Source organism: Ursus arctos, unplaced genomic scaffold, assembly GCF_023065955.2.
Source record: "Ursus arctos isolate Adak ecotype North America unplaced genomic scaffold, UrsArc2.0 scaffold_4, whole genome shotgun sequence".
NCBI classification, from domain to species: Eukaryota; Metazoa; Chordata; class Mammalia; order Carnivora; family Ursidae; genus Ursus; species Ursus arctos.
The window spans coordinates 1349758-1421846 of NW_026623056.1; the positions used below are offsets into that span (position 1 = coordinate 1349758).

General features: G+C 39.8%; 5 protein-coding genes across 5 annotated transcripts in view; 1 reads left to right on the forward strand and 4 right to left on the reverse strand.

The window, feature by feature from the left end:
* Nucleotides 1-14873: 14873 nt before the first annotated feature.
* LOC113249459 (olfactory receptor 4Q3-like) lies at nt 14874-29785 on the reverse strand. The gene is made up of 2 exons (XM_026490972.2): nt 29634-29785; nt 14874-15843 (listed from the first exon to the last, which is right to left on the reverse strand). Exons 1-2 carry the CDS (start codon nt 29783-29785, stop codon nt 14874-14876), a joined length of 1122 nt encoding a protein of 373 aa, XP_026346757.2.
* A 122-nt stretch (nt 29786-29907) lies between these two features.
* LOC113249460 (vasopressin V1b receptor-like) lies at nt 29908-31176 on the reverse strand. Its single transcript, XM_044380950.2, is given in 3 exon segments — nt 29908-30933; nt 30935-31137; nt 31140-31176. Coding segments are annotated over 3 exon segments (1266 nt in total).
* Nucleotides 31177-42694: 11518 nt separating this feature from the next.
* LOC113249959 (olfactory receptor 11H12-like) lies at nt 42695-43622 on the forward strand (the record flags this gene model as incomplete). The annotated part of the gene is given in 2 exon segments (XM_026491391.4): nt 42695-43375; nt 43377-43622. Coding segments are annotated over 2 exon segments (927 nt in total), but the record flags the coding sequence as incomplete, so codon positions are not given.
* A 9529-nt stretch (nt 43623-53151) lies between these two features.
* LOC125281857 (olfactory receptor 4S2-like) lies at nt 53152-54087 on the reverse strand. The gene has a single exon (XM_048215786.1). The coding sequence runs from the start codon at nt 54028-54030 to the stop codon at nt 53152-53154; it is 879 nt and encodes a 292-aa protein (XP_048071743.1). The 5' UTR covers nt 54031-54087.
* A 16641-nt stretch (nt 54088-70728) lies between these two features.
* The window catches only part of LOC113249086 (olfactory receptor 4Q3-like), a 3596-nt gene continuing 2235 nt past the window's right edge, over nt 70729-72089 (reverse strand). The window contains exon 2 of the mRNA XM_026490639.3: nt 70729-71484. Within this exon, the coding sequence (XP_026346424.3) occupies nt 70729-71484 (756 nt within the window). The remainder of the gene's footprint in view (nt 71485-72089) is intronic.

Here is a 72089-nt window from a genome sequence, read left to right on the forward strand (position 1 = left end):
AAATTCTATTTGCCTGCCAGTAAGGAATACCTGAGGAGTGGTCAAGCTATACAGAGAAATAATTTTCCCTTGTTGCTCTAAAAAGTTTAAAACTTTAAAACTTGTTGAGACTCCTATCATCCTCAGTCCTCTTGCCTTGAAAAAGCCCTCTCCCTGTAACCATAGGTAAGCATCAGGAATAAGGTTTCCCATACAGATAGCGCTATAAATGGTAGTTAAAGATAAGTGTCTGACACCATTTTACAAACTATATACAGGGATCCTCAAGGCACACAGATGAAACTATTGGGTAAAAGTTATCAGAGAAGAATTCTTAAAAGAGGTAAATCGTGAGACAAGATCTAAAGAAGTTCCTCAGAATAAAATTAGCTTTTTTAAAGAATTGCAAATTACTAGCTATCTTCCATCTTTGCTAGGAACACCTCTTTTCTGCCTGGATAGTGGAAGCGGATAATTTAAGTTTGAGCACCCCTACCAATGGGATTACTTTAAGTAAATCTATTTATTCTTTCTGAATCTCAGTTTTCTTATTTGTAAAAGATGGGTGATATAGTTATTTTACTTCATAAAGCTGTTACAGAAATAAAATGAGATCATTTGTGTACATTTTTTTTGCATTTATGAAGTGGCTTACTTTGTAATTTGAATCTGTAAAGTAGGATCTCTCTAGTAAGTAGAAGTTTTAATTTGATCTGTTCATCTATCATATAAAAATTATATAGACAAAATAGAAAATATTAAAACATCCATAATTTGATTCCTGAGATAATAAACTATAGTATCTGTCCATTTCCATTGGAGACATATTATTAATAGTAGTGATACTGGTAGTAAACATTTACTAAGCACTTTACTATGTGCAGGATTGTATGCTAAACTATTAGGATATGTCCCCTCATTCTATACTCACAGCAACATTGTAATTTCTATCTCTATTTTAAAGAGCACCAAATTTTTAAGAGGTTAGGTAAATCATCCAATATAACACAATCAGTGAAGAGGCTGGTATTTGAATTGAGCCATCCTAAGTCCAAAACCCACACAATATGTATCCCCTTAAATAAATGAAAAAGGGTAGAATGACAAGTAAACAGATGATAATGATAGATGATAAATAGATGATGGATAGATGATTGATAGATAGATGATAGAAAAGTTAATGGATAAACTTCTCATGAAAAAAGAATTGCATTAAAAAAATCAAATGCTGTCTTATGGTGCAAAGTTCTTTGAATACAGAATATGCTTCATTAAAATCTTTGAACATTCTGACACTCTACCAGCAAAGCTAAATTGTGGTCAGTGATAACCAATTGACAAAATCATAAGGGTTGAAAAAAACATTTAGGTAATCATAGAAAACACATATAGTGTACTTACTGTGTGCTAGGTAATGTTCTAAGTGGTAGTAATTCATTTAATTCTCATAACATTCATACAGAGTAAGCTATCATCATCATCCCTACAAACATTCCTTCAGAAATGTGAAAACTGAAGCGCAGAGAAGGTGTGTAACCTGTCCAAGTTCACAGAGTGAAGCGATCGGCAGAGCTGGTATCTGAACCTAGGCCAGGGAATTTCAAAGTTCATTTTCGTAATGAATTTGCATACTGCTGGGGCTGTGGGCATCAAAGTGAGCATATCTTCTTTCTCATTCGAAAGTCTTAAACTTTCTGTAATAGTCAAAACCCTCCTTTTCTACTAATAATGATTTTTTTTTTAAAAGCTATATCCAGTTTTTACTGGCAGAGACTACAGCTGCAACTGGCAAAATCATCACAACATTCAGAGTTTGTGCCCAACTTGGCTTAAACTTAACATGAGAATGCAATGAATGATGTGATACTGATCATTAATCTGACATTATTTCACTGACTGTGGTGACTACCAAATAGGTGAGGCCCACATATAAACCAGCAATCACAGTTCCAGAGGAGAGTCAGGCACACCCCTCCAGAGAGGGTCTTCACTGAGTAGAATTTTGAAAGGTGAGTTAGAGTTAACCTGATGATGGAGAGGACTGCAGGGTGAGGACACAGAGGAGAAGACAGGTCAGGAAGGATGTTCTAGGCCTATGGATTAGGATATATGAAGAGAAAGGGTATAAATCATCATAGAATTCCCTCTGGGGAATGCCAACAGGTTTGATGCAGTTCGTCACAGAATCCATGAAGGGAAGTGTCAGGATGTGAGCCTAAAAAGGAAGAGGAGATCAGGTCATAGTCTCACGAGTGAAGTTTGAGGAGTTGGAATTTTTCATGAATGATTTGGGGGATCATAAAAATGATCACTGCTGCAGCAGGAGGGCAGTGGGAATGGGGAAGGTGGTGGAGAGTAGCTGTTACAAAGACGCTTGAAACCCCGCTTTCCTAGATTCAAATTCAAGTCCCCCTATTAGCTCACAGTATGACTTCAGGGAAGTTACTTAACTTCCCTTTGCCTCTGTTTTCTCAAGGGTTCAAAGTAAGAATAGTACTGCTGTACAGGTTAGATATGTATCACTTATGAAGCACTCACGTACATGGCACACTGTAAGTGAATATTTAATTATCATCATCCATCTCAGTGACTGGAGATCATGCTGAATGCAAGGAGGGAAAAAAGCATGGGTAAGAGTCATCTTAGGATGCTACACTCCTTACGACGTTCATCTTCTAATTCCCATTTATATGTATTTCCATGTTTAGAAAATGTATCTACTGCTGACACCCACTTTCTCAAATATGTTCTTTGACTAGAGTAGTACCAGAATGGAGTCCATATTCTTTTCTTTAATCAACTAATTAGCATATAGTGTATTATTAGTTTCAGAGGTAGAGTTTAGTAACTCACCATTTGCATATAAAACCCAGTGCTCGTTATATCAAGTGCCCTCCTTAATGTCCATGACGCAGTTACCCCATTCCCCTACCCACCTCCCCTCCAGCAACTCTCAGTTTTTTCCTATAGTTGAGACACCTATGATTTGTCTCTCTCTCTGCTCTCATCTTATTTCTCCTTCCCTTCCCCTATGTTCATCTGTTTCGTTTCTTAAACTCCACATATGAGTGAAATCATAGATTTGTCTTTTTCTTTCTCTGTCCATATTCTTGAATGACTTCGCTTCAGGGTTCAAGCAAGGATACCCAAAGATGTTTGCACAGCTGCTATATTCTTCCTGGATAGTGGCTATCTCAACTTGATCTGGGGTCCTCTTGGGGCTGATAATATTAATCCAAGTCTAAGACCCAAGATCTTTCTACTATCTTCACTGGGAGAAAGAGCATAGGATTTTAAGATAGACCAATAGGGCCTGACTTAGCAGTGCTGCCTCTTACAGGCTGTGTGATCTTAACACAATTTTCCTCACTTCTATTACCTTCAAAGTCCTCCCCTGGGAAAGAACAATGCCACCCATGTAAGGATCAGATTAATTAATGGATATAAAAGCAACAAGTTAACAGTAAATCTAAGTCATAACCATTTCAGTGAAAGAATTTCAGAAGCATCAGTATCAAAAGTCTGAACACTGTGGACGAGGGCCTATATGGGATGGATCATTTCCAGTGGTCTGTCCAGGTTCTTAGGTCAGAGTTAGTCTCTCAGATAATGCCAAAGAATATATACTACTTATAATGGTGTTAAAGAAATAAGGTTGCTCCCTTATTTCAGTTCATAAGTCCACCTAAATTATTTAAAATAAAACAAATAGCAAGACTGCAACTCCCTAAAGTCCTCTGGGAAAGAGATTTAGTCTTTAATTTCTTCTGTGAGTGATTTGCAAGGAAAAGAGATCAAATACTCGGGATCTCTTTCCTAACAGTAAGTTCCATCCCACAGTAAGCTCTGTGCAGTAGTGTCTTTGACGTCAATATCCCTCATAGAGACATCATGTCACATGTACATGCTTTCATGTCTCTGGTCACTTGATATCATTTTATTACTTGTCGGTCCTTTGAACTTTTACCTATAGAAACATATAAAGTCCCAATTTTTCCTGTTTCTCTAATTGTCTACAACTGAGGCAGTAACTCACTAAGTATTTGTGGAACTAAGAGATAAGGAAGCTGAATAATTAAGTCTTGAAAAAAATCCGCCCATGTGTAAATACAACACAATGTAGACTATTCAAGTTACCATCTATATCATCTTCTACATTTCACACAGCACCAACATTTATTTATCTTTTCAACTGATAAATGTTTATGGAACACGTTCTCTGTGTCTTGTATTGTGCTGTGAACATAAAAGGATAAATAAAACCAAATACCTGACATAAAGCCTTTCATTTTAGAGTAATACCTTTAAAAGACCTTCTCAAATCCTCTTAGACTGGACCATACTTATGTAAAATCCTATACTTGTATAGATGAAAAAAACCTTAGTGATCACTTGATTTTATTCTATTCATCTAACCATTGGTGAAAGCAGTGAAGTGCAGGGAGGAAACAATTATCTAGGCTGCACTGTTAGTATAAAGCTAGAACTAAATTCCAATTGAAATAATATTGATACACTTTAAATTACAGTAAACTATTTCCTAAATTACTTAACAGAATTATTAGAACAGGTGTTACAAGTGAATGAAGAATTCATTCATTTTTATCCTGAAATATGATTTTGAATCAATGAGAACTGCCCTCTCTTCTCTCCCTGCTTTTTAAGTTGTCATTACAGATGGGAAACTTACTCTGGCCATCTTCTTGAGTCTGGTCCCACGACATGGATTTGGACAAACTGAGATCTTCTTGGATCAATAAAACTTTCTGAGATGGAAAAGGGATCTATACCTAGATTCACCCTAAAAGACTGAAATCTGTATACTGATGCTTCTCTTATGTGTGTGTCGCATTTCACAAAAGGATTACACCTACAGCCTGAGAAGGGGTCCTACGTTATTTATTTTCTCTCCCTCACTCTCTCTCTCTCTCTCTCTCTCAATCTCTCTACTCTCAGAAGATTTTATGAGCTTATAGCCATGCCATGGCTTCTGATCTTGGTCTGTAAGACTTTATTTCTATATTACTGGATGCCAAGAGAGAGATTCTGCCAGCAATCTTTATGCATCATCACAGCCCTGAGGGAATGGCTAGCCAGGTGATTAAGGTAGCATCTGGAGAGTATTGTTAGGCAGAGAAAATGCCTGTATAATCCCCACTAAGGAACCTCTTGTAAAACTATATTGAAGGCTAATTGGTAAATTACTAGTTAAAAATATGCAGGCCATTTTTACAGTTTTGCACAATCTATTCAAAGTTGGTGGGTGATGCTGAGTATCACAGTATTGCACCACTAGCCCAAGTATATTAGTTTCTAATACTATTGAACTGTTTTCATTTAAAATTTAATTTTAAAATTTGCTAAAGCTCAGATGGGAGGGGAGGCAAGGTGGTGAAGGGTAGGGGACCTTGTTTCATCTGGTCCCTTGAATTTAGCTAGATAATTATCAAGTCAGTCTGAACACCCATGAATTCAAACTGAGATGTAAGAAAAGAATATCTGGAACTCTACGAGTTGAAAAGAGACCACTTTTTGCAGGTAGGAGGTACAGAGAAGTGAATCTGAGAGAATATATCAGATCAATGGTGGGGGAGAGGGTGGTGAGGGGGACCCTCAGTAAGCCGGCTACCAGAAAGTGATAGAGCACCAGAGGGCAAAATCAAAACCCTTAGAAATGTGCTCTAGTAAGAGACATCCCTGCCTGAAAGGTGCTCAGGTGGTGAAACAGGGCAGATTTCTAGGTGGGACAGTGTGGCCTCAGGATCCCTGGGGTCACAGAAAGAATGGGGGTGCCTGAACTGGTAGAGTTCCCAGCATTGGAACAGGGAAACTGGTTATGGTCAGCGAGACAGGGACAGGACTCTCAGTGTGATTCACCATAAACTTCGAGCCGTGGTTGGGTCAGTTGACTGCTCTCCGCATGGGGACCCTGCAAAGGACAGAAACACAGGGACCCTCCACCTTCCCCGGGGGGGGGGGCAGTGGAGCAGATGCACACATGACCAGGAAACAGCTCTCAGTGCGGAGACCCTGTAAAGTACAGTAACCGGGCGACCCTCGGCCTTCCCTCCAGGAGGATCGGTGTGGGCGCACACTGGAGGAGGAGTCTGCAGAGTCTGGCACACGCAAAGTGAAGACCGCTTAGCCCTGACGGTTTACTGAAAATGGGACAATGACCCATTGTCTCTGAGGCTGGAGATACAGTTGTGGCCATTTTTATTTTGATTCTTTAAAGGGGCACTTAAAGCCTTCAGGAAACAAAAGCCACACAGAGCAACTAAACACAGCATACACTGAACCCAGCCCCCTGGCAAGGGGTGGTGCGTCTCTGCCAAGGCAAAAATGCCCAAGAATCAGCACAGCAGGCCCCTCCCCCCGAAGACCAACTGGAAGAACAGATGAATATCACGTTTACCAACAACACAAGATTGTAAAACTCCAGCACTAGAAGAAAACAATATATAGAATTCAAGGTTTTCTTTCATTACCGATTTATCTTTCAGTTTAAAACTTTCCATTTCTTTTTTTTTTCTTTTTGCCCTTTTCAACTAGTTTCTTATTTTAACAACTTTTTGTTTTTAAGTCTTTTTTAACTTTCAACTTTTACATTTTATAGATATATTCTTCATTTTTGGCTCCTTTCACTCTATGCAATTTTATTTTTGTATGTATTATGTTTTGCTTTCTTTACAATTTTGGGATTTAGTGTCTTCTAATAGAGAGACCAAAGTACACTTGGGACCAAGTGGATCACCCTGATTTGTCCACACTGTGAGATTATTCTCTCTTGCACCCCCTCCTTTTTTTTTTTTTTTTTTTTTTGCTTTTGTTGATTGGTTGGTTTGTTCTTTTTCTTTTTCTTTTCCTGTTCTTTTCTGGTTTCTGACCTCTTCGGATTTGTCAGTGTGTACTTCGCTTGGGTCGTGGTTGATATTTTTGATAGTGCTCATTCATTCATCCCTTCTTCTCTGCCCAAAATCACTAGAGGGAGGAATTCACAACAAAAGAAAGAACCAGAGGTAATGCTCTCTGCCACAGATCTAATCTATATGGATATAAGTAAGATGTCAGGGATGGAATTCTGGAAAACAATTATAAAGTTACAAGCTGGGATTGGAAAAAACATAAAAAACAATAGAGAATCTCTTAGTGCAGACATTAGATCTAATCAGGCCGATATGAAAAATTGCTCTGAGATGCAGCCTAATTGGATTCTCTAACAACTAGGGTAAATTAGGCAGAAGACAGAATAAATGACATAGAAGACAAGTTGATGGAAAGGAAGGAAGCTGAGGAAAAGAGAAAAACACAACTAATGGGCCATCAGGGGAGGCTTCAAGAAATCAGCAATACCATAAAATTAAATGATATCAGAATTATTGCAGTGCCCAAGGAGGAAGAAAGAGAGAGAGGACCAGCAAATCATAGCTCAGAACTTCCCTAATCTGGGGAAGGAAACAGGCATTCATGTCCAAGAGGTAGAGAGGACCCCTTCCCAAAATCAATAAAAATAGATCAACACCCTGACATATAATAGCGAAACTTGCAAATTTCAGAGATAAAGAGAAAATCCTGAAAGCTGCTCGAGACAAGAGGTTCCTAACCTACAGGTGTAGGAATGTTAGAATGGCATCAAATCTATCCACAGAGAATTGGCAGACCAGAAAACGGTGGCATGATAATATTCAGAGTACCAAATGAGAAAAAAATGCAGGCAAGAATGCTTTATCCAGCAAGGCTGTCATTCAGAATGGAAGGAGAGATAAAGAGCTTCCAGGACAGACAGAAACTGAAAGAATAGGTGACCACCAAGTCAGCCCGGCAAGAAATATTAAGGGGGATCCTGTAAACAAAGAGAGAGACCAAGAGTAACAAAGAGAAGAAGGAAACAGAGACAATCTACAGAAACAGGGACTTTATAGGTAATACAATGGCACTAAATTCATATCTTTCAATAGTTACTCTGAATGTAAATGGGCTAAATGCTCCAATCAAAAGATACAGAATATCAGATTGGATAAAAAAGCAAGATCCATGTAGACAAGAGACTCATTTTGCACCTAAAGACACCTTTAGACTGAAAGTGAAGGGGTGGAGAAGCATTTATCATGCTAATGGACCTCAAAAGAAATCTGGGGTTGCAATCCTTATATCAGAAAAATTAGATTTTAAACCAAAGACTGTAGCAAGAGATGAAGGGGGACACTATTTCACACTGAAAGGGTCTACCCAACAAGAAAATCTAACAATTATGAATATTTATGCTCCTAATTTGGGAGCAGCTAATTAAATCAACCAACTAATAACCAAATTAAAGAAACACATTGATAATAAAACCATAATAGTAGGGAACATCAACACCCTACTCACAGCAATGGACAGATCATCAAACCAGATCAACAAGGAAACAACAGCTTTAAATGACACACTGGATCAGATGGACTTCACAGATATATTCAGAATATTCCATCCTAAAGCAACAGAATACACATTCTTCTCGAGTGCACATGGAACTTTTTCCAAAATAGATCACATACTGGTCTCAACTGATACCAAGAGGTTGGGATTATTCCCTCCATATTTTCAAACCACAATGCTTTGATACTGAACTCAAACACAAGAGGAAATTTGGAAGGAACTCAAACACTTGGGGGTTAAAGAGCATCCTACTAAAGAATGAAAGGGTCAACCAGGAAATTAAGGAAGCATTAAAAAAAATTCATGGAAACAAACGAAAATGAAAACACAACTGTTCAAAAACTTGGGGTACAACAAAGTGGTCCTAAGAGGAAAGTAATACCAATACAAGACTTTCTCAAAAATTAGAAAAATCTCAAATACACAAGCTAACCTTACACCTAAAGGAGCTGAAGAAATAACAGCAAATAGAACCTAAACCAAGCAGGAGATGAAAAATAATAAAGATTAGAGCAGAAAACAATGAACTAGAAATCAGAACAGTAGAACAGGTCAACAAAACAAGAAGCTGGCTCTTTGAAAGAATTAACAAGATCAATAAATCCCTAGCTAGACTTATCATAGAGAAAAGAGAAAGGATCCAGATTAACAAAATCATGAATGAAAGAGGACAGATCAAGATCAACACCACGGAAATACAAACAACTTTAAGAACATATTATGAGCAACTATATGCCAACAAATTAGGCATCTGGAAGAAATGCATGCATTCCTGGAAACATAAACTACCAAAACTGTGGCTCAGTCAGTTACGTGACTGCTTTGACTCAGGTCATGATCCCAGGATCCTGGGATTGAGCCCCACATCAGTCTCCCTGCTCAGCAGGGGAGTCTGCTTCTGCCCCTTTCCCTGATCATGCTCTCTCTCTCTCTCTCTCTCTCACTCACTCTCTCACTTTCAAATAAATAAATAAAATCTTAAAAAAAAAAAAACCTACCAAAACTGAAAGAGGAAGAAAAAGAAAATCTGAGCAGACCAGTAACCAGCAAGAAAATTGAAGCAGTAATCAAAAACCTCCCAAAAAAACAAGAGTCCAGGGCCAGATGGCTTCTCAGGGGAATTCCAGCAAACATTTGAAGAAGACTAATACCTATTCTACTGAAGCTATTCCAAAAATAGAAATGGAAGGAACGCTTCCAAACCTGTTCTGTCAAGCCAGCATTACCATGATCTCCAAAGCAGACAAAAACCCCATCAAAAAGGAGAATTTGAGACCAATATTCTTGATGAATATGGATGAAAAATTCTCACCAAGATACTAGCGAATAGAATCTAATGGTACATTAAAAGGATTATGCACGAAGACCAAGTGGGACTTATTCCTGTGATTCAAGGGTGTTTCAACAGTCGCAAATCAATCAATGTGATACACTACATTAAAAAAAAGAACAGACAAGAACCATATGATCCTCTCAATAGATGTAGAAAAAGCATTTGATAAAGTACAGCATCCTGTCTTGAGTAAAACTCTCCACGGTGTAGGGATAGAGAGAACATATCTCAATTATCATAAAAGCCATCTATGAAAAGCCCACAGTGAATATCATTCTCAATGGGGAAAAACTGAGGGCTTTTCCCCTAATATCAGGAACACAAAAGGAATGCCCACTCTCATCATTGTTGTTCAACATATACGAGAAGTCCTAGCCCCAGCAATCAGATGACAAAAAAAGAAATAAAAAGCATTGAAATTGGCAAAGAAGCCAAACTCTTACTCTTCCCAGATGATATGATATTTTATATGGACAACCCAAAAGACTCCACCCCAAAATTGCTAGAACTCACACAGCAATTGAGCAATGTGGTAGGATATAAAATTAATGCACAGAAGTAAGTTGCATTTCTATACACTAACAACAGGGCAGAAGAAAGAGAAATTAAAGAATTGATGCCATTTACAATTGCACCAAAAACCATAAGATACCTAGGAATAAACCTAACCAAAGAGGTAAAGGATATGTACTCTAAAAACTACAGAACACTTATGAAAGAAATAGAGAAAGACACAAAGAAATGGAAAAACGTTCCATGCTCATGGATTGGAAGAATAAATATCATTAAAATGTCTACACTACCCAGAGCAATCTACCCTTTCAATGCAATTCCTATCAAAATACCATCAACATTTTTCACAGATCTGGAACAAATAATCCTAAAATTTGTATGGAACCAGAATAGACCCCAAATAGCTAAAGGAACATTGAAAAAGAAAACCAAAGCGGGTGGAGTCACTATTCCTGGTAGCAAGCTATATGACAAAACATTAATCATCAAGACAGCATGGTAGTGGCACAAAAACAAACACATAGATCAATGGAACAGAGTAGAGATCCCAGAAATGGACCCTCAATTCTACAGTCAACGAATCTTGGACAAAGCAGGAAATAATATCCAATGGAAAAAAGACAGTCTCTTCAACTAATACTGTTGGGAAAACTGGACAGTCACATGCAAGAAATGAAAGTAGGCCACTTTGTTACACCATACACACAAAAAAAAACTCAAAATGGATGAAAGACCTAAATGTGAAATAGGAATCCATCAAAATCTTAAAGGAGAACACAGGCAGCAACCCTTTTGATCTCGACTGAGGCAACTTCTTGCTAGACATGTCTTTAAAGGCAAGGGAACCTAAAGGGAAAATGAACTGTTGGGACTTCTTCTAGATAAAAACATTTTTGCACAGCAATGGGAAGAGTCAAAAAAGCAAAAGGCAACCTACATAATGGGAGAAGATATTTGCAAATGCCTTATCAGATAAAGTGCTAATATCCAAAATCTATAAAGAACTTACCACACTCAACACCCAAAAAAACAAATAATCTAGTCAAGAAATGGGCAGAAGACATAAACAGACATTCCTCCAAAGAAGACATACAAATGGCCAACAGACACATGAAAAAATGTTCAACATCCCTTAGCATCAGGGAAATACAAATCAAAACCACAATGAGATACCACCTCACAGGAGTCAGGAAATGTCAGATCTTGGTGAGGATGCAGAGAAACAGGAACTCTCTTACATGATTTATGGGAATGCCAGCTGGTATAGCCACTCTGGAAAATAGTATGGAGTTTCCTCAAAGAGTTGAAAATAGAACTATGCTATGAATCAGCAATTGCACTACTAGGTATTTACCCCAAAGATACAAATGTAGTGATCTGAAGGGACACCTGCCCCCCAATGTTTATAGCAGCAATGTCCACAACAGCCAAAATATGGAAAGAACCCAAATATCCATCGACAGATGAATGGATAAAGAAAATGTGGTGCATATATATATAATGGAATATTACTCAGACATCAAAAAATGAAATCTTGCCATTTGCAACAACGTGGATGGAACTAGAAGGCATTATGCTAAGCGAAATAAGTCAATCAAAGACAATTATCACATGATCTCACTCATATGTAGAATTTAAGAAACAAAACAGGGGATCATAGGAGAAGGGAGGGAAAAATAAGATGATATCTGAGAGGGAGACAAACCATAAGAGACTCTTAATCATAGGAAACAGGGTTGCTGGGGGGAGCGGGTGGTAGGATTAGGTAACTGGGTGATGGACATTAAGGAAGGCACATGATAAATGAGCACTGGGTATTATATAAGACTGATGAATCACTGAACTCTACTTCTGAAACTAATACTGTATGTTAATTGAATTTAAATTTTAAAAACAAGGAAAATAAAGTTAGATAATGGGTCAAAATTACAAGCCTAGTGGGGTAAGACTATTTCTGAAAATATTGTACATAATTTATGTATGGATTGTCCTAACTAATGTACTAGGACCTGAGAAAGAAGAATCATTGCCCTGCCCACCTTGGCTGGCTGTGTCAGAGTTTGCATCTGGTTAGAATCCAAGCAATGCAAATGGTAAGGAGTATCTCTTTCTGATTTTCTTCTGATAGTCCATTTCTGACAACCACATTTTAAAAATATATAACTACAGTTCTAGTAACACTATAATAATTCAGTATCCAGCTCAGTGTTTTAGGAACCAATTGAGTTGTGATTCTGGTAAGAAGTATGGGAATATACATAACTCTTCCTTTTCTGAATATAATGCTACCAATCCAGATATCAACAGGACAATTCAAATGATATGCCAAGACTCTAAATTTTGCTGTGAAAGAGGAACATTGGAAAAAGGGATGTTGCAGCCTACAGATACATAAAGAAAGCTGGAGGTTCAGGTCCCTGCTATGTGCCTGGATGACTGCACAGTACTACTTAAATCTTGTCAATTCACACACTACTCTCTGGCGGACAGTGTCCTCCTGTCTGCTCTTCTGGATATTCACTATAGGCAAAGGACCTCTGTGGAAATGTTGGGCAGTGAAAGACGAGAATGTGATCCATACCAGGGATGCTACTTTCCCCTCATTCATCTTAGTAAGAAATCATCCAAGCTCTTACATGACCACAGGTATTGCAATTTACCTAGAAAATCTTTTTTTTTAAGATTTTATTTATTTATTTGACAGAGATAGAGACAGCCAGCAAGAGAGGGAACACAAGCAGGGGGAGTGGGAGAGGAAGAAGCAGGCTCATAGCGGAAGAGCCTGATGTGGGGCTCGATCCCATAACGCCGGGATCAAGCCCTGAGCCGAAGGCAGATGCCCAACCGCTGTGCCACCCAGGCACCCCAACCTAGAAAATCTTAATCTCTGGTGGAGTTCCAGATATTTTCTTCCTGAGTTATGTTTTTCAGCTAAGTAATTTATTTTTTAAAAGATTTTATTTATTTATTTGACAGAGAGACAGCCAGCGAGAGAGGGAACACAAGCAGGGGGAGTGGGAGAGGAAGAGACAGGCTCCCAGCGGAGGAGCCTGATGCGGGGCTCGATCCCAGAACGCTGGCATCACGCCCTGAGCCAAAGGCAGACGCTTAACGACTGGGCTATCCAGGTGCCCCTCCGCTAAGTAATTTAAAAAGCCTCTGCACTGCAACTGATTTGGAAATAAGCGAGCAAATATAAAAATACTGCTAAAGTCCATCGTTTTATTATTATTTAGTGAACAAAATTAATACTCTTCCATAGACACAAGAAGTTGCGAAGATCTTTATGTCAGAAATAGATAACCTTAAATATAAATGTTTCTGTGCAGGTTTTTAGTGATTTGCTAGCTCTGGAGATCCTCTATAGATAAAGTAGAAAATATGCAATTAATCTATCTAATTAAGGCAAAGACTCTCTCCAAAGAAAAATATCAGCTTAATTTTAATTATCCAAAATTCCCAGCTTTCTTGTGTGATCATATTTTTTCTGAATTATCCTGTGAAAGTCACTTAAGAAATCAGAGTTCAAGACACCTGGGTGGCTCAGTTGGTTGACCGTCAGACTCTTGATTTGAGCTGAGGTCATGGTCTCAGTTCTGGGGTTGAACACTTCATTGGATTCCACGCTAGGCAAGGAGTCTGCCTGAGATTCTCTCTCTTGCTCTGCCTCTGCCCCTCCCCACCTTGCTCTCTCTCTCTCTCTCTCCCCTTCGCTCTAAAATAAATAAATAAATTTTTTTAAAAAAGAAATCTGAGTTCATTTGTAAAAGTGAAGTTGAATAATATTATCTACTTGTCGAAGTACCTTTGAGACTTAGAGGTAAAAATTATGTGTGCGTTAAACCACAGTTCATTTCTTCCCCCCCTTTATCATTCAGAGCTCTTAAATATTATGACCAGTAGAAGTACCAGCTTTTACACTTAGCCCCGCTGTAACTCCACTTAAAGAAACTCAAGGGGAGTGAGATACCTCTTCTAGAGAAGTCTCTAGGGCAGGACGCTGAGATTTTCCACCACCCAGCACTCCCAGGCTTTCTTGCCTTCACATGTAAACTTCACTAAAAGCACTTTTTCCTTATATGAATTGAACTGCATTTCTAAAATTTGGCAGAATAAATAACACAATCCTTAGATGAACATTAATATGTAGGGTGGTTAGTGCTGTTTTCAGGCTTTCTTAGAGATGGGGAAAAAAAGGATTCACATTGCTTCAGAAGGGACCCTGATGGACATTAGAAGGAACCTCCTGATGTAGGACTTGTTACACCCAGCGCAGCAGGACGAAAAAGAAGACAGGTTACCTTCTTTCATTTGAAGAGAATTTAAAAGTGAAATGAAGTAATTAAATGAAGACTAGTTATAGACAAAGGATAGAAGAGTTGATCTTTCAAGATGTACTCTTGAACCTACTACTCAATTTCTGGGCCAATAAACACTCCTGACTTCCCTGCTTAATACTGAACACCCAGCAAAGCCACTATACCGCGATAGCAATCAACAGCAATGCTTCCTAATTTTGATGCCGGCTTTTATGCCAAAGTCATCACATTGGTTTCATGCATATACCCATGTACAGGATGAGTTAAGATTGTCCCAAGAAAGTTATGCTTTCTAATTCACCTCTTCCTGTTCATCCTTTAATATGGCAGAAGGATGCCACATGCTTTTTTCTCAGCTTCTTCATGGCTGTCTTCATTTCAGCATTTCTGAGTGTGTAGATGAGAGGATTCAACATGGGTGTGACCACTGTGTAAAAGGTGGAGAGCACCTTATCCACGGAGAAGCTGCAGAAAGGCCTCAGATAGATGAATACACATGGCACAAAGATCAGGCTGACCACAGTTAGGTGGGAGGCACAGGTGGAGAGTGCCTTGCTCTGGCCCTGGCGGAAGCGCGTTCTCAGGGTGATCAGGATGATGGCATAAGAGAATAGCAAGACCACAAAACAGACGAGAGATAGCAGACCACTGTTTGAGACCATCAGCACCTCTACTACATAGGTGTCCATGCACGCTAGCTTGATGACCTGTGGGACATCACAGTAGAAGTTGTCCAGTTCATTGGGGCCACAGAAGGGCAGCCGGATCACCAGTGTGACCTGTGTGAGAGAGTGGATGAAGCCCCCACACCAACAGGCCAAAGCCAACTGAAAGCACAGCTGGCGGTTCATGACTGTCAGGTACTGCAAAGGACTACAGATGGCAACATACCTATCATAGGCCATGACTGTCAGCAGAAACATCTCACTGGCTCCCAGAAAGTGCAAGAAGTAGATCTGGGCCAGGCACCCGGAAAAAGAGATGATCTTGCCTTGCTGTAGAAAATCTCCCAACATCTTGGGCACGGTAACACAGCTAAGGCATAGGTCAATGAAGGACAGATGGCCCAAAAAATAGTACATAGGAGATTGGAGCAGGCGGGCATCACCTCGCACTGTTACCATTATCAAGAAGTTTCCCAGAACAACAGTCATGTAAAATAAAGAAAATATTAAGAAGAGAAACAGCTGTAACCCCCAGGAAGATGATAGGCCCAGAAGAACAAATTCTGTCACCTTGGAATCATTTCTTTTTTTCACGGAATCTGGAATACCAAGCGACCTAGAGAAAAAAGAATCAAATCACAAGAAGAAAGACTAAGACAAATGGCCAAAAAAATAAAATAAAATAAAATAAAATTATATATATATATATATATATATATAATCAGTTTTTGAGTTTATATGTTTATAGAATCATATTCCAAGATGAAAAACATAAGTTCTGTGAAGTAGGAAATATATATTACTGTATAAATAAAATGAGGAATAGTTTGCTTACCTTCTGACTCTTCATTCCTATAATGCTTTTAAGTTGCATTTATAACAAACCAGAGAGGGAGGGAGAAAATGAACTGGACATGAGATGATGAGAATGGGAAAATCATTCCCATTTATTTATTTTTTATATATTTTTAATTTTATTATGTTATGTTAGTCACCATACAGTACATCATTACTTTTTGATGTAGTGTTCCATGATTCATTGTTTGCATATAACACCCAGTGCTCCACTCAATTCATTCCATTTTTTTATGAGACAACGTTATAACCTCTAAGAGCAAGTGTTCTGGAATGAAATATCTAGATTCAACGCCCAGCTCTACCACTCACCAGTGCAGTGACCTCAGGCAAGGTATCAAACCTGAGTTTTATTCTTTGTTTATTCAATCTAATATAGGGATATAATATCGTCCAAGGTTGTTTTGAGAATCAAATATACTCTATTTATGAACAAAATATACTTACATAAAAAAATGACTTAAGTCCCCAAAAGTAATGCAATATTTCTTTTGTTTTAAATATTTATTTATTTATTTATTTATTTATTTATTTATTTGCAAGAGAGAGAGTAGGGGGGGTGGTCCAGAGGGAGAAGGAGAGAGAGAATCTCAAGCAGACTCCATGCTGAGCACGGAGCCTGAGCCCATACCAGGAGTTAGATGCTTAACCAGTTTGAGCCACCCAGGTGCCGATAGGCAATATTTCTTATTCATCTTTGTACTCACACCACAATGCTTACTGTATGATTATTTATCAAGTTGAAAGAATGCTTTGTGCTATAAGTTGCTATATTGTACAAAAGTTAGATGCTATTACGAATGTACAAATTAGGTAATAAATCATTTAGAAAAGACAGAAAACTCATGTTCTTTGCATTTATTTATTATCCCAGGTGACAGAGGATGGGAAGTTTGTAGAGAACAGGTATGAGGAACTAATATCTTTATCTTTAAAGTTAAAGGAATCATCAGACTCAAGATGAGTAGGACAGTGGCTGCGATACACTAATCACCAAAAGAAGAGACCAACACCATGATCCATATCACTGAGGCAGGTACAAAGGAGGTTCACCATGACCCATTTCATAGGAAAGGATAATATGGGAAATCAGAATAATGCTGCTTTTGGATGAATGAATGAATGAATGAATGAATATACATTCATTCCCAGAATTTGGTGAGAATATCTCAGATTACAAATAAAAAATCGCAGAACATTGGCACATTCCTTCCCTTGAAACAGTGAAGAATTAGCAGATGTTTCTCTCTCTAGATTAGTATATTTTCAATATAGAACTAGCTCTTCGGGGCGCCTGGGTGGCACAGAGGTTAAGCGTCTGCCTTTGGCTCAGGGCGTGATCCCGGCGTTGTTGGATCAAGCCCCACATCAGGCTTCTCTGTTATGAGCCTGCTTCTTCCTCTCCCACTCCCCCTGCTTGTGTTCCCTCTCTCGCTGGCTGTCTCTATCTCTGTCGAATAAATAAATAAAATCTTTAAAAAAAAAAGAACTAGCTCTTGGTAAAATATTGATGTAGATAGACAAAATTTGCATTTTTCTGTCCTCAGTCCCTGTTACCCATTCCATGTTGCACTTGGTTCTCTCAAATCAGTCAGGGAAAATTATGTGAGGTAGTTATCAGATATTCCAAAAAGAAAAATACTTAATATCAAGAAATTTCACTTTGTACAGTATTTCAAGATAAGCAAGTGAGAGAGAGATTTGGGGCTGAAAATACTTTTGGATGCCTTGGTCACAGCATATATGTGACCATCCTCTTCACCTGCCTATGGAGTTAGATGCCCAGGTGCATCTAATTCTACAATCTGATAAATAATGGAAGGAACTACCTCACTCTCTACAACCATTTGGGAAACAAAACAAAGTAAAAAAAAAAAAAAAAACACAGGAAACCATTTTCTGTCATATGTAGAGTCCTACTCGAGGTCTGATACAATGGAAATTTTCTAATCTTCTTTGGATATACCAAGGATTGTGAATTTCCATATGGAGATGGCATTCTGGTGTTTTCTCCAATGATCTAAGATGTTTAATTAGATCAGGTCAAGCTCTCATTAAAATCTTCTATCTAATTTCAAAGCTCATCATTGGAAAACTAGGAAGAATCTGAGAAAGACCAACCAAAGTTATTTTAAAAAACAATTGAAAAGAGGTTTCTGAAAACAAGGGGTAAAATACAAGTGGAAAAGCAGAATCCAAAGCATTCTTGTAATTTATGACTGAGAAAAAATGTGATTATCTCCTAATGTGAAAACATAATATGCGAAGGGTAGTCACCTGCATTATACACTTGTTATTTCCATAGCACAGGCATAGAGAAAGATAAGCTTGTACTAAAACAGACCATTTTAAAATGAAATAATCATAAAGGCAGATTAAATAAGAGTGTGTAAAAGATATTAAAACCAAATTACCACAAACCGTTGTTAAGTCCTAGTCTATGATCCACCTCTCTAAAGTAATATTTAGTATTTGAGGACTTCAGTACAATAAATATTTTCAGATCATTCCTAGGACATTAGCATAATAGGATTTGACTAATAGTTATGTTGACATTATTAAATTTCAGGAGACAAATACAGACAAGCCTATATTTGAGTTGTAACTGAGGTATGGACTAGATTCCAGTTATTCTTAAATTTTTCTACTGACTCAAGAAATTTTCTGCCTTCAGATAATATGAGAACATAATGCCAACCAATATGGAAGGTTCATTTTCAATGCTGACAAACTGCCATGCTTGGCAGAAATACCTCTAGCTTCTACATTTCTGAAGTCTCTGACCACATTAAGAAATTCAGCCTGTGAGTTCTTCCATGAAGAACAAAAACAGCACCATCCCCGTCAGCATGAAGGAATATTCATCACCTAAAACCACCTTCCACCACAACAGACTTTCCTAGGCCAAACTCCTGCTGGGATCTGAGAAGCAACATTCAGAAATGCCAGCGTCACTATCACTTTCCTAGCTGTAGGATCAGACCCTCTCAAGTGGAGGATCAGACCCTCTCAAGTGTCTCATGCTTCACATTCTAAGAATAAACTAAGAATTGCAAAAGTCAATTAAAATGTCTTTAAGTTGGCAAAATGAGCCAAAGGAATTGAGAATGTTTAATAAGAAATGAAAGTCTTTATGGAAGTACCCAGTGCAGCATGGAGGAAAGAGGACATCATCAAACTCTTTAAACAATCAAGGGCTATTTATGGACAGCTGAGCAACTACTCTAGTTTTTCTAGGCAAGGAACCAGAGTTCTACACAGAAAATACTAAGAAAGGGAATAAAATTTTCCTTGTGGGGGTGGTTGTATTTTTTTCAAACAATATATTTTTCTATTTTGTCTGTTTATTTTTGTCTGTGTTGAGCTAAGAACATTCTCAGAAGAAATTTGATCACAACAATGACAGAAAAAGACTTGCTTAAATGCCATGTGAACTTATTTTGGGGGCATCTGTTGTAATTCTAATTCTAATTTCTCTTGAAACACCAAGAAATGGACACCATTTGTTGAATGATGGTGTTTCCTACTGAGAAGGACATACTCTTTCTGTTCTAATCTTTGTTTGAAATACTGCATCTTAAATTTTGTTTAGGAGAAGTGAAGAATTTAGCAAAGAGCAACTGAAATAAATAAATGGAAAAGAGGATCTAGGATGAGACAATACTGCCACGAATCCAGTGCTTTCTATTACATTACGTCGATCCTGTCTTGTTATCACCTTCCTATACCACAGTCCAACAATTCCCTGATGCTATGAGAATGCCATTGCTCTGTGAATGCTTCCAAGTGTATGAACCTGGAGCAACTCAAAGGATTTCTTAAATTTAAAAATGATGAATGTCAGAGAGGTATCGAAATGGTTTCAAAGACAGAAAGAGGAGCAAGGGAGCTAAGTGGAGCTTTGAATAAACACATCTGAGAAACGTTCATGACTGCATGTCAGGAGCTATGTGAGTTCAAGGAAGGAATATGTTACGCTGCTGTTCATCCCACCAATCCCTACACAGTTTCAGTCCAGCAAAATTAGAAGTTATCGGATGACCATCACAGTTGCCCAAGTCTGTGCCTTAACTGCTTCCTTATACGTTAAGCCCCAGTTGAGGTCTGGCTGTACAGCTGGAAAGATCTCTTGTCCCCAGAGCTCTGGATGTGTCTGAGGCTTTTATGGTCCTTATGCTCAGCCTAATGAGACTTGGGATTCCCTAGACTACTGCTGTTGAATTTCAGTTCTTGCTAAAGCTGACCTTGGATGGTACAGGCTCTGAAACAGACCTTATTGCCTAACACAGCTCACCCCATTTACTTACTTTGGATCAATTAATTTGGCACTGGATATGTTACCACTTTTTGTGTGTTAGTCTATAACTGAGTAAAATGATTCTCACTGTTTTCTGTCTCATCCATGGCCCTGAAGTAGGCAAGGCTGATTGATTAAATGCCAAGTTATCATCAGAAGCTATAGAAGCAGAAACACTCCCTGCAAGGTGTTACAGAGCCTTCACAAAACACCTGAGGTTCTTGATGATGTCTCAAGCAGCTTATTAATTGGTGCCTATGTATGGATCTTATACAGAAAACACAGCTGCTGTCATTAATAATTGAATATTTTTATAAATTGTTGCTGTCAAAGTATAATTGTTAATGTTATAATAAATTTTTCAATGACACGATGAAATGACATGACATGATGAAAACATGTCAAACATTATATTTAACCCCTCAGTGAGGGAGAGTAGGATGATGAGACCAGTTCAAAAGAGAATATAAAAATGTGATTTCATGTGGAGTATAAAAAAGAACATTGAAGTAAAATGTCTAAGTTATACGTGAACTGGTTAATGTCCTAAAGGGCAATACAACGTAAACCTTTGGGATATCCTTTTCTACCACAAAAAAAAAAAAAATTAACACAATTTAGCAGTTTTCTATTACATCTATCTTCCCAGCATCCAGGACTGTGAGAACTAAATATCTATTCCTATGCCACCTAATCTATGGTGTTTTTGTGATAGAAGCCCCCAAAGACTGAGATAGTAACTCCTATTTCCTCACCAGCATAGAGAAAAATAAGAGACGATACTTGACAATATCTTTCAAACACAAGCATCTCAGCAGAACAGCAATAGGCATACATTTTATAAATGCCTATAGTCACACACATCCCTTTAATGTTTCTTAAAGAGGTAAAAATAAAGATGTGTCTTAACATAGTCTAAAGGTAGCTAAATGCCCTGTCAAAGTGTTATTTGGTAACTATCTGATAATACATAAAAATAAGAAGCAAATTAAAACTGGACCTCATAATCAATGTTTCTGTGTTCTATTTTATTAAGTGTTGTCCAAGTATCCTAATATTTTCACTAATTATCAATTTACTGTTAGTCCAAGGTCTTAGGGTTAACAAAGGATATGGGAAATTATGTATCAGATGACATTCCAGGGGTGCCTGGGTGGCTCAGTCGCTAAGCATCTGCCTTCAGCTCAGAGCGTGGTCCCAGGGTCCTGGGATCAAGCCCCCATCCGGCTCCCTTGCTCTGCGGGAAGCCTGCTTCTCCCTCTCCCACTCCCCCTGTTTGTGTTCCCTCTCTCGCTGTCTCTCTCTCTGTCAAATAAACAAATAAAATCTTTTAAAAAATGGCATTCCAGAGCAACACAATTACTACTGATAACAGAAACATTTGTCAGAAATAAAATTCAACCAGGTGATGGGTATTAAGGAGGGCACGTGTGGGATGAGCAGTAGGTGTTATACGCAACTAATGAATCATTGAACACTTCAACAAAAACTTATGATTTACTATATGCTGACTAACTGAACATAATAAAAGAAAGAAATAAAATTCAATTTGGTTGAACACATAATAATACATTTTTAAGAATGCTAGATATGTAGAAGTAATTCTAGCTCACGTGATCAGTGAAACCAGTAGATGAAATTTATTAAAATCAGATTAAGCAGTTTTTCCATGTGAAAACAAAGTGGTCTTACAAAAAATAAAATGCATATTTGTATTATATTCTAATCTGTAATAAAATGATGAAGAAAAACACAGCTCTTTCGAAACTGAACTAGCCAAACTATTCTGATTTGTACAAGGAATCATTCTGAATACCTGAACTTGGATTCTTACATATAAATGCCTCTTAGCTAGCAGTTTCTGTTAGAAGTTGTTCATATCTTTTTTTTCTTAAAAGGCTAGCACATTTAAATTATTCGAAATTCAATTTCTTTCTCCCCTTGAAATTCTTTCCCTTGTGTAGAATTTATGAAAGCACTTATTTTACTCTATGACCAACTAGAATTGGAGCTCCATTAAATTGTAGAAACATGAAAATCGAATGTATGGATTTCTTCTGGGAACAAGAAAAATATTTGGTACTCATACAAGAAGGTTAAAATATTTTGTCATTTACAAACACACAGTGAATTTTCGCCTACAGTTAACAAATCCAGCCATAGGTGATAAACAAATATGAACACAGATAACATGTAAAAACTCATATAGGAAAAAACGAATATGTATTTTCATTCAACAAATATTTATTGAGCTGCAAATATATGCCAGCAATGTGGTAATGACTGAGGTGATTATGATTTTGAACAGAATAGGAGAGATACTATCCCTCACGGAGTAAGCATTCTAATACGAAAGACAGGCAAGGTACAAAATAATTGCAGATTTTGATAACTGCTATGAACAAATAAAACAATGTGACAGAGAGCAAGTAAGAGTTGTCAACTTCAGAGAGCACCGTGACTGAAATACAGTGAATAAGGGGGAGTATGAGATGAGTTTGAACAGGTAGTCAGAAGTCAGAACCTACAGAGTCCTAGTGGTCATGGTAAGGAGTTTTGGCTTTATTCTAAAAAGAGTGGAAAGAATTCAAAAGAATTTTTTTGAAGTAATTGAAATTATTTCATAAATGTTTTTTGACTATCACTCTAGAAGGATCAGATAGGTGAAAATGGGAAAGCAGGTAACTGACTGCCTTCACGAAAATAACCAATAATATTAACACTAGGATACTGCCAAAGGAAAAAAACATAAATGGATAGATTTGGTGTTTTTAAGAGATAAGACATTTTAAAAAGCATGAATTAATGTGAAAGCAGTAGAAACAAAGAGAAATGGACAAATTAAGATTTTTTTTTAGAAGTGGAAATGACAGGAGTTGCCTTAATTACTAATAATGGAAAACTAGATTGTTCAGAATTACTACCAACAGGGAAAAAAATTAATAAAATGCATCAAAAAGCTAACAAGATAGAAAGCAACACCAACAGTGGATTTTTTGGGTGATTCAGAACCCAGAAAGTTAAACACTGGAACACCAAACTTTCATTTTCCCTGAGAGCATTTCCAAATGTGGTGAATTTGGGGATTCATTTCAGAAGCTTTGCAAAAGGAAGTTAAGGCTCAGGGTCTTCCCTAGATGGGAAGCCTTATAGGAAATACTCTTTTTTTTTTAAAGATTTATTTATTTATCTGAGAGAAAGAATGAGGGGAGAAAGAGACAGAAAGAGAGAAAGAGAGAGAGAGCGTGATCGGGGGAGAGACAGAAGGAGAAGCAGGCTCCCTGCTGAGAAGGGAGTCCAATGCGGAACTCGATTCCAGGACCCTGAGATCATGACCTGAGCTGAAGGCAGATGCTGAACCGACTGAGCCACCCAGGTGCCCCTAGGAAATACTCTTCATCTTAAACTGGGACACAAAGAGGTACATCTTTAGGATAAGTGGAAAACAGAACTACCAGGTATTTACCCAAAGAAAACAAAAACACTAATTCAAAAAGATAATGTGCTCTCTTAGTTTATTGCAGCATTATTTACAATAGCCAAGATATGGAAGCAACCTAAGTGTCCAGGAAGACAAATGGATAAGGAAGGTATGGTATATATATACACAATGGAATATTACTCAGTCATAAAAAAGAACAAGATCCTGCCATTTGTAACAACATGGACCACCCTAAGGAGCATTATGCTAAGAGAAATAAGTCGGACTGAGAAAGACAAATAACATATGGTTTTGCTCATATGTGGAATCTAAAAGACAAAACAAACAAACAAGAAGAATCAGATCTATAAATACAGAGAACAAACTCATGGTTGAGAAATGGGAGGGGAATGTGGAGATGGGCAAAATGGGTGAAGGGGAGTGGGAGATACGGGCTTCCAGTTATGGAATGAATAAGTCAAGGGAATAGAAGGCACAGCATAGGGAATATGGTCAATGGTATTGGAACAGCGTTGCATGGTGACAGATGATAGTTGCTCTTGTGGTGATCATTGTATAACATAGAGACTTCTCAAATCACTATGTGGTACACCTGAAACTAACATTGTGGGCCAACTACACTCAAAGAATATTTTTAAAATTAAAAAAATAAAACAGAACTAAGTGTGCTTCCTAACCCAATTGAAATGAACTGTACAGAAGGGTGCCTTAACAATGAATATGGTAGGGCCATGGAGGAGAGAAAAATCTTTGAGAAGTCTGGACCAGACAGAGACACTCATGAAGGTAGCAGCCTTAGTATATATATTGGGAATCTCAGACTTTGCTTCTGCTTAACGATATCCCTAACAAAGTGTCCTCAGGTGCCTGACAGACACAAACACAAATCCTCCGGGAAGGAAGGTGTTCTCCTGCTGGGCCTTAGAGAAAACCCACAAAGAACTTTTCAAGGGCAGTAAGCAGACAGAGCCAAAATTAACTGTGTTACTTTTCTATTGGCAACATAAGGTAACAAATTACCACAAATTGGTGGCTTAAACAAATTTATCATGTTATACTTCTGAAAATTAGCAGTTTGACAAGACCTCTCTGGGCTAAAAATCAAGGTGTAGGGAGAGTTACATTCCTTCCTGGAGGCTCTAGGGAAGAATCTGTACCCTTCCCTTCTTCGGTTTTTAAAGGCTTCCCCTCTTCCCTGGCTGGTAGCTCCCTTCCTCCTTCTTCAAAGCCAGCAAGGGTAAGTGAATTCCTTCTCATGCTACCATCTCTCTGGTTTCTGAAGTTAAGGGCCTACTGAGAGAAATGAGGACAATCCCCAGTCCTTAATCTTAATCACATCTGCAAAATCCATTTCGCCATGTGAAGTAGCAGGTTGACAGAGTTTGAATATGTTATCCTGAGGATTTAGGCCATGGACATCTATGGAGGCCATTATTTTACCTACCACAATATATCATGAAACAAGGTGCTATGCATGAGAGCCAACAAACACCTCAGACAGAAGAAACAGAACACTCAGACATCACACACTGGGCTTATCACACATCATATATAAAAGAACTTTCAGAGAAAGATTTTTTAAAAATAATTATGCCTAAGGAAGGAAAACACAAAGTTTGCCTATTATCACAGTTAAGAAGGGCACATTTTCCACCTTCTCCACATTGCTTCTATTTATCGTGTCATTACTTTATTTTTACCACATTATCCTTCACAGATGTTGTTCTTGCTGATACAATCCTAGTACGGCAGTTACCCTCCCATTCCCACAACATTCAAGATATAATCCCTTGTATCTGGTTTTCACTGAAACTGTTCAGAAATCAACTTTCTGGCTAATGTTGTTTTTGGAACGCTAATCTGTTTTTCCCTTGTTCCTTTTCAGGTATTATTATTTTTTAAAGATTTATTCATTTATTTGAGAGAGAGAGAGAGACAGAGAGAGAGAGAGACAGAGAGAGAGAGAAAGAGCACACACAGGTGAATGAAGTTAGGGGCAGAGGGAGAGGGTGAGAGAGAATCTCAAGCAGACTCCCCTCTGAGTGCAGAGACTGTCATGGGGCTCCATTCCATGACCCTGAGATCATGACCTGAGCCAAAACCAAGAGTTGGACACTTAACTGACTGAGCCACTCATGCCCCCTGAGTTATTACTTTTGTCCTTAGTTTCCATTTTTTACAATTTGTATATCACAAATTTTTAATTTTATACTGTTAGAACGTGTTAGACTTGCTCTTTGAAGTTTTAGATTTTTGTGCTTGACCAAATCTATAAAAATTTTCAGATATTAGCTCTTTAAATATCACTTGACTCTTCCTTTCTTTGGAATTGTCAATTAAACTAATGTTAGACTTCCACATTTAACTTCTCTTTCATTTTTCTCTTTTTGTCTCTTCACAATGCATTAATGTCCAACGTCTTCTGATGTAGTCTCTAGTTAATTTATTCTCCTATGTGCTCTCCCATCCACTATTAAATCTGTCCAATGAGTTTTTAATTTTCATTATTATATTTTTTTTTATTCTGGATAGTTATATTTTCTCCAAAAAAAAAAAAAAATCCCACATCCATTAACCAGTGTGTTGACACATCTACCTGGTGTCAGTGGATGAAAGTGTAACACCACAGAGAAGTTTAAATCAATTTCCATGATGGAAGAAGCTCTCAATACCTTCATGAAGAAAAGTTAGTAAGAGAAGTGATGTCTAGACTTTTAAAAAAATCAGTTAAAGTCCTTACCTCTTTCTGTTTTGTTAGGGTTGGGAGGGATGGGTGTTAAAGAAAAAAAAATGCTGACCCCTAACTGTTAGGGAGAAGAAATGCCTGCTGGCTGCTAACTCTCCTGGTGAAGCTGCAAAAAAGGGACTATGTCAGCAGAAAGTGAATCTAAATACCACAGAAAACAAATCCACATGCCAAATGTTACTGTCCACAAAGGCAGAAGAAAATTCCAGTGAATTTCCAGCTTGTGAAATAGAAGGGAAAGATCTTTGCAAGCTTGATCCTCATGAAAGCATTTCCATCACAACGTGAAATTCCCTACCATGTTGCACACAAAATTTGGAAAATCTTTCTTCACTTCATTACAACGTGGACATACTTCCATTTGGGATGGTACAAAAGCCAATATAGTAGGCAACCTATGGTAGCCTGCCACAGATGACATTAAGATAGAAAGAACGGATCCTAGACAAAATTATTATTAAGTGGAGAAATGCACTTGGTTCTTGTTCACTCTCCCTTTTGTACCCCATTCCCAACACCCTATACATACTGTGGTTCTACTACCTCAAGCTGACTGTTGCACAGAGATCCCCATATTGCATGATAATGACCTATAAATGCTTTATATTCCAATCATTCTTTTTTTCTGGTTCTTAAGGAGTTTTATTGGTCAACTTTAACCCCATCCCTGGATTTCTGACCCAGGAGGAAGCTTACCACAGCCTGGACTGAGTCTAGAGCCCCTTGAAAAATAAAAGACCTATTTACATACAAAACACAGACACAGACATCTGGAAACTTACTGGCCTATACCAAACAACATAAAAAAACATTCTGGGAAATCTCCAGAGAAGGTCAGCTCACCTCCTGCTGCTCTCCGCCCTGCCCACCCCTTATCCCCTGCTCCCACGTGGGTTCTAGTCCACAGGATGGCATAAACATTTCACAAAAGTGCCCAGCTCGGAGACAGCATGGTTCTATTTCTCCTGGGGTTAGCTGTCAGAAGTGAGATTAACGCCAGACAACAGAGACCCTCCTCCATGCTTCCCATGGGAGGTTAGCCTCAGGATGCAGTGCGGAGCTGGGCCATCATTATCTTCCCTGTAGAGCGTTCTATGTCTATGATCTTACGGCTCCCCTGCCCAACAAGGTAGGCATTGTTGTTTCTATTTAACAAGGAAACTGTTGCTCAGAGAGTTTAGAGGACTTGTCCAAGATCATACAGACAAAAAAGCGATGAGAGCAGGACTCAAAGTGAAGTCTTTGAAGTACAAAACTGGTGTCCCTTCTCCCAGTCATCACAATGGGCAACGGTTTACCTGGTACTGACTTGGGCACGAGGAAGAGGAACTGTGGTGTGTGTGTGGGGGGGGTGGGCGGGTGGCTTACATATGCAGGGCAGGAAACTTCAGCAGCTCATGCTGGCATGGGAGGCTCCTAAACCCAGCTCCTCCAGGATGGATGGACAAGGAAGAAGTGGTTGAATGTCAGGGGCTCACATGGGCAACAGAACGCAGGAGAGAGACCGTGGGCCCTCACATCTGCCTTGAGCCTTGGTCCCATTAGCGTCTGTGTCCCACGCCCCAGTTCTTCAGCACTGAAGACTAGGGACACTTTGCTCACTCACAACACTCAGTTTAGGTTCTTCTAGGGAAGCCAAAGGAGGCTTCTCAGAGCTGAGTGACCTCCTAAAGCTCAAAGTTACAGCCATTTCCTACAGTTTCCTAAGAGTAGAGGGCAGAGAGCCTGTTCCCTGGAGCTGCTCTCAGGAGCTCTTAATTAGATTAGCAGCCCCTTCCACTAGTAGAGAGCTCCTGCATCTTCCAACCTCTTTTACATCCACAGTCCTATTTGACTTTGTAACAGAGACGAAGGATTAGCCAGCATTCTCCCCACATTGGCCATCAGTCGCGGCAGAACCAAGACCCAGTTCTCCTGACTTTTCAGCTGACGCTCTTTCCACCACCAAGGATTAGAATCTGGAATTCAGGTGGGGAAGCCACCCCATGATCTAAATCCCACTGCTGATCACAAGGATACACAGGGCAAAGCCCCGAGTCTACCTGCTCTGCTGTCCCTCCCAGGTTTAGCATCACAGAATGGAGGGCAAAAGTAGACGGTATGACCACGGTGGGACCCACAGCCACCAGAATTGAGTCAAAGGGTATAAATGTTATTGTCATGAAAGTCCAGCAACTCTTCTAGAGCCTGTTGGTTAGAAAGGGCTCTGCTATAACCCCATGCCCAGTCTTGCAAAGTCATGACAGGGCAGAGCTGGGAAAGACCAAGGTCCATGATGATTGATAAGTGGGTCATCTCTGTCCTAACAGGTAAGAAGACAGAGGCCCAGGGAAGGGAGGGCACCTGCCCAAGGTCCTACAGGTACCTGACGGCAGAGTCGAGTCTCAAATCCTGGGCTCCTGACTTCATCACAGCACACATGGCTCGTAGGGAAGCTCTGAAAAGCCTCAAGGAAATCCAGAGTCATGATCCAGCCACACTTTTTGTAAGGATGTCTCCCCTGGGCCATCCCAGAGGAGGGTGCGTGTGGATCCCTTGGGGGAGGAAGGAGAGCCACCAACACGTGCTGCCTCAGAGGCTTTGCTCACTCTTAATCTTACTGTGACCATCTTCATCTTCTGCTTTTCTCCCTCCCTCGCCTACTCCCTCCCAGGGGGTCACCCCCCGAGGGTTTACTTTGCCCTGTCATCCATCCTGTAAGGGTGGGTGATATGGGGAGAAGAAAAAAGAGCATTTGTGGAATTTCTACCAGTTACAGGTGCATCTCCCTTCAGCAGACAGGCGGGCACAGCGGGCAAAGCTGGTGTACCTGCTGTAACCCCCCCTTTAGTTCTTTCATGAAAGAAGCCTCCCTATACAAACAAACAAACCTGGGATCTAGACAGAGAAAGAGGATCCTTCTCACAGGTTCTCACTTCTCCCCCCTCCTGGTTGCACTGGGTGTGCTAGTCGGGTTAGGATGGGGACAAACAGTCAAGGCGGGAGAGTAGCCAGAGTCTCTGCCACCTGCAGACCCACAGACAGGACCACCCTCAGCCCGCCTGAGATCTGGGGCACCACACCCACCACAGGCGTGGGCCCCCAGGCACCCTGTGAATGCACAGGATCAGGGAAGCGAGGCTTTGACTCTCCCTGATTCCCAAGGTGGGAGCTTGGGAGCAAACGAGGGTCTGCCCGCACACCAGAGGCACCTGTAATACCACGGGTAGGACGGCCATTCTGGCCCCCTCACACTGCCTCAAAATGGGCTCCCTCTAACTCCAACCCTGGCCCTCCCAGCTTTTACACCCATTGCTGAGATGAGCAGAGCTCCTCCACCAGCCCCACAGGCGAGTGTTCCCTAAGAGGCGATGGTCTCAGTGGAGGCCTCGCCATCCGCCTGCACCGAGTCCTTCGGCGAGCCTTCGGGCCCAGGGTCCCCGCTGAGTCTGGGGCTGAGGGTGAGCGTGGGCAGGCCGCTGGAGCAGGTCAGCAGGGTGGTGCGGCAGCTCGAGGGGCTGTCGCTGGAGTGCCATGAGCGGGGCTGGGGCCGGGGTCCCCCGCAGCAGGCCAGGTGGCGCAGGGGGCGTGGCCGCAGGTGGCTGTTGAAGCCCATGTAGACCCAGGGGTTGCAACAGCTGCTGAGGCTGCCCAGGAGCATGGAGATGGTGAAGGCCACGTCGGTGGAATCTTCATCAGGGGCATTCTTGTCCCACACAGACCACATGTGGATGCTGAAGAAGGGTGCCCAGCAGGCGATGTAGGCCAGCACGATGACAAAAGTCATTTTCCCGGTTTGGACCTTGGCCCTGGAGATGGTGCTGATGCTGCTGACACGGGACGGCAGCCCCCGCATGGCTGCAGCTGGGCCAGAAAGTGAGGTCCTGTACCAAGTCCTCCAGCCCCTTCCTTCCACCTTCCGGGCCTGTGTCTTGACTTTTAGGTTCTTACAGATCTCGTGGTAGATGAGGCTGTAGCAGGCCGTGAGCATGGCCATGGGCAGGACAAAGATGGCCAGGGTGGTCCACGTGATATAGACCTGAGGCCCCCAGGGGATGCGGAAGTCTGCCCAGCAGTCCAGCACTCCAGTGCCCTGGATCACCTCCCACAAAGAAAAGATGAAGACTTGAGGCAGGCTGAGGATGGCAGCCAGCAGCCAGGGAGCAGCGATGAGCCAGTAGGTGGACAGGCTGGGCTGCTGGAGGCTGCGCAGGGGGCGGCAAACAGCCAGGTAGTGGTCCAGCGTCATGGCCAGCAGCATGTAGGTGGTGGCAAACATGCTAAGCACCTGCAGATACTTGACGGCCCGGCAGAGGAGGTCAGGGCTCTGGAAGTGGTAGGTGATGTCCCACAGCAGCTGTGGCAGCACCTGGAAGAGTGCCCATGCCCAGGTCAGTCAGGGCCAGGTGCAGAACAAACAGGTGCATGTGGGAGCGCTTACGGCTGGGCTGCCCCGGGGTCAGTAGCACAGTCAGATTGCCCCATGTCGCCAGCACCAGGACGGTGCCCAGGACTCTGATCTCTACCTTGGCCAGCTCCTCATCCCGGCCCAGCCAGGGTGTGGTGGCACTGGGGGCAGAGAAGGGCCCAGAGGAGTGGGGTTGGCAGCCCAGGCAGGCCCATAATCCATGGCTGACTTTGCTGGGAGGGAAGGGAAGGAGGCCGAGAGAGGGATGGACAGTGTGGGGGCAAGTGGAGAGGTTTGATGGGTGAAATGGAGGGAAAAGGGCAAGGTTTCAGATGGGGAGAAGGGGGGAATGACAGGGAGAAGGTGAAAATAGGTAGGAATAGAGAGGAGGAGAGAGAAAGAGATAAGGAAGGAGGAGATGCTGATCCCACAATGCGGAGGGAAGCTTAGGAGCGAAGAGAAAGAGGGCTCAGGGAGGAGGACAGGGTGTCAGGAAAAGAAGAATGGTTGAGGCTGTGCAGGGTGAGGCTTCTGGAAGGGAAGGAAGCCTGGGGAGCTGCCACCACTTCCCAATTCACCCCAAATTCACTTTCTCCCAACTTTTCTGGAAACGGAAAGTCCCTAAGACCGCTTGGTGGCGAGGTCCGGGCCACGGGGGACGCCCGCTGGGCTGGAAGCCCCAGGGAAGCCCGCGCGGGGCCAGGAGCCCTGACCAGCAGAGGAGGGAATGCAGCGGCTGGAGTCCAGTGGGGGTTTTATGGGCTTGCAGCAGGAGCCCAGCGGCCCCTCCGCGCGCTGGTTGGCTCAGGCAGAGGAGGGCAGAGTGAGGCTCCCCCACGCGCTGCCTGCAGGGGGACCAAGAGGCTGGGAAGGGGCGGGGGGTGGGGTGTCGGGGAGGGAGAAGGGGCAGCCGAGCAGGGACAGGGAGCAAGAGAAGCAGAAGACGCAGACAAGCGCTCACAGGCCTGCCAGACCCCCGGACTTCATCTATGCTCGCACCCCGGAACCATCGGACTGTCTCCCAAGACAGGTGCACGCTCAGGGAGGAGGGGGTGGTTCCTCTGCGACGCGGGGCCCCTAAGACTGGCAGCGCTGCTGGGAGTGTCCCCTGCCCAGGGCTCCCTGATAGGCCGCGAAGGGTCCAGAGTCTGCGGGGGTGGTCAGGTGGGCGAGGTGGCGCCCCCAGACGGAGCCCTCAAGCCCTTGGCGACGACGCTGACCGCAGCCACTGGTGGGAGACTTGGAGCCACAAGGCAGGAAGAGAAAGCCGAGTGTAGAGAGGGAGCGGTGGCAGAGATAGGACAGAGGCGCGGGGTGGACCCCGGAGCCCTGGGGCGCTGGGCGGGGGGAGCGGCGGGAGGGGGGGGGAGTTCCGCTGTGTGTGTCCGCAGAAGTCCTAACCCGCGGCCTCCCCACAGTGTTTCATGGACAAAATCGCAAACGCGGTTAACCACCCTGAGGGGGCAGAAAACAGGCCCAGAGAAGTGGTGTGACTTGCTCTAGATCACAGGACCAGTATGCCGCAGGGGCAGGACCTTCCGGCGCAGCGTGCCTTTCCGAGAATGAACCTAATGCCCAGTGTGTGAGAAGCACTGGTGCTCAGGGGACATACAGCAGGTGGATTACAGATGAGAAGTTCTTTGGGAGTGACAACAGCATAGTCCACCACCCTCAGAAAGCGCAGGGTCCATCATTGATCAGAAGTCCTCTTGTCTCTCCCTGTCATCAAACCAGATGCCCCTTCAGTGTCACCCACCCACCCACGCAATTAACATGCTTCTTGAAGAGATTACCTCCTAAACACCTACAAATTCATCTCCACTTCCTCTCACTGCCTGGGTGCAAACACCATCTCTCCCCCCAAATACTGTAGCATCCCCTCCTGCACTCAACCCAGACCCCACCTTCTCCAGGATTTTGCTCTCTTTGAATGATAATTTTAAGTCTCTCTACTGGTTCATTCCCCTCTGCAGGCAAACAAACTTTACTGTTGTCCATTAAAAAAAAGGTCATCACCCTCCTCAGACCCTATACCCCCACCTCTAGCTACAGCTATCTCTCGCCTCTCACAGCAGAATTTCTATAAAGGGCTGTCTAGCTGGTCTCTGTTTTCTTGTTCCCATTTATTTCTGGATATATTCATTAAAATTATGTATACTTACACATTTTTAGAATATTGTGTATTACATAAATGATACCATACTAGAAATACCACTCTAGAACGTACTTATAAAATTCTAGTTGATTTTTGAGATCTGTCCATGATCATACGTGAGATAGATCAAGTTCATTCAGTTTAATTACTGCACGGTATTCAAACGTGAATATGACACGTTTTATTTATCCTGAACCCCATTTTTATCATTGAATTTAGTTCCAGCTCTTTCTTTCTTTCTTTCTTTCTTTCTTTCTTTCTTTCTTTCTTTCTTTCTTTCTTTCTTTCTATTTATTTTATTTATTTATTTTTGCTATTTTTGAAAAATGCTACAATGACTATTCTTATGTATGCCTCCTTGTGTTCATTTGTGAGAATTTTCTGGGGTTTACATCCAGAAGTATATGCTGGGTATTGGTATTCTTGGGTCATACAATGTATGAATTTTCAATTAGGTAGGACCATATCGTAACTTTTATCTCTAAATTCATTGTATTGATTTATTCTCCCACTGGCTGCACATGACTTTCCTGACATCCTCACAGTCAGACTTGTTCATTTTCACCAACCTGATTGGTGTGAAACAGAATCCCATTTTGCTTTTACTTTTTCTCTGATCCCTAATTATTGGAGGTAAATTTCCATATATTTTTTTGTTTGAGTTTCCTCTTCCGTGGATTGTTCATATCCTCTGCATAATTTTTGATTAGGCCATTTTTCTTACTGATTTGTAGGACTTCTTTACATGTTCTGATATGAACTTTTATGGATTCTGATACATAGCAGATTATTTTCCTCTATCTGCCACTTATCTTTTAACTTTGTTTATGGGGTCATTTGTGACACAGAAAATTTACATTTTAATGTCATCAATACTTAGTTTTATCATTTCTGCTCTTCTTTTTTTAAAATGTTCTTTTATTACATTATGTTAGTCACCATACAGTACATCCCTGGTTTCTGATGCAAGGTTCGATGATTCATTAGTTGCGTATAACACCCAGTGCACCATGCAATATGTGCCCTCCTTACTACCCATCACCAGTCTATCCCATTCCCCCACACCACTCCCCTCTGAAGCCCTCAGTTTGTTTCTCAGAGTCCATAGTCTCCCATGCTTCACTCCCCCTTCTGATTATCCCCTTTCTTTATCCCTTTCTTCCCCTACCAATCTTCCTAGCTCTTATGTTCCATAGATGAGAGAAACCATATGATAATTGTCTTTCTCTGCTTGACTTATTTCACTTAGCATTATCTCCTCCAGTGCCGTCCATGTTGCAGCAAATGTTGAGAATTCGTTCTTTCTGATAGCTGAGTAATATTCCATTGTATATATGGACCACAGCTTCTTAATCCAGTCATCTGTTGAAGGGCATCTCGGTTACTTCCACGATTTAGCTATTGCGGATAATGCTGCTATGAACATTGGGGTACATATGGCCCTTCTCTTCACTACGTCTGTATCTTTGGGATAAATACCCAGTAGTGCAATGGCTGGGTCATAGGTTAGCTCAATTTTTAACTTTTTAAGGGACTTCCACACTTGTTTTCCAGAGTGGCTGTACCAACTTGCATTCCCACCAACAATGTAGGAGGGATCCCCTTTCTCCACATCCTCTCCAGCAACTGCTGTTTCCTGCCTTGTTGATTTTTGCCATTCTAGCTGGTGTAAGGTGGTATCTTAGTGTGGTTTTGATTTGAATTTCCCTGATGGCTAATGATTTTGAATATTTTTTCATGTGTCTGTTAACCATTTGTATGTCTTCATTGGAAAAGTGTCTGTTCATATCTTCTGCCCATTTTATGACTTGTTTATTTGTTTCTCGCGTATTGAGTTTCAGAAGTTCTTTGTAGATCTTGGAAACCAGTCTTTTATCTGTAGCATCATTTGCAAATATATTCTCCCATTCCGTGGGCTGCCTCTTAGTTTTTTTGACTGTTTCCTTGACTGTGCAGAAGCTTTTTATCTTGATGAATCCCACAAGTTCATTTTATCTTTTGTTTCTCTTGCCTTCGGAGATGTGTCATGAAAAAGGTTGCTTTGGCCGATATTGTAGAGGTTGCTGCCTATGTTCTCCTCTAGAATTTTGATGGATTCCTGTCTCACATCGAGGTCTTTCATCCATTTGCAGTTTATCTTTGTGTATGGTGTGAGAGAGTGGTCAAGTTTCATTCTTTTGCATGTAGCTGTCCAATTTTCCCAGCACCATTTATTGAAGAGACTGTCTTTTTCCCACTGGATGTTTTTTCCTGCTTTATCAAAGATTAGTTGCCCCAAGAGCCGAGGGTCCATTTCTGGGTTCTCTATTCTGTTCCATTGGTCTATGTGTCTATTTTTGTGCCAGTACCATGCTGTGTTTGTGATCACAGCTTTGTAGTACAGCTCGAAATCCGACATTGTGATGCCCCCAGCTTTGTTTTTCCTTTTCAACAGTTCCTTGGCGATTCGGGGCCTTTTCTGGTTCCATACAAATTTAAGGACTATTTGTTCCAGTTCCTTGAAAAATGTCATTGGTATTTAGATCGGGATAGCATTGAAAGTGTAGATTGCTCTGGGTAGCATGGACATTTTAACTATGTTAATTCTTCCGATCCATGAGCATGGAATATTTTTCCATCTTTTTGTGTCTTCCTCGATGTCTTTCAAGAATGATTTATAGTTTCTAGAATAAAGATCCTTTACATCTCTGGTTAAGTTAATTCCAAGGTAACGTATGATTTTTGGTGCTGTTGTAAATGGGATGGATTCCCTAATTTCTCTTTCTTCAGTCTCATTATTCGTGTATAGAAATGCAACTGATTTCTGAGCATTGATTTTGTATCCTGCCACATTACTGAATTGCTCTATAAATTCTAATAGTTTGGGAGTGGATTCTTTTGTTTTTTCCATGTAGAGTATCATGTCATCTGCGAAGAGAGACATTTTGACTTCTTCTTTGCCGATTTGGATACCTTTGATCTCTTTTGGTTGTCTAAATGCTGTTGCAAGGACTTCTAGTACTATGTTGAATAATAGTGGCGAGAGTGGGCATCCTTGTCGTGTTCCTGATCTTATGGGAAAGGCTTCCAGCTTTTCCCCGTTGAGAATAATATTTGCTGTAGGCTTTTCATAGATGGCTTTTATGAGCTTGAGAAATGAACCCTCTATTCCTACACTCTGAAGGGTTTTAATCAGAAAAGGATGCTGTATTTTGTCAAATGCTTTTTCTGCATCTATTGAGAGAATCATATGATTTCTGAATTTTTGTTTCTGTATAAAATCTAAGACACTGATAGATTTGCAACTGTTGTACCACCCCTGCATCCCAGGGATGAATCCCACTTGGTCATGATGGATAATCCTTTTAATTTACAGTTGGATTCTATTTTCCAGGATCTTGTTGAGGATTTTGGCATTCATATTCATTAGGGAAATCAGTCTGTAATTCTCCTTTTTGTTGGGGTCTTTGCCTGGTTTGGGGATCAAGGTAATATTGGCCTCATAGAATGAGTTTGGTAGCTTTCCTTCTGTTTCTATTTTTTGAAATAGCTTTAGGAGAATAGGTATTATTTCTTCTTTGAATGTTTGGTAGAATTCCCCAGGAAAACCATCCGGGCCTGGAGTTATATTTTTTGGAAGACTGTTTATCACTAACTCAATCTCTTCATAATTAATTGGCCTTTTTAAAAAATCAATTTCTTCCTGTTTCAGTCTTGGTAGTTTATGGGTTTCCAAGAAGGCTTCCATCTCTTCCAGATTGCTTAATTTATTGGCATATAGCTGTTGCTAAAAGTTTCTAATAATCCTTCCAGTTTCATTGGTGTTGGTTGTGACCTCTCCCTTTTCATTCATAATTTTATTAATTTGGGTCCTTTCTCTATTCTTTTGGATAAGTCTTGCCAGAGGTCTGTCAATGTTATTAATTCTCTCAAAGAACCAGCTTCTAGTTCTGTTGATCTGCTCTACCCTACTCCTGGTTTCTAATTCATTGATTCCTGCTCTAATCTTGGTCAATTGCTTCCTCATGCGTAGATTAGGCCTGTCCCTCTGTTGCTGTTCCAGCTTCTTAAGGTGAGAATATAAAAACTGCATTTTAGTTTTTTCTATTCTTTTGAGTGAGGCTTGGATGGCTATGTATTTCCCCCTTAGGACTGCCTTTGCAGTATCCCATGGGTTTTGGACCGTTGTGTTTTCATTCTCGTTGGTCTCCATAAATTCTTTAATTTGATTTTTGATTTCCTGGTTTATTGAATCATTCCTGAGCAGGATGGTTCTTAGTCTCCAAGTGTCTGAGTTTCTTCCAAAATTTTCCTTGTGGTTGTGTTCCACTTTCAAAGAGTTGTGGTCTGAGAATATGCAGGGAATAATTTCAGTCTTTTGGTATCGGTTGAGACCTGTTTTGTGTCCCAGAACATGGTCTATTCTTGAGAATGTTCCATGGGCATTAGAATAGAATGAGTATTCTTTGGTTCTGGGGTGTAGTGTTCTATATATATATCTATGAGGTCCAACTTGTAGAGTATGGCATTCAAAGCCTTTGATTTTTTCCTTAGTTTTTGCAAGGGTGTTCTATTTCTGTTAGTGGGGTGTTGAGGTCCCCTACTATTAATGTATTTTTATCTATATGTCTCTTTATTCTGGTTAAGAGTTGGCTTGTGTATCTTGCTGCTCCCCTGTTGGGGGCATATATATCTATAATTGTCATAACCACTTGTTGGATACATCCTTTAAGAATAATATACGGCCTTTCTGTGTCTCTAACTATAGTCTTTAGTTTAAAATCCTATCTATCTGATATAAGAATTGCTACCCCAGCTTTCTTTTGAGGTCCATTTGCGTGAAAGATGTTACTCCATCCCTTTACTTTCAGTCTGAATGTATCAATTATTCTTTTTGCTTAAATACCAAATGGGAATGAGCATTTTATTATTCTGTATTACTATGCCTGACTCCAGAAATTCCCTAGAAAGGCATTCACATGGTGATATCTTAAAGAAATATGCAGGAAACATAGTAGAGAAAATATTTTTGTAATATGATTATATGGGCTCCTTACACTCATGAAAAAAGGAAAACTTTTTTAAAAAAATACATGCACACAGTAAAGCTTAGAAGAATATTGGAAATATTTGCAAGAATCTTAAGAGAACTCATCATGCTATGACAGCACAAAGGTAATAGAAATAGGGGTGCCCAGGTGCCTCAGTCGACTGAACCACTGCCCTTGGCTGAGGTCATGATCCCAGGGGTCCCAGGATCAAGGCCCACACTGAGGTCCCAGGATTGAGGCCCACATTGAGCTCCCTGCTCAACGGGGAGCCTGATTCTCCTTCTCTCTCTGCCCCTACTATCCAGCTCATGCTCTCTCGCTCTTAAATAAATACATATCTTAAAAATTTTTTTTTAAAGTCCAGAGCTAGTTAAATTAGACCTTTGATGCTGAAGAAACCCAAAAATGTGCCATAATGGATTTACTCCATGCATTAGAAACAATGGTGTCATTGTCTTTAATTTGTCTATTTTTAATTCCTCACAAGCCAGAAAATTTTTTTCTGTATCTCTCTGGGGATTGACTATATGGCTGTCTTTTTCCCTAGAGGAACCTTGGTTTTACAGAGTAAAGGACAATTCATAATTAGCTTTGAGTTCCGGAGACACAGCTACATATTCATTCCACACAACTGTTTATTTTTCCTAGTTGCTCTCCTGAAGGCACTTAATCACAGAAGGTAAAGGTAGATGCTGGCCTGAGAGACTAGCCTGCCCAAAGGACTACTGAAGTGAGGAGTCAATTTTTTAAATACACAGGGGGCCAATCCCTGGAAATACATACCAAAAATATATGAAGAATAGAGTCCTCTCCAGAACCCCATTTCTGGATTAAACATTTTATACAGGTGTTACTTAAATCCTTTCTTGCAAATTAAAAATTGGAAACAACGTTCAATATCTCACATGCATCATCTTCACGCATTTCCCCTAATGAGATTCTGGCAGTCGCTGCACAGTTAATTGTACAAAAGGGAGTTTGTCTTTCAGTGATGGTCCTGGAATCCATACTTTTGAGAGTGAGACTGAGAAGAAAGGACACAGCTGACCCATTCCTCCCAGGCATAGCTCCCAAGTATGCAGAAATTACATCCTGTCCCTACTTTTTTCCCCTATAGAAATAATCCTAACTTTCTGTTGTTGTTGATAAAAGATCTGAAGGACAAAATCCAAATAGCTTCAATTCCTGGGAAACTAAGGTAAGTATAGATGAATCTGTTTCCTAAAATATTAATTTTTCTAGCTTTTGCACAACTCCAAGTAAGTTACAGTATGCTCTTTTGAAAATAAGAGTCCAGTTATGACGAAGAACCCATAGAAGATAATGTTAAACAGGACTGAGCCTATTGTTTCCCTGATTCCATTTTAGGAGCCATATCTACACATCACTACAGGGTCCCAAAGAGACACAGAACTGAAGACAAAAGCTACAATACACAAATACTCTCCACTAGGAAGTTTTAGCAGGAAATGAAATTAGGAAAAGCAAATCAGTTTTGAGATGTTTCATGAGTGCATTTAAAAAATAAAAGAATGTTGGCTCTTCATGTTTTGTTTTTACACACAAACAAAATGTGTGTGTGTGTGTGTGTGTGTGTGTGTGTGTGTGTGTGTATTGGTTTAACTTGTGAGTAGCCACGACTGGGGAAATCTCAGTAATGGTTTTATCTGGTAAAAATAAATCCCATGATATCACTGCAGGCTGAGAGTAGGAGACCCTAGCAGAAAACCTGGCCAAACTGAGGTAACGGCATGGACAAATTAAGAGATCTGAATGACGTGTCAGACATAAAAATACTTAATACCAACACTAGAAGACTCCTTGGGAAAAGAAAGTATTTCTTTACCTTAAGTAAAGATACTAGATTAAACTTTTTTAGGTCTTTCTTTTCCCTAGGTTGGATAGATTTTCTTCAGAAGATTGAGCATCAGAAACCAGAGCATTAAATGTTTTAGAAGATAATCAACTCTCGGCTCCTTCCACGATTTAGCTATTGTGGACATTGCTGCTATGAACATTGGGGTGCATATGAAGGAGCCGAGATGCCCTTCAACAGATGACTGGATTAAGAAGCTGTGGTCCATATATACAATGGAATATTACTCAGCTATCAGAAAGAACGAATTCTCAACATTTTCTGCAACATGGATGGCACTGGAGGAGATAATGCTAAGTGAAATAAGTCAAGCAGAGAAAGACAACTATCATATGATTTCTCTCATCTATGGAACATAAGAACTAGGATGATCGGTAGGGGAAGAAAGGGATAAAGAAAGGGGGTTAATCAGAAGGGGGAATGAAACATGAGAGACTATGGACTATGAGAAACAAACTGAGGGCCTCAGAGGGGAGGGGGGTGGGGGAATGGGATAGACCGGTGATGGGTAGTAAGGAGGGCACGTATTGCATGGTGCACTGGGTGTTATACGCAACTAATGAATCATCGAACCTTACATCGGAAACCAGGGATGTACTGTATGGTGACTAACATAATATAATAAAAAAACATTAAAAAAAAGAAATAAAACTATAAAACCATCAAAAAAAAAAAAGAAGAAGATAATCAACTCAATCTAGATCAGAGTACCAAGCCTTATTTCTTCTTAACTACTAAGTCAATCTGTCTCATTTGTTGCTTCCTCCAGTTGTATTTTTTCTAGGGCTTCATGGAGTATTTGTCTTCTAATAATGCCTTTAGAGAGATCTGAATTGAAGTAGCAGCTATCCAAAGGAATAGTTCAAAAAAAGAGGAGCAGAGTTGCTGAAAGAAATACTTCTGGATCCAAAAATGCTGCTTTACTGAGTAATTCGGTCTTGAGGGAAAGAAACCTATCAGGACTGAATCTACCCACACTAGCACCTTGGCCATGTAGCCTCAGTTGACAACTAGGGTATTCAGATTGCACAGGACATCAAGCAGTCCTGGAAAAGCAATTTAGGCAGCTCCTTGTTGTGGTCCCCAGGTGTCTTCTCAGCAGTTTCACTGTCCATGCCAACAATATTTCCTTCTTCTCTGTGGACAACTGAAACAAATAGACCTCAATAGGATCCAAAGGAACCAGTGCATATACATTTTTCAGGTAGGCTGGCTCAACTTCAGGATCTCATGTAGGGTGACCAACCATCCATCACAGCTTCCCTGGGCCTAATGGGCTTCCTGAATCACCTGACCTTGAGTGCTAAAATGGGGACAATCCAAGACAAACAGGTACATTTGGTTAATCACATACCATATTGGTCTACCACCTCCTCTTTTCAGCGTGCCCTTACTCTCATCTGCCCCCACCACTTCCCTCCCTGCTTCAAGGTCCTTTCCTTATTTTTGTGAAATGACTAAGGCTTCTAGATGGAAAACTGAATGAAGATTCAACTGAAGGTATAATGATTTATTCATTTAGCAAGCAATCACATAGTAAATATTGCCTAAAAGATAATGTGTTAGATACTGAAAAGGAATCAAAGATGATTAACACTCAGTCTCTGTTCTCAGAGCTTGATAGTCGAGTAGGTAAATTAAGACATGTAAAGAAATATCCATGATGCAAGGTGTAAAGGGTAAATTATTCAGTGCAGAAGGCTACTACAGCTTTCAGAATGTCACTTCTCATTCATTCTAGCTTTACAAAATAATGTGTCCTTTGTTTAATATTGATTCAGCAAATATGCTGGCACACCTAAGAAGGAGACTGTGCTGTGCTATGCATTGATAATATAGAAATGAAAAATACAACCTCTGCCTCATGAAGCTTACAGATTAAGAGATAGAAAAGCAACTTGTTCAGAGGGGAGGGGGGTGGGGGAATGGGATAGGCTGGTGATGGGTAGTAAGGAGGGCACGTACTGCATGGTGCACTGGGTGTTCTATGCAACTAATGAATCATTGAACTTTACATCAGAAACCAGGGATGCACTGTATGGTGACTAACATAATAAAAAAACATGAAAAAAAAAAGAGTCACACAATCTACCAACTGAGCCAGCCAGGCGCCCCCCACCCCACAAGTGAACTTTTAATAACATGAATCAGATCTTGTCAAAAAAAAAGAAAAGAAAAAAGAAAAGCACCTTGTTATGATAAGGCATAGTAGAAATTTGCATATACATACATTGGATGCTAGGGCAAAACAATTACTACATGATGGAGGAGTCTAGCAATACTTCATGAAGGAGGCAACTAAACCAATAGTGTAAATTGCAAGTACAAGTTACCCAGGCCAATAATAATAATAATGATGATGATGATGATGATGATGATGATGATGTAAAAATAAGGAAAAAGGGAAAGGAAGAAATTCGGAAGAGAGGGGCAAAAAGAGGAAGAGAGAAGGAAAGAAGGAAGAAGGAACAGACACCTCAGGTAGGGAGAACAGCATGTCATTTGGTGGAAGTGTCACTCTTCTTTTCTTATTGGGCCTAGAACTCAAAGGGGCACAGGAAAGACATGAGCTTAAATAAGTAGATAAAGATCAGATCCTGAAGGACCTTGTCTGTTATGCTCAGTTGTTAGGATTTGGTCTCATGGTGATGTCTCATTGCAGCACAACTTACAGCCTAAATGAACATGTCTGGCTCTGGATCTTCTTCTGAGTCAGTGAGGGAATTCATCCTTCTGGGTTTTTCCTGCAGCAGGGAGATTCAGGTTGTCCTGTTTATGTTCTTCTCAACTGTCTACCTCCTGACTCTCGTGGGAAATGGAGCCATTATCAGTGCTGTAGTTTGGGACCAGCATCTCCACACGCCCATGTACATCCTGCTGGGGAATTTTGCATTCCTGGAGATCTGGTATGTCAATTCCACTGTTCCAAACACACTGATCAACTTCCTCTCAGAGACCAAAGCCATCTCTTTCACTGGATGCTTCCTTCAATTATACTTTTTCTTTTCCATGGGTTCCACGGAGTGCTTCTTTCTCTCAGCAATGGTCTTTGATCGCTACTTTGCCATCTGTCATCCTCTGCATTATGCCACAATTATGACAGGACAACGTTGTTTCAACCTAGCGATTTCCTGTTGGGTGTGTGGCTTTCTCTGGTATCTGGTGCCTGTTATTCTCATCTCCCGACTGCCTTTCTGCGATCCTAATGCAATTGATCATTTTGTATGTGACTCAGGCCCATTGCTGACCCTTTCATGTGCTCCTGCCCCTGTGTCCAAACTCATCAGCTATACCCTAAGCTCCCTCATCATCCTCCTGAGCTTCTTTTTCATCGTCCTCTCCTATGTCCTTGTACTAAGTACTTGCTGTGCTTCGGTTGCCCTCAGCATCTAGTCGGCATAAGGCCTTTTCAACGTGTGGATCCCATTTGTCTGTGGTGCTGCTATTCTACGGGACCATTATGGTGATGCATGTGAGCCCTGGATCCAGCCACTCTACCCTGATGCCAAAGATCATGACCTTGTTCTATGCAATGGTGACTCCACTCTTCAACCCTTTGATTTATAGTCTCAGGAATAAGGAAATGAAAAATGCTCTCTGGAAAGTTCTGGAAAAGTTTAAAATTTCTTTGAAAGTCTTTGGCAGTAGACCCAGCAGAAGTGTGGAATAATCTAGTTTAGTGTGATATGGATGGAATGGCCACCCTTTTACTTACACTCATTTGTGCAGTCACTCATCTGACAAATAGTCTCTGAAAGCCTCCTCTGTATTAGACACTTTGCTTAGTACTAGATTATGAAGATAATTTTGATGATAACTCAGACACAGCCTCTTCCCTCAACTGGCAATCTAGTAGGGGAGGCAGGCAGGTAAGAAGATAATCACCATAAAATGCAATAAATATCTTATCAATATATGTACCAGTTGTCACAGAAACATGAAGAAAGAAACACCTGATTTTGCCTGGGGTTTTGTGGTGGAAGAAATTAGTGTTAGGGAAAACTTCAGTCAACGCAATACTAGACATGTGTGCTCTGCAGTGGGGAGAGGGAAAGCCTCGTATTTCTGTTCAACTTGTAGCGAGGTTTCTTTGTCAATCATCTTGTGATATCTTTGAACGTGTACGAGACTTTAAATCAGAAGATTTGGGGATAGGAACTCAAACCTTCCATTAATCAACCATATGAATTTGGCAAGTCACTTAATTTCAGCTCAAATTAGAATGGCAATTCCTACCCCAGAGAAAATTAGTGTGTGGTTTTAATGAGATAATGGTTATAAACGTTGGAAAACAATCCCAGGCATGTAGAAAGCCAGCAATAAATGTTAGTTTAATATGAATATTGACGAATTCCGTGCTTTTGTGTTCCTTATTATAATCAGAAGAATTCTCAGACTCCCCAATGAAAGTCACTTCCCATTACTTTTGGCAAAGCCTCTTTACAACAGATCTCCTCAACTTTTCTTGAGATGTGGAGGACGTTGCTTTTCCTCCTTTATGCTCAAAGTGCCCAGTGATTAGTTTTGCTTTGGTTTGGTTTAGTTTTGGTGTACACACACGTAGTATTCTGGAGAATTAATCCTCAACCTGGGTTTTGTATATCCCTGGGAGTACATGAAGACTTTCTAAGAGGTACATAAACATAGACAGTTTAATTTCCACATCTTCAACTTATATATGTATGTTTTCCTAAATGTCCTGTGCCTAAGAACACATATGTTGTAGAAGCTTCATATTGTCTTATTTGACACATCTTTCACAATCAGTCCTCCCATTTTAAATATAAAGCTTGCCTTTTACCTATTCTGATCTTAATATTTTACATTGCTCAAATATATATACTTCTAGTCAGGGCATTAAACGAATAATTTGATATACCGATCTCTCTCCTGAGAAAGTTAGTGAATTTAACTTTCAGAAATAAATCCTTTCATTACCAGGTGGTTTACAATTGTTTCCAACACAATCAAAGGAGAAGGACTTATTTTGGGTTGTCCCAAAAGAAAAACTGAGGCAAAGACTTGGGTGTAGGTAGTTTATTGGGAAGTAGTTTCAGGAAGCAGAAATCAGGAATGAGAAGAAGCTACAGTAATCAGTGAGGAATTGACTCTACTAGAACCGCTGAGAATTGTCTGCCTGAATGGCACGAAGCTAAGGCATTTATCGACTAACTATGGCTGTACCTTAACTCCTTATGTTTCCAAAATACATTAGCTGGTATGCCAAGCCAGTCCAAGCAAGTGTGACCTCTGAAAAGGCCCTGGGAAGAAGGCAGAACAACACATGGGCATGGACTGAGGTGGACGGGATGCCATCAGCCTGAACCTGAGCTCCTGAGGGACTGCCTGCCATCTGTACAGCTAAAATCAGAGGTAGATTCAGCACAGAGCCTACTTAATTAATTCACTTGTGAGCAGATAATTACAAATAATGTTGTAGTTAACAGGCAGCATGGGGTAGTGGTAAGCACCAGACAGCTTGAATTCAAATTCTGGCTCCTCCCACCTGCATGACTTCATGTGTGCCTCCATTACCTCATATTTAAACAGGTAAATATAATAGAACTTTCTCCACAGTGCTGTGGTAAGGACCAAGTGAAGTAATCTGCTTGTCAGGGAGCCTAAAAAAATGTGAACACTCAAATATCTCCATCATTACAGTATTTCATGCTTTTGTCCACAGGGAATCTGTTCTCAGTATGAGCTCTCATTCTGAAGTTAATTTTCTGTCCAAAAGAAAATTCCCAATTACTAGAATGTAGCTGAAAACGTGGGCATTGGAACAGAGTTAACTAGTCAAAACAATGCACACTCAGACTAGAGAGTGATAGAGTATAGAGGACACCAATAATATAGACATTCCTGAATCATGAAGCAGAAATGTTAGTGTGTTGAAGGAAATGCAGGCTTTCTCAGCAATACAACTGACAAAGACTATGTTCACATAAGTTAGGAGCAAATCCTGAATCACACATACAAAAAGAATGTCCTTATGTAAGAGAACATCAGACATGCATTAAATCATTGGTATAGTCAAGACACTGTAAAAACATTTTATAAACAAATGCATCCCAGAACAAAACAGATGATTATGTTATTATCATAGGCACTTATTTCATGAGAAGGAAGTAGAACTTAATATCAGATTTCTACTTTCAATAGTTTATTGTATAAGCCTATACTTTACTGAATACATCATATCTAAGATCATATACATTTCTCATTTTAATGTGTAAGTTGGCCTTTCACAGATAATGTGTTCTCTGTCTTCTTCAAACTCCTAGTTAACCTCTCCACTCTAGTATTGCTATACATCATTGATTCTCAACTAGGAGTATGTATCAAAATCAATAGGACCTTTTTACAAATTGTACTTGCCCTGAACCCTATACCTGGAGATTCTAATTCAGAAGGTGAATGATGGGTCTTAATGTCAATTTTGTAAAAAAGTCTCTATGGATGAGTTTTGGATTTTCTTCCTTGTAGGCATTATGGCCCTACTCAGGAGAGCATTTGCCAAATGATGCATAATCGCTGAACCGTCTTTACCAAATAGCAAGTTTACATATCATCCAGTCACAGGTTCTTAAGAATGGAAAGAAACTACTAGATAATCCCATTCAGCTGTACATCTAATGCTTCACCCAACAACTGGGTCTCTGACTTGTTGAATCCCACCCCACCCAGTGAGGAAAAAGCTATTTGATTTCTGCCCGAGAAAAAAAACCCTTGTAATTATGTGTCGTGATTGTGATGGATGTTAATTGGACCTATTATGGAGATCATGTTGCAATCCATACAAATATTGAATCATTATTTTGTACACATGAAACTAACATAATGTTATATGTCAATTACATTTCGGTAAAGATTTTAAAATGTGTTTAAAAGTTTCGGAGACCTGTGGGACAACAAAATACATGTGCTTATAAAATATATTAACAGGTCAAGGCTAAAAGTCAACTCACCTGAACATAATCTCTTTGTTTGCTAACAATGGACAATTAAAATCAAATTAGTCTAAATGACCATTGTTTGTTTTTCTTGTTTTCAACCTAAGTCCTCCCATCAACAATATTGTAGAATAAATACCCATACAACAATATGGGAGGAAGAGCCTATGCATTTGGGAAGATTTAATCAAGACAAAGCATATAAGAGGATGAAGAAAAGAAACTAATTGTAGTAGTTATGGGTGTAGAGAGCTTATTAATATTAAACTAGTCCTCTAGCTATTTAGTGTTTTAAGAATTCAGAATAGATGCAGAATGCTGGCCTGGGGAGATGGATCCTGAAAACATTTTTTAGAGTGATGTGACTTTAGGCAAGAAATTTGATAATCTGATGGGTCTCTAACCTGCCTATTTCTCTTTCATTCTCTGGAGGAAGAGAGTGGTGGAATGGATGAAAAATACAAGACACATATATAGGCTGCCTACAAGAGACACACCTCAGAAGGAAAGACATAAACAGACTGAAAGTGAAGTGATGAAAAACATTCACCATGCAAACGGAAGCAGAAAATTAAAAAAAAAAAAAAAGCTGGGGTAGCAAAACTTGTATCAGACAAAATAGACTTTAAAACAAAGACTATAAGAAGAGACAAAGAAAGGTATTACATAATGATAAAGGGATCAACCCCAAAAGAGGATATAATAATTGGAAATATCTAGGCACACAACACTGGAATACCTAAATACATAAAACAAATATTAACAGACAAGAGAGAAAAGTTCATGTGAATACAGTAGTACTAGGGGACTTTAACTCTCCACTTACATTAATGGACAGATCATTTAGACACAAAATAAATAGGAAACAATGTCTTTGAATGACTCATGGGCCATGCTCCATTATCACCATAGATAATACAAATTCCCACTCTTCTCTGTTTTCTGAAGCCTCCCTTTCTAGGGCTTCTATCCTTCTGCTTTCATCCGTTTGTATCACCCCCTATGCCCCTAGACAGCTCTCATCTTAAAAGTGCTCTGGGCCACCCCTGCACTGATTTCTTGAGCCTATCTCTTCCTCTTTGTTGCTTTTGCTGGGACACATCCCCCCATACTTTCAAAGAAAGTGTACTTACAGAGGAAATTTTGTAAATTTTTGCATGACTGAAAAGGTCTTATTCTACTTTCATACCTGATTGATGGTTTTGTTCTGTCTAGAATTCTAGGTGGAAAATCAGATTCAGGTACTTTTCTACTGTACTGAAGGGTCCAGTGTTGTTACTGAATACTCTAATGCCTTTTGGGTTTTGCATACTTTTTGTGGCCTATTTTTTTTTCTGTCCCTCATAATAATTTTATAATCTTCGTAACCTCTAGGGTAATAAAATTGCATAATATTGTGCCTTAGTTATTGTTTTCTCATCACTAGGGTGGGCACTCAGTACACCTTCTTTATCTGTAGACTTAAACCCTCCTGCGATGAGTTTTCCTTTCATTGTTTCTTTTAAATTCTTCCCCTTTGTTTTCTCTATTCTCCTGGAACAAATATGAGTTGAATGCTTTACCTCTTATCTAGATTTTTCAAAATTTTTTCTTTTTTTCATTTCTTTGACTTTTTTAAATTCTACTTTCTCGGAGAATTTCTTTCCTTCTATTTTTCAACCCTCTATTGATTTGTCTTAATTTTATTTATTTCTCTTTTACTTATTTCCAAGTATAATTTCTTATTGCTTATTTTTTTAAAGTATCTTTTTTAGAAAATTTTTTATTATGTTAGTCACCATACAGTACTTTATTAGTTTTTGATGTAGGCTTTCACAGTTCATTGTTTGTGTGTAACACCCACTGCTCATTGAAATATGTGCCCTCCTTAATACCCATCACTGGGCTAACCCATCCCACTACCCCCCTCCCCTCTGAAACCCTCACTTTGTTTCCTAGAGTCCTTAGTCTTTCATGGTTCATCTCCCCCTCTGATTTGCCCCCTTCATTTTTCCCTTCCTTCTAATGTCCTCTATGCTATTCCTTATGTTCCACATGTAAGTGAAGCCATATAATTGTCTTTCTCTGCTTGACTTATTTCACTTAGCATAATCTCCTCCAGTTCTATCCATGTCAGTGCAAATGGTGGGTAATCATCCTTTCTGATGGCTGAGTAATATTCCCTTATATATAAGGGCCACATCCTCTTTATCCAGTTGTCTGTTGAAGGACATCTTGGCTCCTTCCACAGTTTGGCTATTGTGGACATTGCTGCTATGAACACTGGGGTGCGTATGCCCCTTCATTTCACTACATCTGTATCTTTGGAGTAAATACCCAGTAGTACAATTGCTGGGTCATAGAATAGCTCTATTTTTAACTTTTTGGGGAACCTCCATACCGTTTTCCAAGGTAGCCATACCAACTTGCATTCCCACTAACAGTTTAAGAGGGTTCCCCTTTCTCTACAACGTCTCCAACATTTGTTGTTTCTTGCCTTGTCAATTTTTGACATTCTAACTGGTGTAAGGTGGTATCTCAGTGTGGTTTTGATTTGAATTTCCCTGATGGCTAATGGCGTTGAGCATCTTCTCATGTATCTATTAGCCATTCCTATGTCTTCTTTGGACAAGTGTCTGTTCATGTCTTTTGCCCATTTTTTGACTTGATTATTTGTTTTTAAGGTGTTGAGTTTGAGAAGTTCTTTATAGATCTTGGATCCAGCCCTTTATCTGTAGTGTAATTTTCAAATACCTTCTCCCATTCTGTGGGTTGCCTCTTTCTTTTGTTGACTATTTCCTTTTCTGTGTAGAAGCTTTTTATCTTGATGAAGTTCCAAAAGTTCATTTTCACTTTTGTTTCCCTTGACTTTGGAGACGTGTCTTGAAAGAAGTTGCTGTGGCCGATGTCAAAGAGGTTATTACCTATATTCTCCTCTATGATTTTGATGGATTCCTGTCTTACATTGAGGTCTTTCATCCATTTTGAGTTTATTTTGGTGTATGGTGTAAGAGAATGGTTGAGTTTCATTCTTCTGTGTATAGCTTTTCAATTTTCCCAGCACCATTTATTGAAGAGACTGTCCTTTTCCCATTGGATATTTTTTCCTGCATTGTTGAAGATTAGTTTACTGTAGAATTCAGGGTCCCTATCTGGGCTCTCTATTCTGTTCCACTGATCAATGTGTCTGTTTTTGTGCCAGTACCATGCTGTCTTAGTGATCACATCTTTGTAATATAGCTTGAAATCAGGCAATGTGATGCCCCCAGCTTTATCTTTTTCAACATTTCCTTGGCAATTCGGGGTCTTTTCTGGTTCCATACACATTTTAGGATTGTTTGTCCCAGCACTTTAAAAAATTCCACCGGTGTTTTGATCAGGATGGAATTAAATGTATAGATTTCTCTGGGCAGCACAGACATTTCAGGATTACAAATATTTTCTCTGATCAATGTGAAGATATCAGTAGTTTTCAAAGTGAATTTTTTTCTGCGTCATCTCAGATCCCACCAAAAACCGTGGGGCCTTCCTAAACTCTCACTTTTTCAAAAAATATTTTTATTTATTTATTTGACAGACAGAGAGACAGCCAGCGAGAGAGGGAATACAAGCAGGGGGAGTAGGAAAGGAAGAAGCAGGCTCCCAATGGAGGAGCCTGATGTGGGGCTTGATCCCAGAATGCCGGGATCACACCCTGAGCTGAAGGCAGATGCCCAATGACTGAGCCACCCAGGTGCCCCCTAAACTCTCACTTTTTACCCCAAATATCTTATGTGCATTAAAAAATTTGGCACCAAAATTTTGCCCAAATGCTCTGGATCGATAGAGCAGATCTTACTAAATAGTGGGCTTCTGGCCAGAGTTCTAGCAAAAAGGCAGCCATTCTCTTTGTGATGTCCAAAGGCAGAAACTGAAAGACTTTTCTCTAATATAATTTAATTTCTTAATGCAAAGATGTCAATATTCTGTTTGTGAAGCATATGCCTGTGTGAGCATCTGAGAGTGAAAAGAGAGAATGGGAGACTGAACCATTCCTGTCTCTTAATCTCCCTATTACTAGTCCTGAAACCCACCATCTTCTTTCCTGGTGTCCTGGCATCTCAAGCATGTCAAGGATTCTGGAAGATCAATCTGTGTATTTCTCCTCAGTATCCCCCTCAGTTCCTACTTTAGTGTTAGCCTTCTCTACCCAGCCAAATCAGTTACCACACTTTGTCTTCTCTTTTCCAAACATTTATTGGACTCTTTTGTCTGCAGAATCTCACTACTGTCCTGTTTTCTTTGTTACTGTGAGTCTAAACTTGTTTCCCCATTATGGTTGTTGTTGTTGTTGCTGCTGGTGTCTTATTTAGATCTTAGGGGGAAAAGGGAAAACTAATGTAGCCCACAAATTTAAATACAAGTTCAGTGTATTTATTGTTTTAAATAGGTATTAATAAAAAGGACATTTTGATCCCTTTTTGCAGAGTAAAGGTAATATGAAAAATAACTATAAGGAAATGCAACAAGGTATTAGTGGTGATCATGTATAGAAAGCCTGAATGTAGAGAAACCATTTTAAAGAGTTTTCGAAAATCTCACTCATCAACTATAACCAACATCATAGTGACCACCAGCAGTGAAAAGGAGAGACTGATAAATGTAATGTTTCAGTGGGGCCACCATAAATAATGTCAAGTCTCTGTTACTAAGGAAAACAAGGAACCATGGATAGTGGGGTAACAACAGGTAGACTGTGTCACAAGAATCTATTGTACATCCAGCCCTGTGCCATATACGGGGAGTGGAAAAGAGGTAAGATACATTACTTACATCTTTAATAAGCCGTAGAAATGAGATTAATCCACTAAGAGGAAAAAAAACAGAAAAAAAAATGTATCTGATACCATTTTATAAACTATATGGAGGTGTGCTTAAGGCACACAGAAAAGAAATGTTGGATGAAAATAATCGGGGCGGAATTCTTGAAAGATGTGAGTCAAAGAACAAGATCTACAATTTCCTTAAAATAAAACTGCCTTATCTGAAGTCCTGAGGCACCCAGGGATTCTCTGACTTTACTAAGAACACCACAAAAGGGGTACCTGGGTGACTCAGTTGGTTAAGTGTCTGCCTTCAGCTCAGTTCATGATTCTGGGGTCCTCCCCACATCAGGCTTCTTGCTCAGTGGGGAGCCAGATTATCCCTCTCCCTCTGCCTGCCACTCCCCCTGCTTGTGCCCTTTCTTTCTTTCAAATAAATAAATACAATCTTGGAAAATAAAATAAATTTATAAAAAAAAGAGCACAACAAAAAGAAAGAATTTTGTCCTTTTAAAAAACTGAAAATACTTTTAACCAAAAATTTGTAATACATCTCTTTGATTTAGTCATTTCAATAGTTCAAAGTCAATTCATTTTAGTTGCTTTAATGACTCTAGTCTGTGTATTGCAAAAATAAAAGTAGGATAATTTTCAGTAAAAACAATATGCTACTGGGATAATAGAGTATTCCAATTTTCCAGTAAGTTCTCTTAAACATTGTTCCACACCAAAATACGTAAAATGTTCCTTTCCCCCTTGAACAGAGACCATCCTTTGAGCAGTTTGTGAATTTACACTAACCTCTTAATGGTGTGCAGTGTATATTTCTATGTATTTATTTCTATATTTGTTATATTGTGTCATCATTATCTCTTTGTGAATGCATTTCCCCTACTATATTATGTGATATTTGTGGGGAAAGACTAGGAAAGGAAGGAAGAGGGTAAAAGGAAGAAAGCAAGAAAAGGAGGAGGGAGGAAGAGAAGCAAGGGAGAGAGGGTGGGAGGGACACAAGGAGGCAGTCTCTGGGGAGATACACTTCTGTTTTTAAGAGAAATGGTCAAAGTCCTCAGAGATATCTTTCTCTTGTAACCTCATTCTAAATCATTCATTATACGGTAAGAAATCTTAACTTGAATCGAAGGGATCTATCAAGCAGTTAAATGAGATACTCACACTGTTTACTTTCCTACTTTAAAGTAAGAGAAGATAAACCTTGACAGTATGGAAAGGTCTAAGTTTAGCCCACCTAAAGACAGAAAAAGAAAATTGTCTTAAATTTTTGCCTGTCCAAGGAACTCTTACAAGACAGTTCAATTTTAGAGAGTATTCCTTAATTCATTAGTAAGTTACAGACTACTGAAGGTATCAGCTAATTCTCTGATTTTGCAATTCTGACGAGCTATCCCTCCTGCTTTTCCTTCAAGGAGACCTTGAGACTCCATATCCGTTTCATGGCATTCTTTACATCCTCATTCCTCAGAGTGTAGATGAGTGGGTTTAACATCGGGGTGATGGTAGTATAGAACACAGACACAGCCTTATCCAGTGGGAAAGTAGTGGATGGACGCAGATAAATAAAAATACAAGGGACAAAGAAGAAAGTTACTACAGTGAAATGAGACCCACAGGTAGAGAGAGCCTTGCGCCGGCTCTCTGAAGACCGCTTGCGAAGACTGAATAGAATGACGGTGTAGGAGGCCAGAAGAATGAGGAAACACCCCAGAGAGATGAGACCACTGTTGGCAATCACCAACATATTTACCAGGGTTGTATCAGCACAGGCAAGTTTTAGGACTGGGTGGACATCACAAAAGTAGTGGTCAATGACCCGATTATTGCAGAAAGGCAGCTGAAAGGTCAGGAGGGTCTGAACAAAGGAATGACCCAGGGCTCCTAACCAGGACAGTGATGCCAGCACAATACAAGCATTGGCACTCATGATGGTGGTATAACGGAGAGGGTGGCAGATGGCAGCATAGCGGTCAAAAGCCATAACGGTCAAGACAAAAATCTCAGCACAACCAAAAAAGTGGAAGGTGAACATCTGAGTTACACAGCCCCAGTAGGAAATGGTCTTTTTCTCAGAAATAAAGTCTGCAATCATCTTGGGTGCTGTGGCTGAGGAATAGGCAATGTCCACAAAGGAGAGGTTACTGAGGAAGAAATACATGGGTTTATGGAGCCGGGGATCAGAAAAGACCGTGAGCAGAATGAGCAGATTTCCCACCATGACCACGATGTAGAAGAGGAGGAATAAGGCAAAGAACATCAGTTGCATTCCAGGATCTTGGGAAAGTCCTAGGAATATAAACTCAGTGACATTGTTAGCCACTTCTGTGGGGACCCAGATGATACTGGCTTGGTGGCTCTCGTTCCCTGCAAAAATAAATAAATATCATAAACCACTGTAAGCATGGTGAAGCCTAACAGGAACAGTCTTATGAAAATATTTAAGTGATGCTAAATAGGAGATGAAATTCTTCATATTTCTTGAACATAATTAATGGATATTTTTCTCACCATTAATTTTCTTACCACGTTATTGACTCACAACGGATTTTCTGTTAAACTTAGACCTATACTTCTCAAGTGTTAAATATGTGTAAGAATAGTACACACCATGGGGTGCCTGGGTGACTCAGGCTGTTGGCCATCTGCCTTCTGCTCAGGTCATGATCCCAGGGTCATGGTACTGAGTCCCGCATGGGGCTCCCTGCTCTGCAAGGAGCCTGCTTCTCCCTCTCCCTGCCATTCCCTCTGCTTGTAGTCACTCGCTCTGTCAAATAAATAAATAAAATCTATTAAAAAAAGAAAAGGAACAGTGCACACCATAGAAGTGCTGTAAGGATCACCTTTGAAGCACTTATGTACATGTCACCCTGTAAGTGAATATGTAATTATCATCACTCCTCTTAGTGACCAGAGAACGTGCTGAATGGAAGAAGGGAGAAAGCCTGGAGCAGAGTCATCTAAGGACACTAAACTCCTTTGTATGTTCACATCCTAATTCCCATTTATATGTATTTCCATGCTTTCCATGTTTAGAAAATGTATCTACTGCTGACAACCACCTGCTCAAATACATTCTTTGACTAGAGTAGTACCAGAATATAGTCCATATTCCTGAATGGCTTCCTGTCTGAGTTCAGGAAAGATGACTCAAAGATGTTCAGACAGCTGGTATATTCTTCCTGAATCGTGGCTATCTCAACTCGATCTGGGGCTGAGAAAATTATTCCAAGTCTAAGACCCAAGATCTTTCTACCATCTTCACTGGGAGAAAGAGCATAGGATTTAAAGATAGACCAATAGGGCCTGACTCAACAACTCTACCTCTTACAGGCTGTGTGATCTTAAAACAATTTTCCTCACTCTATTAACTTCAAAGTCCTTCCCCGGGAAAGAATAATGCCTCTCATGTAATGATTGAATTAATTAATGAGCATAAAAGCAATCAGTTACCAGTAAATCAAAGTCATATCATTTCAGTGAAAGAATTTCAGTAGCATCAGTACCAAATATCTGAACACTGTGGACCAGGCCCTATACGGGATGGATCATTTCCATTCATCTGCCCAGGTTCTTAGGTCAGAGTTAGTCTCTCAGGTAATGCCAAAGAATATATACTAGTTATAATGGTGTTAAAGATATAAGATTGGGGGCACCTGGGTGGCTCAGCCGTTAAGCATCTGCCTTTGGGTCAGGTCATCATCCCAGGGGTCTGGTATCAAGCCCCACATTGGGTTCCCTGCTTGGTGGGAAGCTTACTTCTCCCTCTCCCATTGCCCTTGCTTGAGTTCTCTCTCTGAGAAAGAAAGAAAGAAAGAAAGAAAGAAAGAAAGAAAGAAAGAAAGAAAGAAAGAAAGAAAGAAAGAAAGAAAGAAAGAAAGGAAAAAGATTGCACCCTTACTTCACTTCATAAGGCCACCTAAATTATTTCAAATAAAACAAATAGTAAGACTGCAACTCCCTGAAATCCTCTGGGAAAAAGATTTAGTCTTTTTATTTTTTAATTTTTCATTATGTTATGTTAGTCACCATACAGTACATCATTAGTTTTTGACGTAGTGTTCCATGATTCATTGTCTGCGTATAACACCCAGTGCTCTATGCAATACGTGCCCTCCTGAATACCCAAAGATATTTAGTCTTAGTTTCTTCTGTGGGCTATTTGCAAGGAAAAGAGATCAAATACTCTGGATCTCTTTCCTAACAGCAAGTTCCATCCCACAGTAAGTTCTTTATACAATAGTGTCTTTGACGTCAATATCCCTCATAGAGACATTATGACTCATGTGCATGTTTTCATGTCTCTGGTCACTTGACATCATTTTATTACCTGTCAATCCTTTGAACTTTTACGTATAGAAACATTTAAAGTCCCAATTTATCCTGTTCTTTTAATTGTTCACAACTGAGGAAGTAACTTACTAAGTATTTGTGGAACTGAGAAATAAGGAATAATAATCTGAATAAGTCTTGAAAAAAAATCTGCTCATGCGTAAATGTACCACAACGTAGACTCTTTAAGGGACCATCTATATCATCTTCTACATTTCACACAGCACCAATATTTATCCTTTCAGTTGATAGATATTTATGGAGCACATTCTCTGTGTCTGGCATTGTGCTTGGAACATACAAAGTTCAATAAAATCCAATACCTGACATAAAGTCTTTCATTTTAGAGTAACACCTTTAAAAGACCTTTTCAAATCCTCTTAGACTGGACCATAATTCATGAAAATCCTATACGTGTATAGATGAGAAAAAAAAAAAAAAACCTTAGTTATCACCTGACTGTATTCCACTCATCTAACCACTGGTGAAAGTAAAGTTCAGGGAGAAAACTGAATTATCTAGGCTGCACGGTTAGTGTAAAGCTGGAACTAAATTCCAATTGAAATAATATTGATACACTTTAAGTTACAGTAAACTACTTCCCAAATTACTCGATAGAGTTATTAGAACAGATGTTATAAGTGGTTGAAGAATTTAAATACTCCTTTTTATCCTTGAATATGATTTGAATATATTAAAATTGTCCTCGCCTCTCTCCCTGGTTGTTATCTTGTCATTACAGATGGGAAACTTACTCTGGCCATCTTCTTGAGTCTGGTCCCACGACATGGATTTGGACAATCTGAGATCTTCTTGGATCAATAAACCTTTCTGAGATGGAAATGGGATCTGTATCTAGATATTCATGCTAAAAGATTGAAACCTATATAGTGATGTTTCTCTTATGAGTTTGTCCCATTTCACAAAAGGATTACACCTACAGCCTGAAAAGAGGTCCTATTTATTCTTTCTCTCTCTCTCCTCTCAGAAGATTTTATGAGCTTATAGCTGTGCCTTGGCTTCTGATCTTGGTCTGTAAGACTTTATTTCTATATTCCTGGATGCCAAGAGAGAGATTCTGCCAGCAATCTCTATGCATCATCACAGCCCTGAGGGAACAGCTAGCCAGGTGATTGGGTAGCATCTGGAGAGTATTGTTAGAGAAAGTGCAAGTATAATTCCCACTAAGGGACCCCTTGTAAAACTATATTGAAGGCTACTTGGTAAATTGCTAGTTAAAATTACACAGGCTATTTTTACAGCTTTGTATAGTTTATTCAAAGTTGGTGGAAGGGAAGGTAGTTGATGTTTTGTATCATTATATTGCACCACTAGCCCAAGTACAGTAGTTTCAAAAACTATTAAACTGTTTTCATTTAAAATTTCATTTAAAATTTCATTTAAAATTTCATTTTAAAATTTCTGAAGCTCAAGTACACAAGCACAATGTGCTAATTGGTGGCACAGTAAAGATAATGCCTGAGCCCTATATTGACCTGAATGAGTCTCTAAGGCATTGAGGTCAAGGGGGCTTCACAAGAATTGAACATTACACCCCTGCAATCTAGTGTAAAATTTGTTACTGAATTACAGCGTGAACTTTCAGGTCATGCCTAAAGTTCTGTGTGTTTGAGTGGCACAACCTCAACAACAAGAAATACAGTAACTCAACTAGCATTCATCTCATTTAGGCAGAAAGGATTATCACGTTGCAGCACAGAAGTGCCTTTCGTTGCTGTTGAAAACAGTTTATTGTTCTATGACTCTCTAAGTTATAAATAAAGGGCTGTTTTGATAAGGAATGGCCAACTGTGGAAGTACTGTTTTTACTGAATTCCCCAAATTCTTTTTGAGATGAAAATCTGTCACTGTTTCTCTCTATTATGTTATGTTAGTCACTATACAGTACATCATTAGTTTTTGATGTAGTGTTCCACGGTTCATTGTTTGCATATAACACCCAGTGCTCCATGCAATACGTGCCCTTCTTAATACCCATCACAAGGCTAACCCATCCCCTCAGTCTCCTCCCCCAATAAAACCCTCAGATAGTTTCTGGGAGTTGACAGTTCTCATGGTTTGTCTCCCCTTCTGACTCCCCCACCTTCATTTTTCCCTCCTTCTCTTAATGTCCTCCATGCTATTACTTTGTTCCACATATAAGTGAAACCATATGATAATTGTCATTCTCTGCTTGACTTATTTCACTTAGCATTATCTCCTCCAGTGCCGTCCATGTCAATGCAAATTGTGGGTAATCGTTCTTTTTGATGGCTGAGTAATATTCCATTGTATATATGGACCACATCTTCTTTATCCAGTGGTCTGTTGAAGGGCATCTCAGCTCCTTCCATAGTTTGACTATTTGGACATTGCTGCTATGAACATTGGGGTGCATATGCCCCTTCATTTCACTACATCTGTATCTTTGGAGTAAATACCCAGTAGTGGAATTACTGGGTCATTAACTTTTTGGGGAACCTCCACACTGTTTTCCAAAGTGGCTATACCAACTGGCATTCCCACCAACCGTGTAAGAGGGTTCCCCTTTCTCCAAAACGTCTCCAACGTCTGTTGTTTCTTGCCTTGTCAATTTTTGCCATTCTAACTGGTGTAAGGTGGTATCTCAATGTGGTTTTGATTTGAATTTCCCTGATGGCTGATGATGTTGAGCATCTTTTCATGTGTCTATTAGCCATTCCTATGTCTTCTTTGGAAAAGTGTCTGTTCATGTTTTCTGCCCATTTTTTGACTTGATTATTTGTTTTTAAGGTGTTGAGTTTGAGAAGTTCTTTATAGATCTTGGATCCAGCCCTTTATCTGTAGTGTAATTTTCAAATACCTTCTCCCATTCTGTGGGTTGCCTCTTTCTTTTGTTGACCATTTCCTTTCCTGTGTAGGAGCTTTTTATCTTGATGAAGTTCCAAAAGTTCATTTTCACTTTTGTTTCCCTTGCCTTTGGAGACGTGTCTTGAAAGAAGTTGCTGTGACCGATGTCAAAGAGGTTATTACTTATATTCTTCTCTATGATTTTGATGGATTCCTGTCTTACATTGAGGTCTTTCATCCATTTTGAGTTTATTTTGGTGTATGGTGTAAGAGAATGGTTGAGTTTCATTCTTCTGTGTATAGCTGTCTAATTTTCCCAGCACCATTTACTGAAGAGACTGTCTTTTTCCCATTGGATATATTTTTTTTCCTGCTTTGTTGAAGATTAGTTGAGTGTAGAGTTGAGGGTCCATATCTGGGCTCTCTATTCTTTCCCATTGATCTATGTGTCGGTTTTTGTGCCAGTACCATGCTGTCTTGGTGATAACATCTTTGTAATATAGCTTGAAATCAGGCAACATGTTGCCCCCAGCTTTGTTTTTCTTGTCCAACATTTCCTTGGTGATTGGGGATCTTTCCTGGCTCCATACAAATTTTAGGATTGTTTGTTCCAGCACTTAAAAAAATGTCATTGGTATTTTGATTAGGATGGCATTGAAAGTATAGATTGCTCTGGGTAGCATAGACATTTTAACAATGTTTATTCTTCCTAACCATTAGCATGGAATGGTTTTCCATCTTTTTGTGTCTTCTTCAATTTCTTTCATAAGTGTTCTGTAGTTTCTAGAGTACAGATCCTTTACCTCTTTGGTTAGGTTTATTCCAAGGTATGTTATTATTTTTTTTTTTTGGTGCTATTGTAAATGGAATTCACTAATTTCTCTTTCTATAGTTACATTATTAGTGTACAGGAAAGAAACTGATTTCTGTGCATTGATTTTGTATCCTGCCACATTACTGAATTCTTCTATGAGTTCTAGTAATTTGGGGGTGGAGTCTTTTGGGTTTTCCACATAAAGTATCATGTCATCTGTAAAGAGAGAGAGTTTGACTTCTTCTTTTCCAATGTGAATACCTTTTATTGTCTGATTGCTGTTGCTAGGACTTCCAGTACTATGTTGAACAATAGTGGAGAGAGAGGGCATCCTTGCTGTGTTCCTGATCTTAAGGGAAAGACTCTTAGCTTTTCCCCATTGAGAATGATATTCGCCGTGGGCTTTTCATAGATGGTTTTTATGAATTTGTGGAATGTACCCTCTATCCCTACACTCTGAAGAGTTTTAATCAGGAAAGGATGCTGTATTTTGTCAAATGCTTTTCTGCATCAATTGAGAGGATCATATGGTTCTTGTGTCTTTTCTTGTTTGGGCCACCCCTGCACTGATTTCTTGAGCCTATCTCTTCCTCTTTGTTGCTTTTGCTGGGACACATCCTCCCATACTTTCAAAGAAAGGGTACTTATAAAGTAAATTTTGTAAATCTTTGCATGGCTGAAAAGGTCTTATTCTACTTTCATACCTGACGGATGGTTTTGTTCTGTCTAGAATTCTAGCCTGAAAATCAGATTCAGGTACTTTTCTACTGTACTGAAGGGTCTAGTGTTGTTACTAAACACTCTAATGCCTTTTGGGTTTTGCATAATTTTTGTGGCCTATATTTTTTTCTGTCCCTCTCAAAAATTTTACAATCTTCTTAACCTCTAGGGTAATAAAACTACATAATAATGTGTCTTAGTTATTATTTTCTCATCACTAGGGTGGACACTCAGTACATCTTCTGGATCTGGAGACTTAAACCTTCCTCCTAAGAGTTTTCCTTTCATTGTTCCTTTTAAATTTTTCTCCTCTGTTTTCTCTGTTCTCCTGGAACAAATATGAGCTGAATGTTTTACCTCTTGCCTAGATTTTTCATATTTTTTCCTATTTTTCTTTGATTTTTTAAAATTCTACTTTCTTCGAGAAGTTCTGTGACTCTATTTTCCAACCCTCTATTGACTTGTCTTAATTTCATTATTCTCTTTATTTTGTTTCCAAAAATAATTCTTTTGATTTTTTTTTTTTTGTATCATGTTCTCATTGCACTACTGCAAATACTTTTTGTATATTGGATGGGTATGGATGCTGTATATTGTCAAATGCTTTTTCTGCATCAATTGAGAGGATCATATGGTTCTTGTCTCTTCTCTTAGTAATGTGTTCTATCACACTGATTGATTTGAGAATGTTGAACCACCTTGCATCCCAGGGATGAATCCCACCTTGTCCTGATGGATAATCCTTTTAACGTATTGTTGGATCCTATTAGCTGAGATCTTGTTGAGAATTTTGGCAGCCACATTTTTCAGGGATATTGGTCTGTAATTCTCCTTTTTGATGGGGTCTTTGCCTGCTTTTGGGATCAAGGTAATGCTGGCCTCATAGAATGAGTTTGGAAGTTTTCCTTCTGTTTCTATTTTTGAAACAGCTTCAGGAGAATACGTATTATTTCTTCTTTGAATGTTTGGTAGAATTCCCCGGGGAATCTGTCAGGCCCTGGACTCTTGTTTTTTCAGAGGTTTCTGATCACTGCTTCAATTTCGCTACTTGTTATTGGTCTATTCCAGTTATCAATTTCTTCCTGTTTCAGTCTTGGTAGTTTATACGTTTCCAGGAAGGCACCCATTTCTTCCAGGTTGCTTAATTTATTGGCATATAGGTGTTGATAATTGTTTCTAATGATTGTTTCTATATCCTTGGTGTTAGTGGTGATCTCTCCCTTTCATTCATAATTTTATTGATTTGGGTCCTTTCTCTTTTCTTTGGGATAAGTCTGGCCAATGGTTTATCGATCTTATTAATTCTTTCAAAGAACCAGCTTCTAGTTTCGTTGATCTCCTCTACTGTATTTCTACTTTATTTCTGGTTTCTAATTCATTGATCTCTGCTCTAATCTTTATTATTTCTTTTCTAGTGCATGGCTTAGGCCTTCTTTGTTGTTCCCTCTCCAATTCTTTAAGGTGTAAATATAGATTGTGTGTTCTAGATTTCTCTATTTTTTTGAGTGGTGCTTGGATGGCTATGTATTTCCCCCGTAGGACCACCTTTGCAGTATCCAGTCGGTTTTGGACCAAAATATTTTCATTCTCATTCGTTTTCATAAATTGTTTAAGTTCTTCTTTGATTTCCTGGTTGACCCAAACATTTTTTTAATGTTTTTTTATTATATTATGTTAGTCACCATACAGTACATCCCTGGTTTCTAATGTAAAGTTCGATGATTCATTAGTTGCGTATAACACCCAGACCCAAACATTCTTAAGCAGTGTTTGAATTTCTTCCAAATTTTTCTCGTGACTGAGTTCCAGTTTCAAAGCATTGTGGTCTGAGAATACGCAGGCGATAATCTCAATCTTTTGGTATCTGTTGAGACCTGATTTGTGACCCAGCATGTGGTCTATTCTGAAGAAAGTCTCATGTGCATTCAAGAAGAATGAGTATTCTGTTGTTTTAGGGTAGAGTGTTCTGTATATATCAATGAGGTCCATTTGGTCCAGTGCATCATTCAAAGCTCTTTTTTCTCTGTTTATTTTCCTCTTAGATGATCTGTCTATTGCTGAGAGTGGAGTGTTGAGGTCCACTACTATTAATGTATTATTATCAATATGTCCCTTTATTTTGGTTAACAGTTGGCTTATGTAGCTGGCTGCTCCCATGTTGGGAGCATAGATACTTATAATTGTTAGATCCTCTTGTTGGATAGACACTTTAAGAATGATATAGTTTCCTTCTGTATCTCTAACTACAGTCTTTAGCTTAAAATCTAATTTGTCTGATATGAGAATTGCTACCCCAGCTTTCTTTTGAGGTCCGTTGGCATGAACAATTGTTCTCCATCCCTTCACTTTCAGTCTCGATGTATCTTTAGTTTCGAAATGAGTCCCTTGTAGACAGCATATGGATGGGTCATCTCTTTTTATCCAATCTGCAACCCTGTGGTGCTTTATGGGAGCATTTAGGCCATTCATATCGAGAGTGATTACTGAAAGATATGATTTTAATGTCATCTTGTTGCCTGTGAAGTCCTTGTTTCTATAGATTGTCTCTGTAAATTTCTGTTCTATATCAATCCTGGGGTCTTTCTCCTTCTACAGAGCCCCCTTTAACATTTCTTGCAGGGCTGGCTTGGTGGTCACATATTCTTTCTCCTTGTCTCTCCATCCGTTCTGAATGACAGCCTTGCTGGATAAAGTATCCTTGGCTGCACGTTCTTCTCATTTAGTAGGCTTGAATATGTCTCGCCAGCCTTTTCTGTCTTGCCAGGTCTCTGTGGAATGATCTGACATTATTCTGATGCTCCTCCTTCTGTACATAAGAAATCTCTTCCCCCTTGCCACTTTCAAGATTGTTTCCTTGGATCTAAGATTTGCAAATTGTACTGTTATATGTCTTGGTGTTGGTCTAGTCTCATTGATCTTGGGAGGGGTCCTCTCTGCCTCTTGGATGCTAATACTTTCTTCCTTTCCCAGATTAGGGAAGATCTCAACTACGATTTACTCAAATACATCTTCTAGACCTCTCTCTTTCTCCACCCGCCCTGGGAGCCCAATAATTCTGATATTGGAACTCTTCATCGAGTCACTAATCTCGTTCAGTTTGATTCCTTGGATTTTAATTTGTTTTTCCCATGCCACCTCATTTTTCTTCTTTTCTATCATCTTACCCTCTAACTCACTAATTTGTTCTTCTGCCTTGTTTACCCTGGCAGTCAGAGCATCCAGTTTAGACTGCATTTCATTCATAGCATTTTTAAGCTTGGCCTGATTAGATCTCATTTCTGCCCTTAAGGATTCTACATTGCCATTAATATCTTTCTCAAGCCTAGATATTGCCTTGATAACTTACTCTGAAATCTATTTCTGACATCTTGGTTATATCCATATCCATTAGTTCTGTGGCAGAGATTACAGTCTCTGATTCTTTCCTTTCTTGGGTGTTCTTCCGCTTAGTCATTCTGTTCAGGGGTCATTGAGGGAATGTATAGAGTCCAAATTATTGACCAGGACCCAAGCAAGATGCACCTGTTTTATACGTTCCTTAGGGTTGTGGGCCTCTTGTTCTTCCAGCCTGTCTTCTGGGGGAAGAGCCCGCTGTACTGTTACTCAGGCAATCCTATTTGGGCAGAGTTGCCCTGCCCCCTGTGGGGAGAGGGTGGGCTCAGTGAAAACTGGTTTTGGGGAGACTTTTGTTCTCTGGTGGCTTTCTTTGTCAGCTTTCTGCATTTCTTCCATGAGTCAGAACAGAAGTGACCGTATCCAAACCTCTGTCTCAGAACAGAGAGATCGCAGTCTGTTCTTCACTGAGCTCTCCAGGCCACACTGTCTCTGTTTCTGTCTGTGCTGCTAAAAACCCGCAGTGTCCTGGGTTGTGTGCCCCACAGCAGCTCTCCCAGCCCTCGCTGCCAGGGCTGGGCACGTCTCTGCCGTTTGTGCTTCTAAAACCACCAGCCATCCCTGGTTCACAGGCGTGCCTGTGTAGATCCAGGTTGCAGTCTGGGGCACTGCCCTAAAGTTCTTTCCCTACCACTACAAGTGAATCTGTACCCAGTCCCCAGAGTGGGAGGCTTTTGCCTTCCTGGTGGAAGTTCATGGAGGCCCCTTCCCCCTTCCGTTTATCTTCCAGTATCTGCCTTCAGAATCACGGCTCCCCACTTCATACCTCGAGACCAATTGCTGGAGATATTCTGCTTGTAGAGATCCAGATATATCTTCTTACATCTCAGGCTGATTTCGTGGGTGTTCAGAAGGGTCTGGTAGATACCCAGCTCAATTCAGGGGACTGGATTAAATAGAGTCCCCTACTCTGCCATTTTTTTCCTTCTGTTTCTCTCTTTCTCTGTCTTCCTCATCTTTCTGTTCTTTCCTTCCTTCCTCCCTCCCTTTCCTCTTCCCTAAGGTCCTCTTTTTCTTCATTTCCTTTTTTCCTTTCTTCAAAAACACATCTCATCAGAGAAAGACAAATAGGTGATTTCATTTATATGTGGAATCTAAAAAAGCCAAACTTGTAGAAACAGACAGTAGAATGGTGGTTACTGAGGAAGGGGGTGGGGGAATTGGGAGATGTTGTGAAGGGGTTCCAACTTGCAACTAGAAGATGAATAGGTTTTAAGGATCTAATGCATAGAATGGTGATTATAGTCAATAGTTCAAAACTGCTAAGAGAGTATATCTTAAATGTTTTCACCATTAAAAAGAAATGATAATTTCATGATATGATAGAAGTGTTAGCCAAAGTTATGGAGGTATCATGTTGCAATAAATAAATACCAAATTAACATGTTTTACAACTTAAACTTACATTGTTTTATGTCAATTACATTTCAATTTGGAAATAAAAAAAGAGAGATTTAGCAAGCATTTTTCTTCACTGAGCACTGTGCCAGATCCTCCAGATATAAAGACCACCAAATAATGGGACAGCCGTATTAGTGAGAAGAAAATTGCAATAGATATAGTGAATGTTATGCTGATTAAAGATAAACTGTGCTATGAGAATTCATATGAGGACCAATTAATAAAACCATACAAGGAAAAGATCAGAGACAACATCCAAGAAGATAAGACTCTCAATCTGAGTACTAAAGGTAAGAAGTGGGTCGGGGAGCCTGGGTAGCGCAGTCGTTAAGCATCTGCCTTTGGCTCAGGGCGTGATCCCTGCATTCTGGGATTGAGCCTCGCATTGGGCTCCTCCACTGGGAGCCTGCTTCTTCCTCTCCCACTCCCCCTGCTTGTGTTCCCTCTCTCACTGGCTGTCTCTCTGTCAAATAAATAAATAAAATCTTTAAAAAATAAATAAAATAAAGGTAAGAAGTGGGTCAATAACTCTAGCAAAGGAAACAACGTCTTCAGAGATCTAGAGATATGAGGAAACCGCAACGAGTTCAAAGGGTCATACAATGGGATAGGACTGGCACCATAAGTGGGCACTGGGAGCAAGACTTGGTCTGAGAACAAGCTTAGTCTTTAGAACTGGACCCAAGGTTTAGAGTGATACTGTAGCACAGTGAATAATGTGGGGACATCTAGGTATTACCCTAGATTTCCTTATCTCCCCCCACACCCTTATCCCTACAAGTTCCCATGATAATATGTGTATCAGACTGGGACAAGATGGAACTTGCAGATGAGAAACCATATACCTGAAGAAAGAAGTGGAAGAGACTGATAGGGACAGGAAAGAGATATTCACTTGAGAGGAAGCAGACTGTACTGTGAGTGTTTCCATTACGGATTTCACTATTTTCTCTAAGTAAAACAATCTCACCAGTTGCCTTGTTTGTTTATGGGATAATTACAAAAACTTCTTGGAAAAATAAAGAGCATAAGGACAATAAATCAATAACTAGCAAGTCAATAAATAAAAAATAGGTAACTTCGATAAGCCTATTCATTAAGGAAAAATAGCTGAAATGTAATTTAATAAAATAAACCTAAATAAAATGTGGAGTTTAACTAATCATAATGTATCAGCATTGGCTCAGTAGTTCTGAGAACTATACCGTATAATGTAAGATGTTAACAATAGGGCAAATAGTGTAAAGTATACAGAAACTCTGTACTATCTTTGCAATGTTTCTTTAAATTTTAGACTGTCCTAATTTTTTTTAAATATTTAAATTAAAATGATGGCTCTGAATTATGATGTTAACCAGAATATTTTTTTTAAAACACTTAAAACGTGTTTTGAGGATACATATATCACCTAACATGAAGTTCTTGGATCAAGGCTGGTTTGTTTATTTTTATTTAAATTCAATTAGTCAACATATAGTACATCATTAGTTTTTAATGTAATGTTCAATAATTCATTAGTTGCATATAACATCCAGTGCTGGTTTCAATATGAATGGAGGAGTTCCTAAGGATTTTATTGTCATATGGCAGGGGTCTGGTGTCAAAAGCTCTAATTCATCTTTCTGTCCTGTGTTTCTCTAGGATCAAACAATTGTATAGCCTTCTAGCAGCTTTTATTTTCCTTTTAACATAACACTTAATGATAATGGTAATACAAGCAGTCAATAATTTCTGAGCTCCGACCTTATGTAAAAATGCTTATTAGAGCTTTACAAGTAGTATTTTGTATAGTTTTCTTGAGAAACCTATGAGGTGTATTCTATTACTGTCCTCACTGTATACTCAAAGGAGCATCAAGAGGTTAAGTTGCTTGTACCATGGTGAGTAGTGAGCTGGGCATGATGAAGCTGTCTGACTCCACAGTCCATATTTTTGCCCTACTCTCTCCTCTCTGCTCTACTGTTCCCAATTACCTGAGCTTACATATTGTCTTAGAACATTCTTCACCTTCCTCTGGTGTTTATTTGAAGACTTTATAATTAGATATGTAGGTGATCCGTTGATGCTTGGTGAAACACCCAAAAGCAAGATGTCTACCACATTTCCTGGCACATAAAGGGACTCAGCAAACAATTGTTAAACTAATGAACGGTTAATAAATTAATAATGAATTAATGACTTAATGGATGAATGAATATTAAAAGATCAAAAAATCACTAGGAGTTATTTATTAGAAGAACATCTCCCAGGAATTATTTTCTATAAATTAAAAGCAAATGTTTTGGTGACATGCTGATATCTCTCCAATAATAAATGCTTATTTCTAGGGCTCCTAAAGGGAGAAATTTGGCAAGATGTAGTTGGATTTTCTTACCACATGGGCCCATTCACAATGTGTACTTTGGAGCTAGGTAATAAATGTGCAATCTTACTTTCCATGTGTTCTGGAAATATTAAGTCAATTGTCCTCCCATGATTTCATGAACCAGACTTCTCTTTGCCTCCTTTCAGTTAATTCAGTACCCCCCAAAAGACCACATGAGCTGGAAAGAAGGGGCAGATCTACCCTAAATATCTGTGGGACCCAGAGCAAGAATATAAATGGAGCCTGTATAACATATGTCTAAATCGATATAAATCAACATAACAAAATTTGAATAAATTTAAATGTTCATACTCAGAGGACAATGTTCTCATGCTCTCATAATTACTACAAGACCAGTTTCAAATTTAAAATTTTAGGCTCCTTGACTAGGTGTAGGATGTAAGTGAGAATCACTGAATTCTACTCCTGAAAACAATATTGCACTGTATGCTAAAGAACTAGAATTTAAATTAAAACTTAATAAATTAAATAAAATAAATTAAAATAAAATATAAAATAAAATCCTCAGACTCCTTCAATTTCTACACCAGACATGGCAGTGCAGAAAGAGCAAGCTTTGGCCCGCAGTCTCCAGCCCACCTCTTCTCTTGGTTCTAAATCCCAATACAGGTGGTCTCTCATGTACGAATATGGACTCTGCCACCCAGACTTCCAGGCTCTGACCCCTCAGTTTACACACAGTGCCCTCAGACTAAAAGTTCCCATACTAGCGTAGGGGCTGCCCTCAGGAGGATAGAACCAAAGGAGAGACTCGGGCGGGCCCCAGAAGTGGGCTCAAGACATTTGAGAAGGGAACTCTGGAGATGACAGCAGTCATGTACAGACTGAAAAATGTTAACAGCTTATTAATAAAGAGAATTTTAATATAGATAATTGATTAAGCAAGTATTGGAGGACTGAAAATGCCAATGGGAATATACACAACTCTTCCTTTTCTGAATATAATGCTACCAATCCAGATATCAACAGGACAATTCAAATGATATGCCAAGATTCTAAATTTTGCTGTGAAGGAGGAACATTGGAAAAAAGGATGTTGCAGCCTACAGATACATAAAGAAAGCTGGAGGTTCAGGTCCTTGCAATGTGCCTGGATGACTGCACAGTACTACTTAAATCTTGTCAATTCACACACTACTCTCTGGTGGACAGTGTCCTCCTGTCTGCTCTTCTGGATATTCACTGTAGGCAAAGGACCTCTGTGGAAATGTTGGGCAGTGAAAGAGCCGAATGTGATCCATTCCAGGGATGGTAAGGAAAGTGTGATCCTCACAGGGGTGCTACTCCACCCTCACTCATCTTAGTAAGAAAGCATCCAAGCTCTTACATGACCACAGGTATTGCAATTTACCTAGAAAAATCTTAATATTTGGTGGAGTTCCAGATATTTTTTCCTGAGTTATGTTTTTCAGCTAAGTAATTTAAAAAGCCTCTCCACTGCAACTGATTTGGAAACAAGCGAGCAAATATAAAAATATTGCTAAAAGCCCATTGTTGTGTTTTTATTTAGTGAACAGAATTAATATCTTTCCATAGACACAAAAAGTTGCAAAGATCTTTATGTCAGAAATAGATAACCTTAAATATAAATCTTTCTGGGCATGTTTTTAGTGATCTCCTAGTTCTGGAGATCCTCAGTAGATAAAGTAGAAAATATGCAATTAATCCATCTAATTGGGGTAAAGACTTTCTGAGAAGAAAAATATTAGCTTAAACTTATCTAAAATTCCTAGCTTTCTTGCTTGATCATATTTTTTCTGAGTGAACTTGTGAAAGTCATTTAAGAAATCTGAGTTTATGGCACATGGGTGACTCAGTTGGTTGACCATCAGACTCTGGATTTGGGCTCGGGTCATGATCTCAGGGTCCTGAGGTTGAACCCTGCATTGGCTCCACCCTAGGAAGGGAGTCTTCTTGAGATTCTCTCTCTTGTTTTCCCTCTGCCCCTCCCCCCGCTTGCCCTCTCTCTCAGCTCTCTAAAATAAATAAATCTTAAAAAAAAAGAAAAGAAATCTGAGTTCATTTGTAAAAGTGAAGTTGAATAAGATTACCCACTTCTCAAAGTATCTTTGAGACTTGGAAATAATAACTACTTTAAACCACACATCTTTCTTTTTTCTTTTTTCTGTTACAGGTCAGAGCTCTTAAATATTATGACCAGTAGAAGAACCAGCTTATATCCCCCCTATAACTCCACTTAGAGAAACCCAAGGGGAATGGGATGCCTCTTCTTTTTTTTTTCTTAAAGTTTTTATTTATTTATTCGACAGAGATAGAGACAGCCAGTGAGAGAGAGAACACAAGCAGGGGGAGTGGGAGAGAAAGAAGCAGGATCATAGCAGAAGAGCCTGATGTGGGGCTCAATCCCACAACACCGGGATCACGCCCTGAGCTGAAGGCAGACGCCCAACCGCTGTGCCACCCAGGCGCCCCTGGGATTCCTCTTCTAGAGAAGCCTCCAGGGCAGGACACTGGGAGCTTCTATCCCAGGCTTTCTTGTCTTCACATGTAAACTTCACTAAGAGCACTGCTTACATGAATTGAATTCAAGTGCATTTCTAAAATTTGGCACAATGTATAACACAGTCCCTAGGTGAACATTAATATGTAGGGTGGTTAGTTTTGTTTTCAGGCTTTCTTAGAGATGGGACAAAAGGGATTCACATTGCTTCAGAAGGGACCCTGATGGACATTAGAAGAAGCCTCCTGACATAGGAGTTGTTACACCCAGAGCAGCAGGACAAAAAAAAAGAGACAGGTTACCTTCTTTCATTTGAAGAGAATTTAAAAGTGAAATGAAGTAAATAAATGAAGACTAGTTATAGACAAAGGATAGAAGAGTTGATCTTTCAAGATGTACTCTTGAACCTACTACTCAATTTCTGGGCCAATAAACACTCCTGACTTCCCTGCTTAATACTGAACACCCAGCAAAGCCACTATACCGCGATAGCAATCAACAGCAATGCTTCCTAATTTTGATGCCGGCTTTTATGCCAAAGTCATCAAATTGGTTTCATGCATATACCCATGTACAGGATGAGTTAAGATTGTCCCAAGAAAGTTATGCTTTCTAATTCACCTCTTCCTGTTCATCCTTTAATATGGCAGAAGGATGCCACATGCTTTTTTCTCAGCTTCTTCATGGCTGTCTTCATTTCAGCATTTCTGAGTGTGTAGATGAGAGGATTCAACATGGGTGTGACCACTGTGTAAAAGGTGGAGAGCACCTTATCCACGGAGAAGCTGCAGAAAGGCCTCAGACAGATGAATACACATGGCACAAAGATCAGGCTGACCACAGTTAGGTGGGAGGCACAGGTGGAGAGTGCCTTGCTCTGGCCCTGGCGGAAGCACGTTCTCAGGGTGATCAGGATGATGGCATAAGAGAGTAGCAAGACCACAAAACAGACGAGAGATAGCAGACCACTGTTTGAGACCATCAGCACCTCTACTACATAGGTGTCCATGCACGCTAGCTTGATGACCTGTGGGACATCACAGTAGAAGTTGTCCAGTTCATTGGGGCCACAGAAGGGCAGCTGGATCACCAGTGTGACCTGTGTGAGAGAGTGGATGAAGCCCCCACACCAACAGGCCAAAGCCAACTGAAAGCACAGCTGGCGGTTCATGACTGTCAGGTACTGCAAAGGACTACAGATGGCAACATACCTATCATAGGCCATGACTGTCAGCAGAAACATCTCACTGGCTCCCAGAAAGTGCAAGAAGTAGATCTGGGCCAAGCACCCGGAAAAAGAGATGATCTTGCCTTGCTGTAGAAAATCTCCCAACATCTTGGGCACGGTAACACAGCTCAGGCATAGGTCAATGAAAGACAGATGGCCACCAATTTTTTTTTTTATTTATAGTTGGCTTTGAATTTAATAACGTATAGTTGGCTATTGGATTTAAATAAACTACATTGAATTTAAATAAAACATTTTTAACTGACTTCAGTCCCTCAAAGTGTGGCAATATTTCTTTTTTTGTTTATTTTTTTAAGATTATTTATTTATTTGAGAGAGAGAGAGAAGAGAGGGAGAGGGAGAAGCAGACTCCCTGCTGAGGAGAGAGCCTGATGCAGGACTGGATTCCAGGACCCTGGTATCATGACCTGTACTGAAGGCAGACACTTAACTGACTGAGCCACCCAGGAGCCCCTATTTCTTTTTTTTTTCTTTTTTTCAAGATTTATTTATTTGCGAGAGAGAGAAGGAGAGAAAGGTTGTACTTTTGATGTCGTGGTCCCACCACATATGTGACTTCCTCTTCACTGCCTATAGAGTCAGGTCCCCAGGTACATCTAATTCTACATTCTGATAAATAATAGAAGAAACCACCTCATTCACTAGAATCATTTGGAAAAGTAAAACAAAGCAAAAAAGACAGGAAACCATTTGCTGTCAGATGTACAGCCCTACTTAAGCTCTGATACAATGGAAATTTTCTA

Bases quoted from the DNA above. Each gene is read 5' to 3' on its own strand.
- LOC113249459 (XM_026490972.2), bottom strand. From the start codon at position 29,785: ATGGCCGTCCTACCCGTGGTATTACAGGTGCCTCTGGTGTGCGGGCAG. The intron at 15,844-29,633 runs GTGGGTGTGGTG...TTTTTTCTCTAG, and splicing joins CCTGGGGGCCCACGCCTGTG to GTCGCTTGGTATTCCAGATT.
- LOC125281857 (XM_048215786.1), bottom strand. From the start codon at position 54,030: ATGCAACTGATGTTCTTTGCCTTATTCCTCCTCTTCTACATCGTGGTC.